Source organism: Cheilinus undulatus, linkage group 22 (genome assembly GCF_018320785.1).
Source record: "Cheilinus undulatus linkage group 22, ASM1832078v1, whole genome shotgun sequence".
Taxonomy (NCBI): domain Eukaryota; kingdom Metazoa; phylum Chordata; class Actinopteri; order Labriformes; family Labridae; genus Cheilinus; species Cheilinus undulatus.
The window spans coordinates 31,527,820-31,599,908 of NC_054886.1; the positions used below are offsets into that span (position 1 = coordinate 31,527,820).

A 72,089-nucleotide genomic window follows, 5' to 3' on the forward strand; every position below is an offset into this window, starting at 1 on the left:
GTGACAGCAGAGAGCGCTCCCTAAAAGAAACACAAGCTCCATGGCGACCACGTGGTAGGTGAAGCTGTCAGAGTGGTTCGCTGATGCCGCTTTCAAGGCTGAGCGCTGTCGCCAGCATTGTTGGAAACCATGGTGGAGAATAAGGATGCAGGCAGGGAGGAAAACGACCAGACTTGTGAAGGAGAATCCAATGTAGATTCCAGAGCTGGGTCTTGTGGTCAGGCATTTTTCATAAGACAGGACGGAGTCATTGGAGGGGAAAGAAGAGTGGGCTGACATGTCTGGGAAGGAGAAGACAGGGAGCCGGATCGCATCGTATTCCATGTCTAAAATTCCAAAACTGAAAGATCCCTGCTCTACAGTCCTTTCTACATTTTTCAGCTACAGCAACAGATTCTTCTACACCGTGTTCCAAATTATTATGCAAATGATATTTTTCTCTGATTTCCCTTCAAAATTCTTTGAGGTATTCTTTGCAGCATGAGATGGTGCATTGTCATGCATGAAGATAATGAGTAGAAAGCACGGTTTTTCTTTTTGTACCATGGAAGAAAGTGGTTAGTCAGAAACTACATACTTTGCCGAGGTCATTTTCACATCTTCAGGGACCCTAAAGGAGCCTACCATCTCTCTCCCCATGACTCCAGCCTAAAACATGACTCGCCCCCTCCTTGCTGACGTCACAACCTTGTTGGGACATGGTGGCCCTCCACCAACCATCCACTACCCCTCCATCTGGACCATCCAGGGTTGCACGGCACTCATCAGTCAACAAGACTGTTTGAAAATGAGTCTTCATGTCTTTCTGGGCCCACTCTAATTGGGCTCACCTGGCAAACTAATGATCACAGGTGTGTGAGACTGATTTCAGTGATCTAAAGAGCCCTGACACACAAAACCATCCATGAGTTTCATTGAAAAACAAAAAAATTGAATGTTTATGATACTAAAATCCAACTTGCATAATAATTTGGAACGTGGTGTAGATTTAGAAGGTGTACATATATAACCAATCTGTTCTAGCTGATACCTACATTCCTCTAAAACTGCGAGTCTGGTCCATAATGTACAAGTCATTCAAATCAAATCACAAAAGAATAAACTACTGCCTCTTTAGAAACTAGCATAAAAATGTGTGATACAAAGATGAATCAATGTCTCTGTCTCAAATTGGTGGAGTGACTCTATTCAGTAGAATCTACACTGTAGAACAGGATGAGCTGTAATGTGGTAAAGCTGGCATAAAATTGAAAGAGTGCGATTTCAAAAACAGAAGTACCAACCTTACAAGTGTATATATTCTCTCCTGTACTGTGTGTCTCCTCTGGTGACTGCTGTGCCCTTTCAGCTCTAAATAATCATTTTTTTGCGGATGTGACCGCTCCCTTGAGTTAGATTCAAATATGGTTTATTTGAATAAACACTTTATCATTCACAGCTTGGGTGACAAATGAAGCTGTTGACATAGATGTTTCCAGGAAATAATGATGGAAATGTGATGATTTATAATTATGTTGTTCTTGGGTCATTTCAACAGTCTTTATTGGATTAATTTGGTTTATTTGATTGCATTGCCTAAAAGTAACATGATTGGTTCCCTATGACACCAGTTGCCAACACCCTACATGATCCATCCTTCAAATTGTTATTTTTAATCACCTTTTACCACGTTCAGTCCCATTTTGGTCCCTCTTTCCTGTTTGACCTGTTTTTGCCTCTTTTTAAACACTTTTCACCATTTTTGCCCCTTTTTTGCCTCTCCTTAACCACTTTTCACCACGTTGCCTCACATATTTTTCCTTTTTTTGTCTTATTTTTATTCATTTCTGTATATTTTTAACCACTTTTCAACATTTTTGCCCTGTTCTTGCCTCTCCTTAACCACTTTTCACCATGTTTCCCCCCAATTCTTTTCCCTTTTCGCCCAGCTTGACCCATTTTGTCTTTTTAACCCACTTTTCCACTTTTTAACTGCTTTTCAGCATGTTCCCTCCCATTCTTTGTCTACTTTTTGTGTTTTTTGGACTATTCTTGCCTTCTTAACTGCTTTTCACTACGTTCCCTCTCATTTCTTGTCCCATTTTTCTCTACTTCCCCCATTATTTATATTTTTTTTAGAAACACTTTTCAGAATTTTTGCCCCTTTCTAACCCTTTCTAAACCCACCTTTGCCTCTCCTTAACCACTTTTCATCATGTTACCTCCCATCCTTTGAACGTTTTGCCTTATTTGACCCATTTATATCATTTTTTAACTACTTTATACAACTTTTGCCCCATTTTTGCCTCTCTTAACCACTTTTCATCATGTTCCCTCCCATTTTTTGTCCCTAATTTGCCTATTTTGACCCATTTATGCATATTTTTAAACAATTTTCATAAACTTTTGCCCTTTTCTTGCCTCTCTTGACCAATTTTGTCTCTTTTAACCCATTTTGCCACTTTTTAACTGCTTTTCACCATGTTCCGTTCCATTTCTTGTCCCTTTTTGCCTAACTTGACTTATTTTGTCTATTTTAACCCATTTTTAACTGCTTTTCACCATGTTCCCTTCCATTTCTTGTCCCTTTTTGCCTAACTTGACTTATTTTGTCTCTTTTAACCCATTTTGCCACTTTTTAACTGCTTTTCACCATGTTCCCTCTCATTCCTTGTTCCTTTTTGCCTAACTTGACTCATTTTGTCTCTTTTAACCCATTTTGCCACTTTTTACTGCTTTTCACCATGTTCCCTTCCATTTCTTGTCCCTTTTTGCCTAACTTGACTTATTTTGTCTCTTTTAACCCATTTTGTCACTTTTTAACTGCTTTTCACCATGTTCCGTTCCATTTCTTGTCCCTTTTTGCCTAACTTGCCTTCATTATTTTCACCTTAATGTTACTTAAGTTCCCTTGTATTTTATTCTCTGGTATCCTGACATTTGTGCACATCATGGCTTAGCTTTGAAGTCTGACATACTTTTCAGATATTCTAGTCAGTTTGCCCATGCACATTGTTAACATTAGCAAAAAAAAAAAAAAAAGGTCATTTCAGTTCAAGAAAAGGGTTAACTTTTTAATGAGGCTCTATTGTAATATTGCAACAACAAAGTTCATTTTTGCTGCTTTTATAAGAGTGATTATTATTCAGGTTAAAAATAAAAAATGCTTATAACAGATTTATTTTACAAGGGTCCATGAATTTCCTGACTTCCGTGGGCCCCCTGTTTGGCTGCATGGGCCCCAGAAAGCTCTCCCCTGATCTCCCCTTATCTGGCCAATAAAACTAATGCTTAGAGCCTATTGTTGAAACAGTGCATTGATACATTTGCTCCACACAGTCAGGTGTAATCAATCATACGGCCACATGGTGGTGCCAAAGCAAAACTAACCCAGTGTCAGAGGAGATTCCACATCTCTGACGGAGTTTTAGAAATCAGTCTGTCTGAAGTTATCATTGTAAATACCATAATATACCAAATACTGAAGAGGGTTTTTTCCACCCTTGATTCTGAAATCAAAAATGTTTGCATGAGATTTGACAGTTTAAAGGATAGTGTGTTTTCAAATACATAAAATGTTGATGATCAGGCACTTATTAAAGGCTACAAAACACAGACTATGATGATAGTTTCTATGCTGTTCAGACTGATACAGGTAGAGCCCCCTTTATAATGCTATGTACTAAATATAGTGTTATTTCTAATAACTGAACACTCCGGTCAGAAGCATGAACAGCATGCTAACAGCAGAAAGAGGGGATGGTACATTAGACTACATTTATCTTAGTTTCACTTGAAGATTGAGTCGGTCAGTCGGTCGATAGGTAGGATGTTGCTGTCATTCATTAAAACAATAATTTTATATTCTCAAACTGAAATAGTCCATTTAATGAGATAAAGACCAAATTAAAGCTGCAGTTCAAGCTGCTTTTATCAGTACAGTGAACATAACAGTTGTTGCTTGTTATTTTACTTGCATATTTTGTAGCAAATTAATCCAACAAGAGAAAAGGAAAAATATAAGAAAGAACTAAATGGAATCAAAAGTAAATTAAAAGAAATTAATTAAAGTAATAAAGTAAAATGATTTGACAAGGAGACATAAAATTAAAAAAGAATAAAAATAAAATGAAAAAATGACACATTTAAAATAATTAAAAATGAGAGAAATACAAAATGAAAATTAGAGAAATCAAGAAGGTAAGACGTACTTATCAATTTTCTTAATCACATAAAATAAATGTAAAAATTAATTAGGGAAATAAATACAAATAATATGAAAATAATAACAGTATAGAAATTTTTTTTAAAAATCAAAATAATTGAAAACAAGTTTCAAATTGTTTAAATCAAAAACTAAAAATGAAACTTCTCAAAAAATAAAATAAAAAAAAAGAAATCAAAATAAAATAAAAATATCTACATAAGAAAAAAATAAAGTTAATTAATTGAAAACAAGTTATAAATTGTTCTAATTTGAAATAAAAAACTTAAAATAAATCTCATTTGAAACATTTTTTAAAGAAAAAATAAATAACAATAAAAAATATGAACATAAGAGTAGAAATCAAAAAATTGAAAATTAGCTTAAAATTCTTGAATCAAATAAACTAAAAATTATTTTTAGTGTAACTAAATTAAGAATAAAATTAAATAAAATATTAATAACCAAATAGAACTTCAAAAACCAAATGAAATCAAAAACAAGTTTCAAATTCTTTTAACCAAATAAAAAGATAAAAATTAATGGTACTGAAATAAATTAAAAACAATTAAATAAAATTAAAATTAAAATATTAAAAATGGAATAGAAATTAAAAGATCAAAAAATTGAAAGCAAGTTTTAATTGTTTTATCAAATTAAAAAAAAATAAACTAAATAAAATAATTATGGGGGGAACATGGAAATTGACCTGGGGGCCTCATTGATTGAGCTGGAGGGCAGTATGTGGCCCCCGGGCCAGCAGTTGCCCATCTCTGATTTAGAGTAATTCACTGGCCGTCTGAAAGAGAAGTATTTTGCATCCACTGTCACTGTGAAAACACACAGTTAAGGAGAGCACAGGTCAGGAAGACTTGTTAACATTTTCTTGTTCTCTTTAAATTTATGTGCACACAGCAAATTTACCTGAGTATATTTGACTCAAACTGAATACAACTGTTCTCTGAAAAATACATTTTGTAAATGTGTTGCTTATATAAAGGTGTAAGACTTAATGCCCTTATATGAAAGAAACAAATGAACAAAAAAAAAACCTGAAAAGGACAGGAGCAGAGAAGAAGACATGGTAGTATGGTTAAAGGACTTTGACAACAACAGTGCAAATGATGGGGAGCTGGCTGCTGATTGGCTGAACCACTGGTAGAGAGATGGAGACACTGCAACAAAAGAGGACAAAAATGAAGTTAAACAAGGCAAAAAAAACTCGCTGAAAAACCACTAGATTCAAAGGTTAAAGAGGAGCCAGGTTACCTGACCAGAAGCTGCACACAGGTGTCTGAGAGTTCATCACCAGGTGTGTTTAGACCTTGTTGTCGAGGATTATCTGCAGCTGGGACAGCTAATGAGCTGCAGCTGTGACCGTCCATGAGCAGCAGCAGCTGGATCAAAACTTGACTGGGCGTGGTTAAAGTTTCCTCAGTTTAAATCCAACTCTGGCAGTGGCTGGTAATAAATACACTTACAGAAGAGTAGATACTGCTATTTTTGAGTAAAATATTTTCAACTCTGGAAAAATGACTCCCCAGATTTTCCTATGTACTCTTGATCTCTTGATTCTCTCATTTTGACGGCACAGAGATTTTAGAACGTCCAGCTGGGCTCTCAGAATCAGAATCTGACTCATCATCGTCTTAAAAAAATATGTAAATATAAAGAAAAAAATCGATTTAGAGAAAAAACAGTCATGGAAATGATGGTTTGCTTTCAAAAAAGGATTATGATGTTTTTTAAAGATCACCCACCTTGGCACTGATTGGCACATGATTTAGTTCAAACATGAGTGGATGTGAAACTTTGGTGGTTTATTTCTAAATGCAAATGTCCTTTTTATTTTCTTATTCTCAGGGTGACAGACTACACTACTGGAGAATAAAGAAAACCTGATTAACTCATTAAGACAGAAACTACATCAGAGATCAGTCATCATTTGAGTTTGTAAAAATGTGACGGTACCTTTCTGTTCATTTAGTCATTCCTAGCATGCTACTAATATCTCACCCATGACAGGCGTGTAGTTAAATCAAAGCAGGAGCTTCAGTGAGAAATGCTGTTGATAAATCTCACTCACATGTATCTGAGGTAAGGCCCATTTATTTAGAAACACTTTCCATATGCAAAGGCTAAGGTGGCAGAGAAGAGAGAACTAGCGACGGCTTTAACCACTTACATGAGGGAAAATATGCAAATTTAAAAAGTTCCTGCAAACATCCAAAACAAAAGCAATGACTGAATCAACCTGATCATTTAAAAGAGCACTGAAAGGCTGAAATACCTGCATTAACATGAAAGAAGCTGCAAACAAAGATAAGACACCCAGTTAAAAATCAGCCAAACTCTAAAGAAGCTGCATGAGGGAAAGAATTAAAGTCCTCCTCCTCTGTCATCTTTGTATGGGTGATATGGTTGTGTAGTTTCATGACCCAGAGTTTTCTCACACTTTCATTAACCAGGAGGTGCCAGCATGGATTTAAACTCCAGAGATGAGACAGCTGAGCTTGACTCTGTTGAAGCGACCCCAGCATGTTCAGAGCAAACCCGGCTACAGTCGTCACTATCACATCATGTCTTTACCATTCCTACCATCAGAATCCAGGTTCATCTCACTGTAAATCTATAGCTGTTGTTTTAAGATTACTCTCTGCTATCAAACCACTACCCCACTGTGAACCCCTGCCCTGGGCCTGTCAAAAAAGTGGAAAAAAACATCAGCAAATGGCTAAAATGGGCAAAAAGTGATATAAAGAAGTGGAAAAATGGGCGCTACAGGGCATTGTGCAACAAAGGGCAAAAAATGTCAGAAAATGATTGAAATGTGCGAAAAATGACAAAGAAGTTGCAGAAACAGGCATAAAGTGGAAAAATGTGTGTATGGACTGGCAAAAAAAATACAAAGATGGCCTAAAAGTTGGAAAAAAAATGGGATGAAAGTGGCAAAAAATGGGCCTAAAGGGGCAATAAAGGGTAACAAATGACAAAAAAAGAGGTGTCAAAAATGGGCGTTATAAGGTAATGGGCAAAAATGGGCACCAAAGGGTAATGGGCAAAATGCAGCAAAAAAAGGGGGAAATATCAGAAAATGGCTGAAAAGGGCCAAAAAGTGGCAAAAAGAAGCTGCAAAAGGAGATAATAGTGGCAAAAATATGCAAAAGGTGGTAAAAAATAAATTGACCTTAAAGTAGACAAATTGGGTTTAAAGTGGCAAAACTGGGGGAAAGTGGCATTAAGAAGAGGGGAAAATGGGTGCTATAGGGCATTGTGCAAAAAAGTGGCAAAAAATGTCAGAAAATGCCTGAAATGTGCGAAAAATGGCAAAGAAGTTGCAGACACAGGCATAAAGTGGAAAAAATGGTGTAAAGAGTGGAAAAAAAAATACAAATATGGCCTAAAGGTTGGAAAAAGGAGGGGGGGAAGTAACCAAAACTGGCAAAAAAGTAAATTAAGTGGCTGAAATGAGTAAGATGGGGCAAAATGGGCATAATGTTGCAAAAATGAGGGATATAGCAGGTAATGGTCAAAAGTGACAAAGACGTTACAGAAGCAGGTTCAAAGTGGAAAAATGTGCAAAATGGGGCAAAAAAATACAAAGATGGCCTAAAGGTAGGAAAAAATGGAATGAAAGTGGCAAAAATGGGAGCTGTAGGGTTATGGGCAAAAAATGGCAAAAAGATGTTGCAAAAGGGGCATACAGTGGCAAAAAGTGGCAAAAGGTGGCAAAAAAAAATACAAGGTGTGGCCTTAAAGTAGCAAAAATGGGCATTAAGTGGCAAAAATGTGCAAAGTGTGGCAACAATCACAATGATGGCCCAAAAGTTGGGGAAAGGGGGTATAAAAAAAAGTGACCAAGATTGGCAAAAAAAAAAAAAAAAAAAAAAACAGTAAAATAAAGTGGCTGAAATGAGTAAGATGGGGCAAAAATTGACATAAAGTGGCAAAAAATGGGGATTATTGAGGGCTATGGTCAAAAAGTGACAAAGAAGTTGCAGAAGCAGGCTCAAAGTGGCAAAAATGTGCAAGGAGTGCCAAAAATGTGCAAAGATGGCCTTCAAGTGGCAAAAATGGATTAAAAGTGGCAAAGACAGGCAAAAAAAAAAAAAATCAGAAAAGTATCTTAAAAGAGCAAAATGGGGCAAAAATGGAAACATAAAAGCGCAAAAAGGGTGACAAGTGACAAAATGGAGTTGCAAAAATGGGTGCTATAGGGTAATGTGGCAAAACAAAAAGGGCTGGAAACATCAGAAAATGGCTGAAATGGGTTAAAGGTGGCAAAAATTAGTAGTGTGTGGCAAAAAATAAAATAAAATAAAATAAAATACAAAGATGGCCAAAGAGTTTTAAAAAGGGGGTAAAAAGTGACCCTAGTGGCAAAAACTAAAACAAAGCTGCTGAAATAAGCAAAATAGGGCAAAAATTGGCATAAATGTCAAGAAAGGGTGAAATATTGCAAAAATGTGCAAGGGGTGGGACAAAGACACAATTGCAAAGATGGCCTAAAAGTGGAGAAAATGGGGTGAAAGTGGCAAAGATGCCAAAATGACCAAATTGGGCAAAAATTGGTATAAAGTGGCAATGAATTGGCAGAAGGTGGCAAAAATTACAAAACTGCGCAATAAGCAAAAATTTGAAAAATGGACATAGTGGGTCTACAGAGGGAAAATGGCATATGGGGAAAAAGGCAAAAAAGACAAAATTCTGAAAAAAGTGGCAAAAAAAAAAGGAGAGGTCAAATTAGTTCCAAATAGAAGGCACAAAAAAGGTCCAAAAGTCGGTTGAAATGGGTCAAAAAAACGTGGCAATGGTGGATGGAAAAGTAGTGAAACGGGTTAAAAAGTAGCATAAATGAGTAATTCCAACATCAGAATCCAATAACAGCAAAACACTCTTTACAGCTCCAAAGTGAGGGGACTGTCAGCCAGGATGCTAACACTGCTAACACTAAACTCATAAAAAGTTTCTTTCTAAGTTAAGCTGTGTTCTTAGCTCATCCTCATCTGCTGATTTTTCCAGCACTGTAGTTTTCCTGCTCTCTGTAGAAAGAGCAGAGGTAGCACCAGACTGCTAGGTAGCAACAACCACATTCCTGGTATCCACACCTCACAAATCATTCTCTTTCCAGAGCTAAACAAAAAAATGGTCAACATGTTCTCCACCACTCTGAACAGCAATGACCCCAGTATGGCCACGATGGTGTGAAAGGCCTTCATTTTTGATGGGTCAACTTGTCTGGCCCTGCCCCCTTCCCCTGGCCCAGGACGATTAAGAGCACAGAGAACAGAGATGCTGCAGAAAGAGACGATCATTAGGAAGAAGGCTGTGATGAGGAAAGATAAAATGGAAATGGCGATTTGATCTGCCACTAAGGAGACACAAGAAGATGCAGTGCTCAGCAGCCAGGCACAGGCAGCAGCCATATTCCTGACTCTGATCCCCCTGGCTGACCTCAGGCTAAGATAGGTGATCGGATGAACAACAGCCAGGTAGCGCTCCACACAGGTCAGGATGTGAAAAAACATCTGTGCTGGAGCATTGAGGCTCAGAAAGTAGAAACCCAGCTTGACCATGCAGGGAAGGTCAACATGGACACCACAACAGCAGAATGTGGTCCCAGGGACACTCATCAGCTCGATGACAACCATGTGGTAGGTAAAGAAGTCAGAGTGGCTCATGGTTGAAGCAGAGCCTTGTTGCTGAGATCGCTGGTGTCCAATGTAGAGGACGAAGATGCAGGGAGGGACCAGGAGGAGGATGCTGCTGATGGTGAAGGTGGTGAGCATGTACGTACCAACTCTGGTGTTGAAGCATCCTAGCACGAGAGAAAAGACTCCGTAGGTAGAAGATGGAGGGGAGGTGCTGTTCAACATGGTGAAGCTGACTGGCAAGTCAGTGGAAAGGGCAAGAACTGTCTGAAAAAGAACAAATGAGATAGAAAAAAATAGCCATGAATGTGTGATGTAAGGTCAAATGTGACCGAGCACCTAGGCATGCAGACTGTTTCTACAAACATTTGGGAAAGAACGGGTCGCGCTCAGGAGCTCAGTGAATTCCAGCGTGGTACTGGGATAGGATGCCACCTGTGCAACAAGTCCGGTCATGAAATTTCCTCGCTCCTAAATATTCCACAGTCAACTGCCAGTGGTATTATAACAAAGCGGAAGCGATTGGGAACGACAGCAACTCAGCCATGAAATGGTGGGCCACGTAAAATGACAGAGCAGGGTCAGCGTATACTGAGGCACATCAAACTTCATGTGGCCTTCAGATTAGCTCAAGAACAGTGTGTAGAGACCTTCATGGAATGGGTTTCCATGGCCAGGCAGCTGCATCCAAGCCCTAACTCACCAAGTGCAATGCAAAGCGATGGATGCAGTGGTGTAAAGCACGCTGCCACTGGACTTGAGCAGTGGAGACGCGTTCTCTGGAGTGATGAATCGTGCTTCTCCATCTGGCAATCTGATGGACGAGTCTGGGTTTGGCGGTTGCCAGGAGAACGGTACTTGTCTGACTGCATTGTGCCAAGTGTAAAGTTTGGTGGAGGGGGGATTATGGTGTGGGCTTGTTTTTCAGGAGCTGGGCTTGGCCCCTTAGTTCCAATCAAAGGAACTCTGAATGCTTCAGCATACCAAGAGATTTTGGACAATTCCATGCTCCCAACTTTGTGGGAACAGTTTGGGGATGGCCCCTTTCTGTTCTGACATGACTGTGCACCAGTGCACAAAGCAAGGTCCATGAAGACATGGATGAGAGAGGTTTGTGTGGATGAACTTCACTGGCCAGCACAGAGTCCTGACCTCAACCTGATAGAACACTTTTGGGATGAATTAGAGCAGAGACTGAGAGCCAGGCCTTCTAATCCAACATCAGTGTGTGACCTCACAAATGTGCTTCTGGAAGAATGGTCAAAGATTCCCATAAACACACTCCTAAACCTTGTGGAAAGCCTTCCCAGAAGAGTTGAAGCTGTTACAGCTGCAAAGGGTGGACTGACGTCATATTAAACCCTATGTATTAAGAATGGGATGTCACTTAAGTTCATATGAGAGTCAAGGGAGGTGAGCAAATACTTTTGGCAATATAGTGTATGTTCAGTGACTGAGTATGCCTAAATGACTAAATGATGTAATGTGGCCTGGGTGCCAAATGCGCCCTCAGCCCATTTAAATAAATAAAATGAAAAACATGACGCTTGTGCTTAACTGTATTGTAATTTTTAGTTTCAGCACAAGGCAGTGCTACCATGCTAGCTCTGTAAACAATCATTTTGACAAGAAGATATCTTGACAAATAATGTCCTGATAGATTATCGCAGCGAATATCAGCGGCAGTAACATTTCATTGTCAGAGCCAGTGGTAGCCACGGCCAAACGGGAACCCCTGAAATCTGAGTGGCTCCCAGAATTCCTGAAATTGACTGTCTTTTTGCCCTGTCAGCCATTAATTAGGCATTTTGGCGTACTGAGTCACTAAACATGTGTTAACTTTTGGATTAGTTTTACTAACTTTAAAATCCTCATGGCGAGGAAAATGAAAGTGGCTCTACCAACCTTATGTATTTCTGTATCTGGTCCTCTGTGGAAAAGTTTGCACACCACTGACCTGAAATTTCACATTTTTTACTGTTTTCTGAAATTATACGTGTGTAAAGATGCTGAATAATGGTGTGTGTGTAAAAAAAAAAAAAACTAAGAGTGTGTGTGTATATTTCAGGGCCTGATAATAATAATAATAAAATATTACTTGACAATGTATTTTTTGGAAATTTTTGTTTTGTTTTCGATTAAAAAAACTGTGGTGTTGTATAAACATACTGACCTTTAAAGGGTTAAAATCCCTAAAATATAATTTATATTTGACGTAATGATGCGTCAGTCACTGACTGACACATCTCAGGGCATAATAATAAAATTATTCGGATACTCTTAAAATGTATTTCATCGATGTTTTTTTTTTCTTTTCTCTCTCTTTTTTTTTTCTTTTTTTTCCTTTTTTTTTGTGGAGGGGGCAGTAATTTTTTTTTTTTAACCCAACACTGAAATAATGCATCAAAATCAATGTTGCTGCCAATCATTGACCCATCTCAGGGCCCAATAACAATAGTAAGTAAATATTCTTTGAAATATTTTTATGAAAGTTTTTGGGGTTTTTTAGTTTTCTTTTGTTGTTATGTGTTTGGATTTAAAAAAAAACACTGTTGAGTTACTACAAAAAATGTCATTCATATTTGTTGTGTATTTTTCAGGCTGAAAGAGTTTAAAAATACGGACTCCTGTAAAGTGGAAGAAGTATTAATACACCACGTTCCACATTATTGTGCAAATGATATTTCTCTCTGATTTTCCTAAATATTAATGCAAATGACAGTCAGAATATTTTTCAAGTCATCAGCCATTAGAGCATAATTCAAATGTTTTTGAACAAACCTCATAATGACAAAAATTATTTTTTAACAAATAAAAACCTCAAAATGCACTGTTCCACATTATTAAAAACAACAGAGTTTTAAAACATTTTATAGGTTGTAAAGAACTGAAAATGGTCATTTGTAGAAACTGCAGCATCAGGAGGTCATATTTACTGAAATCAAAGCTATTTCAATCAAAAACATCTTAACAGGACAAGTTCCATGTTAACATAGGAGCCCTTCTTTGATATCATCTTCACTATTCTTGCATCCATTGAACTTGTGAGTTTTTGGAGAGTTTCTGCTTGAATTTCTTTGCAGGATGTCAGAATATCCTCCCAGAGCTGCTGTTTTGATGTGAACTGCCTCCCACCCTCATAGATCTTTAGCTTGAGGATGCTCCAGAGGTTCTCAGTAGGGTTGAGGTCAGGGGAGGATGGGGGCCACAACATGAGTTTCTCTCCTTTTATGCCCATAGCAGCCAATGACACAGAGGGATTCTTTGCAGCATGAGATGGAGCATTGTCATGCATGAAGAAAATTTTGCTACAGAAGGCACGGCTCTCTTTTTGTATCATGGAAGAAAGTGGTCAGTCAGAAACTCTATACACTTTGCTGAGGTCATTTTCACACCTTCGGGGACCCTATAGGGGCCTATCAGCTCTCTCCTCATGATTCCGGCCCAAACATGACTTCGCCCCCACCTTGTTGACGTCCCGGCCTTGTTGGGACATGGTGGCCATCCACCAACCATCCACTACTCCTCCATCTGGACCATCCAGGGTTGCATGGCACTCATCAGTCAACAAGACTGTTTGAAAATGAGTCTTCATTTATTTCTGGGCCCACTGCAACCGTTTCAGCTTGTGAGCATTGGTTAGGGGTGGCTGAATAGTAGGTTTATACACGACTGCAAGCCTCTGGAGGATCCTACACCTTGAGGTTGGTGGGACTCCAGAGGCACCAGCAGCTTCAAATACCTGTTTGCTGCTTTGTAATGGCAGATTTTGATGCCATTTTTGTCTTTATAGCATTACCTATCTTAACAAGAAAATGCAAAATATAAATCATGAATTGCAGAGTGGAGTGTTTGGGGGGAAGTTATTACAGCTTTATGTCAATAAATTATAAAAATATGGATTTTGTTGCTTTATTAATTGAACAGTATGGGTTTATTTAAAAAAAAAATCCCACACTTAGGACCCTTGGGACCTAAACGGGGCCCTTCAGAAAGAGTGCTATGAAAATCTTATAAATCAATATTTTTTAAGCTTAAAGCTTTTAATCAGCCTAAGCCCTACTCAGAGCGATAAAGTCTGCAGTGATTTTTGAAATATTTTTTACATTTTTATGCCATTTTTATTCTTATAGCACCCCTTATTTAACAAGAAAAACACAAAATATAAATCATGAATTGCAGACAACATGGATTTTGCTGCATAATTTTTCTTTGAGCAGCACAAGTTAAATCAAAAACCTAAACTTTGGACTCTTGGGGCCCGAATGGGTCCCTGCAGAAAAAGTGAGGATAGCCTTGATCCAACCCATTCATTTTTGAAAATCTCATGCCATTAGCATTATCACAGTATCCCTGACTGTTAAAAATATAAAGTGGCAAAAAGGTCCCAAAAGAGCCTTCAGCTCGGCCATGATGGCTTAGATGTGCAACAGATAGAACTTAGGATAGGATGAGCAGTAGAGTGAAGCCAAGTCTGCTGGACTCCTCCTGACTGAACTATTTAAAAATTCACATCAATAATGATGTTTATGATATATCGTGGCTACATACACACATAAAAATGCATGGACTTAAAAGTATATTGGATAAGGGCAGGAAAGAATATTTGGGGGCGTTTCAGGCAACAAATTAACGTTAAATTTTGTGGCTTCATTATCAGTTTGTCTCGCTGGTCGCTGTAATTATCTTGTGCCCTGTCTTTTTAATTGAAAAGGAGAAGTAAAAATACCCCGTTGGACCTTTTATAATTCCCTGACATTTGAAATACTACATCTGAATTCTATTGATAAATAGATACTGCAATAATAATGACTTACAGAGCTATACATGAAAAACTACAACATGTTAGGAGGATTAAAGGACACTCCCCTGATAAGTACTTAGTTTTAACCTTTGTCCAGCTGTGGTTGAGAGTCAGAGATGAATAAAAAGCTGACATCAGATACAAATATAAAGGCATGATGAGTATTTGTAAAGACGCTATGCTCAATTTCAGGAGGCAAATTATTTTTTTATCACACTGCCCTCTTCAAGTGAGACCATGGAAGGAATGATATTTCAGGCATTAATCTCCATACACATCTAAGACCTCATAATCAAATGAGAGTATTAGTTAGTCTAAATATGCATTCATGTTTATACTAAATACATTTAACACCAATAATGGTTTATTTGGTGCCTTAGCTGGAGCAGCTTTAAGTATTTCATGCATATTACCTTTAATCGTCGCAATGACGGAAACATTCAAATCAAATCAGTGATTTAGCGAGGGCAGCAGCCTGCGTTTATCCAAATATTAGTGTGCCGATAAAAGACTAATATGAAAAAGTCTATCTGGTTTGGATTGTCATACATATAGCATTAACAGAGAAGCACATGAAGGGTTTCTATCAGAGTAATATGAAGTTTAAATCTAGTTTTGATCCTGATGACTCTGACTTATTTGGTTTGAATTCACAGAACATGTTTACAGATATGATGAAATACTGCCTCATTCAATACTTAATGGGATAAAGCCATTTACTCTCAAACTAACTACTTAAAAAGGCCACAAGATGTCAGCCTTCATCACAAATCCGTTGGTTTCTCCAGGAGGTGAAAGCAGCAACAAGGACAGCTCTCATCTTTATTGGACACTGCTGGATGAAGATCCATTCTCTATGAGGAAGAGTATTATAATCCTGCAGTATTTCATTAAATCTGAGTGAAAGAATTTCATCTACCCATCCATTATCAAAAATATTTGGAGAATCTTATTAAAAATGTAGATGTGCATACAGTCTGTAGGTACCAGCATAGCTTAGATCAGCTGCTCTTTAAATCACAAAGCCATGGTTGTTAAGTCTGAGGAGAAGAATAATGACCAACCTGTTCTCAAAATATTTTTTAAAAAAATTTTAGGATTGATATTTAAGCAGCTTCCTAGAAGCACTAATACAATGTTAGCTCAGTGGTTCTCAGCGTGGGGCTGGTCCCAAGACACTGGGTGTCCCAAGAGACTGGGGATCACCAGATGCCTTAAAAAGAATTAGAACATTTTTATATGATTTCAAATGGTATATTTTGCAAAATTTTATGAAAATATCTGCATAAAAATAAAAACATGGACATTTGGTCAGATTTATGCTAGAAACAAAATGATGTTTGAAAAATATGTGAAAGGTGGGTCTGCACATACATTGGGCCCCTGAAAGACCAAGAGAATGGGCCCCTGACAAACCCAGAGAATGGGCCCCTGACAAACCCAGAGAATGGGCCCCTGACAAACCCAGAGAATGGGCCCCTGACAGACCCAGAGAATGGGCCCCTGACAGACCCAGAGAATGGGCCCCTGATAGACCCAGAAAATGGGCCCCTGACAAACCCAGAGAATGGGCCCCTGACAGACCCAGAAAATGGCCCCCTGACAGACCCAGAGAATGGGCCCCTGACAGACCCAGAAAATGGGCCTCTGACAGACCCAGAGAATGGGCCCCTGACAAACCCAGAGAATGGGCCCCTGACAGACCCAGAGAATGGGCCCCTGACAAACCCAGAAAATGGGCCCCTGACAGACCCAGAAAATGGCCCCCTGACAGACCCAGAGAATGGGCCCCTGATAGACCCAGAAAATGGGTCCCTGACAGACCCAGAGAATGGGCCCCTGACAGACCCAGAGAATGGGCCCCTAATAAACCCAGAGAATGGGCCCCTGACAGACCCAGAGAATGGGCCCCTAATAAACCCAGAGAATGGGCCCCTGACAGACCCAGAGAATGGGCCCCTAATAAACCCAGAGAATGGGCCCCTGACAGACCCAGAAAATGGCCCCCTGACAGACCCAGAGAATGGGCCCCTGATAGACCCAGAAAATGGGCCCCTGACAGACCCAGAGAATGGGCCCCTAATAAACCCAGAGAATGGGCCCCTGACAGACCCAGAGAATGGGCCCCTAATAAACCCAGAGAATGGGCCCCTAATAAACCCAGAGAATGGGTAATATGTACCACTTTTTAACATCTCTTCCCGTCCTTATTTGCCACTATTATTTTCCACTTTTCATAAATTTTGTGAAACTTCATGCATTTTCTATTTTTATCCCTTTCTTTACACTGATCACAATTCTGCCACATTTTAACCTGTTTTACCATTTCCCACCTTTTTCTGCCCATTCTCACACATTCTTGCCACTCTTAGCCCATTTTTTGTCACTTTTTAATGCCCCTTCGCCATCTTTTCTGCACATTTCAAGCCACTGGTAATCCCCTTCACCACTTTTTCTGCCATTTTCTTTCACTTTGAATCCTTTTTTGTCACTTTTAAACAATTTCCACCACTTTATCTGCCTGGTTTTGCCACTTCTTAACCAATTCTTGGACCTTTTCACCTACCGTTGCTTCTGTTTACCCATTACTGCCACTATTAACACTTTTTATGCCCTTTTTTTTTTGCCATTTTCAACGAAATTTCCCAAGTTGGTATGCCCATTTTTGACTGTTTAATCTATTTCTGCCACTGTCTGCCTGTTTTTCTGCCTCAGTTAACCAATTTTTTGTAAATTTATACCAATTTTCCCTTTTTATTTATCCCATATCACAACCTTGTGCAGCCATTTCTGCCACTTTTTAATCCCAATTCACCACCATTCCTACCATTTTTCCATTTCTAACACATTATAATTCTGATTTTTATGAAAGTTATTTACACACAAGTAGCTATTATACGGGAAAAAATATTTAATATGGATATCACAGCTTAACTTTACAGTGGACTATGATTTTGCTGACTTCATTGGACCCTAGAAAGCACTCCCCTTTATCCCCACTTATGGACGGCCCTGTCTGCACATGACTATTCTTGAAGGTTCATGGCTGTGTTCAACCACCTCCAGGTACAGTGGAGGTCTTTATTTCACTCTTTAATCTACACTAGTATTCAAGAATAATGCCAGCATGTTAAAATCCAGTGATTATTTAAGGAGATGTCAGATATTTTCAGGTCTTTGAGCATGTGAAAACTGTCTCTCACATGGACACACATATCAACAGGGGGGTTTCCTGTTATACTAAGCAGAGCAGAAGGGGAGGAGTGAGAAGAAGAAGGAGGATGGAAAAGTGGGAGGAGAGGAGTGAAGGAATGTCCGAGCCGAGGCATTGTATTTGGTTACGGCACGGTCAGAGAGAGAGAGAGAGAGAGAGGAGGGAGGAAATGTGGGAAGAGGGAGTCTGCTGGGAAATAGAAACGCTCTCTGAAGGAGGTGTGACTCAGTCGTGGTTAGAGTAGCCGCTGGAAACTACTGGAGACGTGGATGAACATCCAGCAGAGCTCATTCATTACAGAACAGGATCACCTGGAGGTTTCCTCAGAGATTTAACAGTGGACCTGACCCTCTGGTTTGAAGAGAACTGGGCTGTTTGCACTGATGGCGGATGTCTTAACTTCAGTTAAGTCTTAACTTCCCATTAGTGTGTCAGCACTAACACTGGATGCCTGATCAGCTGATTGGAGAGCCAGATAATAAAGTGTTTTGTCCTCAAGATGAGTGAAGCAGATGAAGTTGTGTGTGAAGGCTGGCTGCGAAAATCTCCACCAGAGAAGAAACTCCGGCGTTATGTGAGTACTGTACTTTTCTGCTACCTGCTCTCTACCTACAGTCTTACAGATGTGCTGGGAGCTTGGATTGCAGTCCAAGTACACACCAACAGCTGCTCCTTTGGCACCTGGAGGGCACAAACAAACATTCACACACATTTATCATAAACTAAAACATATTCAGCACAAGGAAAACTGACCTACCTCATTTGTTTAGGTGACATAACCTGGCCTTATAACCAGAGGATTAAATAAAGGTTCATACATGGAAAGAAAAAGCAGCCATGCACCCAAAACGATAATATTAATCTGTAAAGAAACAGAAGTGAGGTCAAGGCTGTTTCTCAAACGGCAGCTCGGCATGCTTTCCAGTAAAGAAGCCGCTTAGGCAGTTGTTCACACACACACACACACACACATACGCTGCATATCTGGCATGCCTTGGCAGTGAGTTGGGCTAATCTCATCTCTCCTCTACATACTTTCTCTTCATCTTTTTCCTTCCCAAAGAAAACTCGCCTCTGTGTAGTAAACCTCTACATCTCCATCTCATCAGCTCGTTATCTTTCTTTCTTCTTCACTTTCTCTCCTGTGTTGGTGGTCGGCCATGTTTGTAGTGTGTTTGTCAGCATTAAAATCAGTGTTTAGTTTTCATGCCTGAATGGCAAACTTATAACTAACTCCAAACTCTAAAATTCAGATAAATCTAAAAATATTTACTTTTCTCCCATAATCCCTAGCTGATTCTGGGAATTGGTTTTCCATCCAATCAGGTTCTTAATTCGCAACACATTCCCCGTGTCTTATAATGAGGCGATTATTTCAGCATCTACTCCAGTCTGCTGTAAATTATTATTTGACATTAAAAAGATAAAGTGTGTTCAAGATTATGCATGTGTGCCTATTTCTAGTATTTTTATCAGCTGATTATAATGTGCTTGAATAGAAAAATGATTTCAAATGGAAAAATATTTTTAAAAAATCCTTCGTTCCCTCTGCACTAACCACCTTGAACAATTAAAAAGACACTACACAATGCTTGTTTTTATCAGCTGTTGATTTAAATAATCCTCCCTCCTTTATTATGACTCTTTTGGTTTTAAAGGTCACATATTTGACCCTTCTAAAACGAGTTTATATTGGTCTTAGAGGTCCCAAAAACATGTCTGTAAAGTTTGTTGTTGAAAAAACACTCAAGTATAGGATGTTTGCATGTTTAAAAACCCCTCTGTTTCTTAGAATGAGCTGTTTCTGTGTCTGTGCCTTTAAATGCTAATGAGCTGTATGACTCCGCCCCTTTTAGGAAGTGAATGTGGCTTAATGGATGTGGCTCTCCTGATCCTCCTCTCAGCTGCCAGCTGAGTGGAGGGTCAGGAGAGGAGGGTGGAACTTTCTTCCAAGCGGGGAGGGCCAACCGAACCTGGGGGCGGGGCTAACTCCCCACATGACATCATGAGGGGAACATCTGAGAACGGCTTGTTTTAGCACACATTTTCAGAAAGGCAGAGAAAGAGAGGGAGGGGGGAATGGATTTTTCTAGTTCTTGGAGGGATTGTGGGCAGGCCAGGGGCAAATATTTTAGCTAGAAAAGTCTGAAAAAGGGTATTTTGCATAATGATCTTGAAATCTTATTTTAAAGTTGTGTTTTTATGTTAGTCCTTATGTTTTGTTTGAGCCTTGTCAAAGACGAATTTCTGTCACTTCTCAGACAGACAATAAAGTTTATCTATCTAAATATGTGTGTATAAGTCAGAGAAGTATTTATCAGAAACTTGTCAGTGAAGAAAGTGAGTATGAAGTAGAGTCGTTCTGATTCCAGTATCGGAAATACATCCGTTACTGCTTAAAATGCAGCTATTGGTATCAGCGTGTATGAGTCTATGCACTGATCCAATACCGCTTGGTTTAATTTTATGTTTTGCTTCGTTCAACTATGCTAAATGTTAGCACTATAAACCAGAAATCAATTTTTCTTCACTGCCGGAAACACTGCATGCATGGGCTACCGTTTTTAGAGCAGCGAAGAAGAACCAAAGGAGCCATTGCAGCAGCAAAGAATGGTGGTCGCGTGACAGTTTTTCTCTGAGTGTGATCGTTAAAATGCCTTCCAGACTGGCGCTGTCGTACACAAAAAGAAAAAGACAATCAGAAAACAATGCTATGGGGAGCAGGTGGCCTGGTGGTTAACGGCGCTCCCCATGTATGTGGGCGGCCTGGGTTCAAATCCAGCCTGAGGCCCTTTACCGCACGTCTCTCCCCAACTCTTGACCCTGTTTCCGACTCTATCCACTGTCCTCCTCTGTCTAATAAAGGCACAAAAATGCCCAAAAATAAATCTATAAAAAAACAAACAAAAAATGCTATGCTAGCACTAGTAAATAAAATATTGCAGGAATATTACAAACATGAGTGCAAGGCTAATGCTAAATCAGCTAATCAGTTTAAAAATTGGGGTAGATTGCAATATACGGTCTTACAATACTCACTGTATTGCAAAATGTTTAAAATTGCAATAATATCAAATCATGACCTGAGTATCATGATAATATATCAGGGGGCCATTAGTGATTCCCATCCCTAATGTCTACTTCTTAATTTTGTCTTGTCGCTCTGATTGGCCCATCATGAATGTGGGGGTGCAATCACCCTCAGGGTTTTTTTTTTTTAAGTCTCGCCCTCTCCAAACGCTTTGTACAGGAGGTTCCATAGATGAATATGACCTGTATACATGAAATAGTCTAACTAGCATGTCGAGCAACAGTTAGCACGGTCACTCATTAAACCATAACACCGGTCTTTGACATGATATAGATAATAGATCCTGTTATTTTAATTGGCTGATGTTCTACTCATGATTTCATTTTTACTGTTCCTCTAATCAACACACCGCAATGACAACAGCAATTTTTTATTTCCAAGTTATTTCCCAGTCACATACAGAAAAAGAAATAGTGCTGAGTGTGCAGGTCAAAGTGGAAAAGAAAGTTCAGAAGAATAGAAAGAGACGTGAGGACAAGGATCCAAAACAGAGCCTCAAAAGAGAGTCCATTGTTAGGACTGTGTATACATTGAGCCATGATGGTATATACAATCTCCTGTGTACACACACACACAGTCTTCCCAGCTGTGTGTCCACTGTCAACACAGTCACACGGAGCACTATAGCAGGCCGACTCTGCTCATCTCTCATGTGGAGTATCGGGCCAGAGTTTGAGGAGCGCACCTCATTATACACTCCCTGTTTTGTTGAAAGTTGAGTGTGTTATGTAATAATTAATCACTCTCAGCTGGGCCCTGTTGTAGGAGGGGGCGTCCCTGAAGATTTAAAAGATTTAGAAATACACTAACACACCCATGACTGGAGCTGAACCAAAGGGAGTAATACCCTGGGTCCTCAGCACGAAAACAAACAGCTAACAAAACTAGAGTTCAACAGTGGAATTAAAGCTGTATAGGTAAAGCAGAAATAGTCGTGACCGGCCTCAGTTCCATCTTGAGGAGTTCCAAGTTGGCAAAAAAATATACTTTAACTCTAAACTAACAGTTTGAAACTGCAGACATGGCAGTTCCCTCACAGCAATCAGACTGAAAGTGTTAGGAGGATACAGGTCCGCATTTCTGAGAATCAGATGTGCTGGTTAGAGGAGGAATAGTGTCGTGAAAGAGGAACCGACTAGTGGGAGTTTTTGTTGTTGAATTCTGCTGTAAATTTTGGTTTGACAACAGGATGGAGGAAGTGTTATTTTAGACCCATTGTGCCCTCTTCCTGTCAAGGTCAGAGATCAAAGAAGGAGACAAAGTGAAAGTAGGAGAAATGAGAGACAATAGGAGGCCGAGTTTAAGAAAGTAATCAAAGAAAATAAATATTAGCTTGGAATTGTTTAATCAATGACAGTGATAATGAAGAGAAATGTTTACTTTTAAATAAAATAAAAATTTGCCTTAAAACAACAATTCAACTAGTCTGGGTTGAAGATAAAATGGATTTAAGATAGTGAGGCGACTGGTTAAAGTGGAAAGCTTGTGGTCAGAATGTCATAGAGATGAGTCTTTCAAAAAAAGACTTCACTGCAGCGCCATGACAAAGCACTGTGATGTGACAGAAGCACAAGAAACAGGCTAGATCAACAAACAGTGCAAATGTTATGCACAAGTACTCCTAACATGTCTGTACAAGCCCTAATTTACCCAATGTGAATGACTTAACCTACTAAATACAAGCTAACTAGCTAAGTTAGCTAACGCCAAAGTAATTCCAACTGCAGAGTGCCATAACTGACTTAATTATGTCGTTATATTTAACTCTTGATAGTCAAGAGTAACTGTTGGTTACCCACTGTGCTAGCTATCTGCTATCATGTCCCTTTATTGTGACTAACTAGCTAAATTTTAGCCACCAACTGTGAACCAACTTTTTCCTGTTATGTCACAAACAAAACAAGCTTATTGTTAGCTAACTAGCTAAGTCAGCTAACACCAAAATAATTCTTAGCCTAACCTGTGCTAGCTATCTGCTATCATGCCCCTTTCGTGTGACTTACTAGCTAAATTTTAGCCACCAACTGTGAACCAACTTTTTCCTGTAATGTCACAAACAAAACAAGCTTATTGTAAGCTAACTAGCTAAGTCAGCTAACACCAAAGTAATTCTTAGCCTAACCTGTGCTAGTTATCTGCTATCATGTTACTGCAATGTGACTAACTAAAGTGGCAAAATGAATTGCTAAAATGCTAAATTAGCTGACACCAAAGAAATTAGTTATTTTTAACTCTTGATATCCAAGAGTAATTGTTGGGTAACCCACTGTGCTAGCTATCAGCTATCATGTTTCAAAAAAGTGACTAACTAAACTAGTTAAATGTTAGCTATATGTTAATTAGCTATGTTAGCTAACACCAAAGTAATTCAAACTGTATAACATAACTTTTACTCTTATTTACTAGCATGTCTGTAGAAACCTCCATTCCCCCATGCTACTTCTGATTTTATAGTGACTCCAGATGCTACCATCATTAAATATCTATATATTGATATTTACAGCTATGTGCTATCATGTTCCTGTTAGCTGACTCACTGAAGTAATTCCAACTGAACAGTGACATTACTAACTGAATTATCTTACTGTTATATTTAACTCTTGATAGCAAAGAGTAACTGTTCAGTAACCAACTGTGCTAGCTTTCTGCTATCATGTCCCTGTAATGTGACAAACTTAATTAGCTATGTTAGCTAACTGCGCAGTAACATAACTGACTTAATTATCTCATTGTTAATTCAGATTCTGGATTTGGGTCTAACCTGAGAGCCTAACAGGGTCCACATATATAACCATAAACTGTCAACTTCATGTTCACCAGAAATGAATTATGAGAAAAAATCTTAGCACTGATGTTAATGATTCTGAGATTTAAAAACATTTAAAGGCTCAAAATCTGACATAAAAAGTAATTTATTGGTTCAAAAGGACAAAAAAAATGAAATTAAAAATTAAAATAATGTTTTCAGAAGGCAAATATATGAGAAAAATCGAATGTCAAAGATATAAGAAAAGTTAAATCCATGAGTTTGAAAGGTCAAAGTATGTGATAGAATTTTAAATTGTGAGTCTAACAGGTTAGTATATTGGATTAAGAGTCAAAGTAAGGAGTTTAACAGGTCAAAACATGAAAAAAATGTGACATTTTGAGTTGTGAGGGTCAAAATATGGGATTAAAAGCCAAATGTACTGCTTCAAAAGGGCAAAACAGCTAATTAAAAGTCAAAATAATTTTTTTAGAAGGCAAAAATATGAGATAAAAATCAAAATTAAGAGTTAAAGTCAACATATGACTCACTATCTAAAATTGTGAAAAGGTCAAAATATGTAGAAAAAAAAAAAGTCAAAATCCTAATTATAGGTTGTTATTGTGAGAGACAAAATTGAAAATAGGAAATGAAAACACATTTTCCCACATTTCTAATGTTTTTTAAATTATTTTTACCCTTTACTTTTTTACATTTTTATGATTTAAGGATATTTAAAATCATAAAGGTTAAGTTTACATTCTCCTATTGGAGGAAGTCTACAGACCTCATACCCATGAGCCAGTTATAATAAAACATGATCTGATCTTGCGGGCCAGGTATAACTGTATAACAGGCCCAATTTGGCCCCCAGGCCCTGAGTTTGACACCCCTGCTGTATGGACTGAAACTTCAAACTATCAGAAACTGTCATCTAAAATTTTGACAGCCTTATCCTCTAAATATCCTGTTAACTCAGAGCTGTTATCACATCCTTGGCTTCCTGAATTCAACAGAAAGATTTTGAGTCCAAACCCATAAAAGAGTATAAACAGTCTGGGATGCTTTCTTTCCCTTTGATAGAATCTGAGTTTGCCACAAATCTGGAACTAAAATCAACAGATCCTTAACAGATTTTAAAACATCCTCTGAAAATAAGTGACTTAGGCCTTTTATTAGATGTAACAGAAAGATATCTTCATTCTTCATCCTGCCAGAGGACGACAGAGCATCAAACACAGAGAGAAAACACAGACAGCTATTGTGATGTCTTGGCTGCATTTCCCGTCCAGCTATTTCCTCTTCCGGTGAATGTTTGGACAGAGATTGGTGGGGGGGGCATTCTTGACAGTATTTAATTGCTGTGTACTTTGATCAAACACAAACACATGGGCACAACTTTTGAGTCACGTTGGTTTTGTTAGGAAAACACAATGAAGCAGGGATCACAAGGAATGGATTTGTTTTCTTTGGAAACTCATTTGCACACTTGCAGACACGTGCAGGCGGAATAATTCTCTTGTTGGACAAAATTCTCTTTTGCAGCTGCTTTTTAAAAATTAAATCATTTCTTCATGCTCTGCTTCACACCTTTAAATAACCACGACCTTTACCCACCTGGACACTAATCCTGCATGCACACAGTGACAGTGAGTCATGTATGAAAAATGAGGTGTCATCCATCCTGTGGATGGCTCATGGGAGATGGACCGTACCCATAATGCTAAGTGCATGATGGCAACAACCTGAGAGAAGTGTCAAACATTGAGCAACTCTCTTTGAGTGGAGTTTGGTTAACATTCATGTGCACTGGACTGTAACACTGAGGACATGGGAGAAATACCAGAGTACAGCTGGGTAGTAGGAGGACGATAGAAGGATTATAAGAGCTTCTGCTTGTGCTAAAGTTGTCTACATGCTTTATATTTTAATAAAGCACCTTATGTTTGAAAATGAAGCAATTTCCTCAATTCTCCAGGGTCCCCCGCAGACAAACGCACACTGACGACCCCTGAGACCCAAAAGTGCTATCAAAATCATTTACATTCATTTTCTTTTAGTTAGCGTAAGCCCTAATCAGAAAGACAGTTTTTATTTATTTTTAAGCATTTTTTTTGTTTTTTGTTTTTTTATATTTTCTGGCTTTTTTCAGCAGCAGCCCCCACTATAACATGAAAACCAGGCAATCTAAAATATTTTCCAAATGTGAATTCCAGAGTGGAGTGTTTGGGGTGAAGTTATTAGAGCCTTGTATATTTAAAAAAAAAAAAAATGACAGCATGGATTTTGTTGCATTATTATTTGAGCAGTGCAAGTTTATATCAAAAACTCACACTTAGCACCCTTGGGACCCAAATGGGTCCCCGCAGAAAAAGTGATGTTGCAATTTTTAACCTTGATCAAAATCATTTACTTTTGGAAAATCTCATGCTATTAGCATTAAAAACAGTGAATACAGAAAAAAACATTGACTATTAAAAATTAAAAAGTGGCTAAAAGTACCCAACTGGGTCCCGGAGTCTCCAGAGGATTCATTGTAATGATCAGTAGTATGATAAACAGGGAAGATCTACAAATAACATGGGTCATATTTTCAACCCAAAGATGTCATGAGTGAAAGAGAGAGCTCTGTCTAAATTGCACAAATATGTTGGCGATATTTTGCTATTTAGATCATTTGCTTTCATTTTTTTGATATTAAAAAAAAAAAAAAAAAAAAAAAAACAAGAAATTACCTTGTATTTTGCCTCGGACTTATATTTTTGTCAGGATGGTTTCAAAACAGGCACTGATATCATCATGTTTTTGCATCCTGTCATGCAGTGGTCAGTCAGGAATGTTATTGTTATTATCAGATAATTTGATATTCCTTTTGAGGGTCTTCATGCATCGCTAATATCTAAATGGATGCTAGGTCACATGGGGAAAAAAAAAACTTGGACATTCTGATATTTTTTGCCGTTTCTGTTCCCTTCAGGCATGGAAGAGGCGTTGGTTTGTGTTACGGAGCGGTCGGCTGAGCGGCGAGCCCGACGTCCTGCAGTACTACAAGAACCCGCAGTCCCGCCGACCAATCAGGACCATCAACCTGAACCTGTGCGAGCAGGTAAGCACAAAGGGGACTGTGAGCCAAGACTTGATAATATTTATCATCCTATATTCTTAAACATACCGTCATTCTTTCACCTTGTTAAACCCAGATAAAGCAGACTTTCTAAATGTCACATTTCAATCAGGACAGAGTTAATGAGTTTAACAATAATTTAGTTTACAAATTTAGTGAAAGAGAAATGTGCAAAGTCTTTGGTGATTAGACTCCATCAGCTCTGGACTAGTTGCTGATGAACTGAATGGAGGTGGCTGGGGTGGAGGAGGACTGCAGCGTCCGCTCAGCACCACTGCCTGACTGTGAAAGATTTAAAATCTGATGATTGGTCAAAAGAGGCTGTGGCAGAATCTGATTAGCTGAGCACTTAGGAGATTGAACGCCCATAATCAGCTGATCACGTGAGCCGGAAGATTGAAAAGGCGAGAAATGAACGAGTGGTGACTAATGAGCAGAAACAGTCCTGCTGCTTGAACTTCTGCTGAGCTCTGTTTTAATGTATGCAGTACTGTGCATCCAGAGGGCCAAAAGGCCAACAATAACCTTGAATAGTAAACTTGTCTTCCTGCTTTTTCTCTCCCTTAATCCCCCCCCTCCCTCAGGTGGACGCTGGCCTCTCGTTCACAAAGAAGGAGCTGGAGAGCAGCTTTGTCTTTGACCTGAGGACCGAGGAGAGGATCTGGTACCTGGTGGCAGAGTCTGAGGAGGACATGAACCGCTGGGTGTCTTCCATCTGTCTGCTCTGTGGCTTCAACCCAACAGACGAAGGTGAGACCGGGTGAGAGAGCACCAAAATATTTCTCTCACCTTGCTTGTTTTGCATTCGAGTGTGTGGGTTGTTGCTGAATCAGTGTGAAAACTGGTGGGAGGAGAGGGAACATGCAGAAACCTTGGACAGAAGTTATGCAGTGAAATGTCCTCAGGACTGTTTGTCACAGACTCAGATTAAGGATGCAAAGGTTTTAACATTGGTATCAGGTCATATCGGCCCTGGTGACCAATGTGGTGTGGACAGGTTTTATTTATCTGTTTGTTCAGTCCATTTAATCAAATAAGAGATTTTTCTCTGGATGGAGGTAGTCAACTCTTTACGGAGGCCTTAAAGGGACATTGGCTGAAAAAAACAGAAACTTCCTTGTGTACACGCAAGTCTATCGGAGAGAGAAAATTTATCACAACATGAGTTTTTCCAAATATTGTACTTTGTCTTGTTCTGAGGCGTTTAAGTCATGTGTTATTCTGACTGACTGTTTTTTTCCTACAGTTCCAGACAGACAATCTGTGACTGGCTCATCCTCCACAGGTGGCACCACAAGCATCACCATGGTAACAGGGTCAATTCCTCCCCCGTATGATCCAGTGAGGGTTCGAAACTCGCATCCTGAAGCCAACTCAGAAGACGACTACTTGTGGTTATCACACTGCCAGAGTCATATCAGGTAAACATACACTTACACAGCACAATACATTTTTATTTATTGCCCTTGATAATTAATCCAGGGCCCTCCATATTCTATATTGCTTATCCCGTTGGGGGACGTAGGGGGCTAGAGCCTTTCCCGGCTGCCCTCAGATGAAAGGCAGGGTACCTCCTGGACTGGTCACCAGTCAATCACAGGGCTGATATATGGAGACAGACCAGCAGGCACGCTCACATTCACACCCACGGGCAATTTAGAGTCACCAGTTAACCTAACGAGCATGTCTTTGGTGGTGGGAGGAAGCCGGAGAACCCGGAGAGAACCCACGTATGCATGGGGAGAACATGCAAACTCCACACAGAAAGAGCGAGGCGTGAACTAGGAATCCTCACCACCGTGCAGCCCTGATCTAAAACCAGAAAATAACAAAATATTCTTGCTAACTTGAGGTGTATTTATAAATATTCATACTGGCCTGGAGGTGGCGCACCCCTTACACATCTTCTGGCAACATTGTAAGATTATCCAAACATTCCCAATTCATATATTTTTCCATGATACTGGAACTTGCTTGCAAATTTTTATTCCTCATTAACCCATTCCTTACCAAACACCTGTCTGAGTATATGTTTGAAGCATTTCCCTAATAACTGAATTCTTTTGAGTTGGCAAAAATACCCTTTGATTTACTCTTCCATTTACTCAGTAAGTTAAAATATGTTTCTTTAAGTCTGTGACAACCAGGAAAAAGAAAACAAATCTTTATAAAACATATGACACAGTTTTAGTACCCAAAATCTGACATTTTACTGAATTATTTGGAACATTGGACTTTAAATACTGTTTGTGGAGTATGGATGGTTTTTGCTTTTAAACCATAGAAGAGGAGAGTTACCAAAGTCCTTCATACTGAAGTATAAAGGACAGGAAGTCAATTTTATTTAAGCTTTAAAGTGTAGTATGGACCCACATTTATGATAAGAAAATCAACAATATGTCAATAGTTGAAGTAAGCAGAATATTAAAAGAGAAAAACTGTTTTTGCCATGGGAAATTTGGCTCCCTTTTAAGTACAGAAGCACAAATTTAACTGTGGTCAGGTCTACAGAAAACCATCTGAAGCTAAATCAACTCTGCTCAGATTTACAGGTCCAGACCTGCTGAATCCCAAAATGAGGGATTAGAGCTTTATCCTTGTCTGGATCACACCCACAGGTTTCAAGGCTCAACTTCACAAACCCTCATAGAAATGTAGATTGAAAGACTTTTTTAAATGTTTTTTGATGATGTGTCCTCTCATTTTGAAAAAGATAAAGTTTTGTAAGAAGATGCAGCAGGCAGAGATCTGCAAATAACTCCTATGGGTTTACAAAAAGAGAGCTATTTTAAACTGATGACCAAAAATCTCCCATCATACTTTTGTTAACCTCTCTTTGAGCGTTCACCCATTCCACCTGAAATTCCGCATACAGGTAGAAGAGACCTGACTGATAAAAAGTGATTAAATTCTGGTCCATCACTCAAAGAGTGTGGTTTTTGGTGTGCCTATTGTGAACTTTGCAGGATTCGCCATGAAACAGGAAGTTGTCTATAACTCAACCATACATGCTTAAGTTTACCTGTAACCAAGCCTTGCTTTCTCAGCTCACTCAGACAAACAACAAGTGAAGCCAAGGACACACTGGAAGACTTTTTGCCGGATTTTACCCATGATTCCCAGATAGGCAAAGACTGCACCAGTCTGCACTAGTTGGGGATAGTCGGCATGGCTAGTTGGCACAAAAATGTGTTAGTGTGTGAGGGGAACAAACCCAACCCAACCTCAGTCGCAGTCAAACACGTTTGAATTTTTTTAATCTGGATGCAGTTGGGTAGTGTGATCTGATTACTGCCCCAACAGCAAACACATGTTGCCAACAGCCAATGAAAAAGAGAGGAAATAGCGTCAGAAGGCCACAGGAAGTGGCGGGAATATAAAAGCAACAATGGCAAGTTGCCTATCCCATTAAGGGTTGCTGGGGGCTGGAGTCTAACCCAGCTGTCATTGGGCGAGAGGCGGGGTACACCCTGGACTGGTCACTAGTCAATTGCAGTCAATTTGTACTAATTACTTTGTAAAGTTTTGAGATCTTGTTCTATGTTTCTTCTCAAATTTTTAACTTCAAGTTTGTTTCTTTGTTCATCCTTATGCATTAAAATGTGTTCAAAGGACTGAAGTTTTAAGTCTGAGATACGTGTTTGAATATCAGTATCAATAACAGTATCGGCTAAAATTAATCTGTAAATATCGTCACATCAGATATTGGCAAAAAATCCAATATCTTGTTAATATTATGGTTTTCAGGTATGTGTGCTTTAGTGATAGGTCAGTTAGACTTGTATGACTTGTATGATAAAAGCCTTTCCCTGAACACATTCCTGTGGAAACAAAATCAGAGCCCCCACTTATGGCAAAAAAAGGAAATAAGGACTGTTTTCACTTTGAGGTTCAGTTGTTTGGTAGTCGATAAAACCCACATCAAATTAAGGCTTGGCTCTTGCACTTAAGGAAAAATCTGTAACTCTTTATTAAATCTTGTGTCCATGGTGGTACAGTGATGTTTGCTCCACTTACATATGCTGATTTATCTCACTAATTTTGGCTTGTGTGTCTCCAGACCTCCTCTAGGTTCCTCCATCTCTCTTGAAACCGACTACAATGATAGCCTCCACCCTCCTGCCTCAGCCACCTCCTCCTCCTCTTCCTCTTCGTCCTCCCCTTCCCTCCCTTCCAATGGTATCATGCTCCCTTCTTCCTCCTGTTCCTCATCCGGGTCCAGGACAGCCCCTTGGAAAGCCTCAGGCCCTTTCAGCCAGTCTCTGGATAACAGCCTGACTCCTGACCAGAAAAGAGCGGAAAGACTTCGTTGTCATCCATCACCCCATCCCAGAAAACACTCCCTGGATATCCACCTGAGGCCTGTGGCGATACCTTTCTGTGATGATTTAACCATGCATCCAAATACACACAGTGGTTACCAGATCCCTCGGTCAGCATCCACACCGCTGCCACGCCTCCCTCGCCGACCATCTTCTACCCCCAGTGTGGACTCCTTAACGCAGGCGGAGCTCCATACCTCTACCCCGACTCCTCCTCCACGGCCGCCAAAGCCTCCAAGCATTGCAGCCCAGGTAGATAGCTCAGCTGCTGGAACGCTCCCTAGATCCATCACAGAGTCAGAGAGGAGGGACGGAAATGTTGACGGTGTCAGTATACCAGGACGTACTCAGACAGGTAAGAAGCTTCTGTTCTGTTTAGCTCTATTTTATAAACTTACAGTGCTACCTAAACATATGAAAGTTTGGACTACAGTAGACAGATTCCACCTTAAAGTCCCTCCAATGACCCAAGAAATGGTCTCCAATAAAATCCCCAATATAGCATTGTTAGGATTTTGTACGCTGTCATCGGTAAATCACAGTGTTTTTCCCCAAAAAGTGACTCAAAAGGGGTTTCCAAAATAGGCCCCATTGTTCCGTCCTTTGCAACAATGGCAAACATTGTTTCAGGCTACTATGGATTTTTTTTTTTTTTTGATGATGAACAGTTGTCCCCTTCCTACTTCCACATCTACGGTGCAGCTCAGAGGATGAAACGGGCTTGTGCTGTGTAGATAGAATGGTTTTTGAAGAGATTTGAGATGTTCAGAAATGCCTCTTTTACACCACTACTCATGAGCGAATACCCTGTGTTCGGGGCACGATTGAGTTCACATTTTCCCATGCCCAAGTATACATAAATCTTGCCCACAACTACCTCTTCAGTCGGACAGGAGCATGGCCCCCCCCAGCAGGGCTGGGAAATTGGCATCTGCCTCGAGCCAAATGCAGGTACTTTTGAGCAGTGTCAGGTGAATTTGCTTATTTTCCCGTATGTTTCCTCGTTCGGCTAAATGCTCGTTTAAATTTCATTCAGTCGACTAGACCAAAGAGGAAGACATACTTGGAAAACAGTCTAATTCCTCACAGGGTCACAGTGTCAGTGGGTTGAAGGTGAGCCTGATATGCTCTCTATAGCATGGCTAACATTAGCAGCTAGCTCCATCAGCCTTCGTTTTTCTCTTTGCAGATAAATATCATGGTTTGATAGGTGGCCTCTTTCACTTCAGTTGAGTAGTTATACGTGAGTGCAACCCTCATCAGCCCACTTTATTTCAGTCTACAACTTAAAAAACTGTCATACCGTGCTGTTCCCACAACATGTAAACCGCTAAGCTAGCTTTTCATATTTACATGCAGTGAAGTGCCAAAGCTCAGACAGGAAGGCAGCAGCCATTAACTAAAGCTACAGTGGCCTCTGGTGGCAAGAGGTTCATCACAGCCCATGTTTATAAAAAAATACCAGTAATTAGTTTACCCGACTCATTAAAGAGGGGGTATTATGCCTTTTTTCAAGGCTTTTACCATCTTTCTGACACCCACGTAGTAGCTTCACATGGTTTACAGTTCCAAAAACTCCTCACGCTGGCGTCCTGAAAAACCCCTTATTTTAACCTCTGTCTGAAACGCTTCGTTTTCGCTGCTGTCTCTTTAACACCCTCCTCTCCACAGACCTGCTTTCCCCTGATTGGCCGATTTTCCGCTCCCTTCAATGTGGCTAATGTCGTTATGCTAGTAGTTGAAAACTTTGAATGAATCGGTCCGACTGAGTAAAATATGGTGAATTTTGATATACGTCCGTACGTGTTAGACCCAGAGACTGATCCTGATAGTTTGGAGAGAGAGGGGGGAGAAAACCAGCAGCAGCAAAGGATAGAGCAGGACGTATCTGTTTGGTAAGTGTTTAATTACTGTGTTGCTATGGCTAAAAGGCCTTGTGGGGGCGATCTGTTCCACTTTGCCGGCAGCACGGACGAACCACGAAACTGTCAGGAGATCCTATTGTGATGACCTCATCAGTTTGCTCCATCAAAATCTCGTCTCAGGAGAATCTCAGAGAGATTTTCAACAAACCGTTTTCATCAGTTCACACGCTAATTCCAAGATTTCTGCCGCATACGTTTTTGTTTGAAAATGTAAAAGTATAATACCCCCTCTTTAATATTGTGCATGCTAATTTGATGATCAAATTTAACTGTTTAACCACGTGCATCCCTAGTTTAAACCAATGTCTTGCTTGTCACAAGTCCAGGATAGTTCAACAAAGTCTGAATTTTGGTGTGAGAGTGCGGAAATCATTCGCAAAATATGAAATTCTAGCGAGTGTTCATAGAAATTTACAGTGCCCCCTGTAGGAAGCACCGCAAATGTTTGAATGGTCAAGTACAAGAAAAGCTGGTCAAAAAAATGGGGGTTGAAATGAGCATTAGTTTGGATCATTTATGCACCAACTCTCCTAGCCTTTAAGCCTTGATTTTCATATTAAACCTCAGTAAATACTGTTGCTGTTTAAATAGAGTGGCTGGTGGAAAATGTTTTTGGCTAGTGGATTTTTGGATCCACCACCACAGTGGGAGGTACGAAAAAGTTAAATACCAATCCTGTCAACTATGGTATGCTTCATTCCCACTTGCCAGCTTAAATGTACCCAGATCCAAGCCTGGGCCCTTGACAGGAAACCACCCCTAATTCAACCTTTTTTCTTGTAAATTACAGATAACAAGATAATAGTAAATTTAATAAATAACTAGATGTTTTGCTAAGAAAAAAAAGTCAAACTTTCAGTGGGAGAATCCCACATATAACGGGTTTAAACACATGTTATAAAGCAGTTAATGTCAAAAACTTGTTTTTCCAGCTCTCTTAAGGTAGCCATGAGATGTTAGCATTGACTGCTAGCTGCTGCTAACTTGTTTGCCAGTGCTCAACCAGGTCTGGGAGCTAAGTTGCCATCAGTTTTGCTCAATGGCTGTTCATAAATACCACTGGCCAAAATAATGTCCTCTAGTATCAGGAAAGTAAGAAAGCAGGAAACACAGAAAAGTCCAAAAAGTGCAACTTGCAGATAAAAATGACGCTTATGTAGGTTGGAGGGGAGTCTATCTATTAATGTGCAGCAAAATCTTATTAGGCTGACCAAATCCTGGGTCAGGTATCAGTCCAAATTACTTGTTTAGCCTTAAAGGAGGGGTTTGTTATGTCTGGAGAAAGACAAACTAGCTATTTAACTCTGCTTTGAGTCCCTGTGTTAATCAAACATAGGGATGGCCCACTAGGAAACTTTGGCTATGTAGTTTTTCTTCTGCTGGCCGGAATTTTCATGGTGAAATGTCGAACTATAGATTACAAATATACAGGAAAAAACAGAGTTAATTTGAATATCCAGTTGGGTAGGATTTCCAAGACTTTTCTAAAGAGAAAGGTCCCTGCACTTTGAAAGAAATCCCTGCAGGAAACCGCGTCATTGCTATTAGCCTGCAGACGTCATCGATCAGAGATTCCTGCAGCCATAAAATGCTGTTATTGTGAAGGACTGGCAGGATTGCTGGTGGATTATTCTTACAGCTCAGACATTTTGTGCCGGGTTGCATCATCATTTGCTTGGCTTTAGTTTCAGTGAGGACAAGAACTTTGCTCCAGCAAATCTGCTTGGCTGCTCGCAGAAAGTTCTATGGTGATCTTGCATGGTGGAGGCACAGCTGGTAAAGATGAAGTATTAGACATACTGTTAGGACAGAAGTTTGATTCTTTTGTGCATTTAATGGCCAAGTTTTGCTTCCCTGTGGAATTATGTGTAAACCAAAGGCTTAAAGTTGCAAAAATGCACGGTCGTTGAGCTGCATGTGATTTGTACCCAGTTATAGGGGTTTATGTTCTGCACATGCTCGTAGAATTACACAACAGTCAGGGAATAACTTCACCTTTAGTAAGAGAAGGTAGTTTGATGCTGTCCTCCTGTAATCTAAATGTGCAGCTAGAGCCAGTGTTTAGTTTTGGTATCAGGTTTTACGATGCCTAGTGTTAGTTCATGCAGGACAGAAATGTCAAACCTGCAATCAGCTGACTGCCAGCTGGTTGAATTATTGTCTCCCTTCTCTCACAGCCGATCACAGCTCATCCTCTCAACAAGGTGGCCCGTGTAAATGTTTAACCTATTCACCAACCCCTGCTGTAACCAGTACTGATCACCCTGCTTCACCGCCACCATCCTGGCCTCTTCCTCTCCAGCCTAAAGCGTTGTAACCTCACAGTGTGGCAGTTTATGATTACCTTGCTTCCTGTTGTAGTGTCCTGCCTCCTTGTGAGCGTCTGTATGCAGGGCTTCTAGAACTGTCTTACTGGAAACTCCAAGCATGCTGCTAGATTAACTCAGAAAGTATCTTGTGATCAGAACCTCCACCGCCAAGTGTAGGATGGACGTAAGCTTTTCTAGTCATACGACTACTCAAAGTGCCTTTATACTGCAGGTCACACCTGCTCATTCACACCGATTCACTTACACATTCATTCACTGATGGTAGAGGTTGCCATGGAGAATTGGCCATCAGTATTAGCTAATCCCACTGGTGCATCCATACCCATTAAGTGGGAGCAAAGTGGGGTTAATTGTTTTGCCCAAGGACACACCGACAAGTGACTGCAGGATCTGGGATCAAACCCACAACCTTCCAATTGTGAGACGACCAACTCTACCTACTGAGCCACAGGTTAAATACTGATGGTTGTTCTGACTGAACTTTTGAATTTTTGCACACCACATCATCTAAAGCAGTGTTACTCAACCCTGCTCAACCAAAGAGCCAAATTGTTGAAAAATACCTTTGCAAGATCCACAATCTAAGTAGGGAAAAGTGGTGACAATGGTTTAAAGTGGCCAAAATGGTCAGAAAAAACAAGAAAACAGAAAAAAAAAAAAAGGCAAATTGCAAAAATAATTTGCAAGTTTTTTTCCCACTCTTATGCAGCTAACAAGGCAGCTGGGAAACAAACTGATTAACGTAGCTTGCAATTGATGATTTTCTTTGTTTTTTTTTAAGGTTATTTTGGGCATTTTTGTGCCTTTATTTGATAGAGGAGGATAGTGAAAAGAGTCAGAAACACAGATGAGAGTGGGGCAGAGACGTGAGGTAAAGGGCCTCAGGCCGGATTCGAACCCAAGCCGTCCAAGTACATGGGGCACGCTTTAACCACTCGGCCACCTGCGCCCCCGCAATTGATGATTTTTGAGGTCAGAGTTGACCTTCCTTCAGGTTTCCTGGGCGAAAAATGTTTCAAATGCAGACACAGAAGAGCCTCATATGGCTAAAGAGCCAGGCGCTAAGTATCACTGATCTCAAGACTTTGGAAGGTAGACTTTTCAACAGGCGAATTAAACCAAGTATGGTTAGCTAATCCATGCAACAGTCTTTAGTGAATAAGATGTCTGAATGGACAAACCTCCTCTTTGATAGACAGACTACCATCGTGAATTTAAGTTTACAACTTTTGGGACTTCTGGGTAATAAACAGTCAAAGCTCCATGGCACTGCTGTTTTCAGGTTTATGCTAAGCTAAGCTAACCTCCTGGCTCCCACTATGCTTTATTTTCTCTTACGCTTACTGAGCTGAGGTTATTCTACTCACTGGTTTCTGCTCTGTGTTTCAGACTCCTTCTACATCCCTCGCTCCCTGTCTGACAGAGCCAGCATGTTTGAGTTCAGCGAGAGCTTCAACAACTACTTTGTAAGTTCAAACTTAAAACTAGATAAAACGCATTTGTTTTCTTATATTTAGTCTCGTTTTATCTCAGTAAACCTGTCTGTGTCTCAGTTTAATAAAGGTATGGTACCTCTGAGTAGTGTCTGCTCTGAAGACGATGATGTGGATGAAAACTACGTTCCCATGAGTGCTGCTACTACTGAGCCTCCTGTTGCACCAAGGTTAGTCCTATAAACGGGGCACGACTGCATGATTTACGCTGAGAATGAATCTTGTGCACCTTGTTGTACGAGTGTGCAAATCTTTACAAGGAAAAGGCTCCACAGACTCCATGGTCAGAGCTCAGCTCTGCAGACATGCTGACCTGGCAGGTGCAGAGACATTTTAATAAAATATAAGGGCATTTATTTTTCATTTAAACTATCAGCATGAGTTCTGAAAAAATCAATACATTGTTCTGAAAACAAACATTACAGTTACTTTATTATTGAATGTCCCGATCATGTATGATTTTAAATAATCTACTTCTGTTCCTTCAGAGTGCTTCCTCCTCCCCCTTCTGACTCCTCCCACCAGCCCCAGGACAGCAACTATGTCCCCATGACCCCCCTCACGCCTTCGCTACTCGTTCATCCCACCCCTGCCACAGGTGACCAGGCATCCTTAGGGAGGCAGGTTCCCCCTCCCGCCCACATGGGCTTCCGTAACTCCCCCCTGACTCCCCTCGCTCCCCTCACCCCGCCGCTCCAGAGGAACGCCTTAAACAATATCAACGGAGGGGAGGCAGAGGCTGTGCCTCCTCCCATTCATCGCAACCTGAAGCCACAACGCAGAGGTGAGGATGGCTTTGTGAACTGTCTTCAATGCATGTATGATGTGCAGAATTGTCTGTTGCATTAACACATGTACAAATGCAGCTGTGTCCTCAGTAGAGGTAGTCTGACGTTGATGTATCTCTGCAGGAGTCTCTGTCAGTCAGCCTGCAGAGAGGACGGATGCTCAGACTGCTGGAGAGTCAAAAAACAAAACTAAAGGTATGAACTACACGTGTAAGTAAGAGCTGAAAGCTCTGGACACATCTCTCCTCCAGCAGTGTTAGTTTTACAGCTGTTTCATAGTTTTACTCACATTTCAGTCATTTCTAACCCTTAAAGTTATAGTCCATAAAGAGGGATTTCATTTTTGTCCTTGCTTTTAGTCAAATCCTTTTTTTTTCTTTTTGCCTCATTCTGGTGCCAAACACACTCCGCAAAACCTAATGGCAGAGCAGCTACAGATTAGCTGTGTTTTGATGGAGGAAGACATGAGTTTCTAAGACCACTGCTTTAAACAATACCATTCTTGGAGCATGGATGGACTAACAGCTAGGTCAGTCCCTGTGTTTGCAGACGGCCCAGGTTCAAGTCCAGCCTGCTGCTCCTTTTCCTGTCTCTCCCAGGCTCTGTGTCTGGCCTTATCCACTGTCCTCCTCTATGATCAAAGCTGTAAAAAGCCAAAAAAAAAAAAAAATTGTTTAAAAACTTAAAAAATTCAAATTCTTAATATTTAACCACATTTTAAATCCTTAATGAGCAGATGAAACCCCAGAGCTGACTCTTTTCCCTGATCTAATCATGAAACTATGTGAAGTCAGCAGAAAAAGGCAAAAAGAAGGTGCTGTGTCAGCATTTTGTCATGCAATGACGTCTTCATTGTTGCTACAGGGCAGATAACCTTTTACATAAATTTCTAACCTTTTTATTAGTTCTATAATCTATTTCATACCTGATCTCTGACATCACACAGCCCCATCCTCAACAGCTGGGCTAAATAAAAGCTGGGTTAAAGTTGGCCCTCCTCACATGAAGGTTAGCCTCTTCTTGAATCATGTAAATCCTGAACAGATGGTCCGTTCCTACGTTTCCCTCTCCCGTTTTTTCTCCACATCACTGGAGGTGATTGATCCCAGCTGGCATGTGCCAAAACTGCCTGATTTCCAATCCCAGCATGCTTTTAGCCTAAATTCCACAGCATAATGACCCGTGCTTCTGGACGAGTCTGCTTTGTTTGATTCTGTCCGACAGTTAAAACCACAACTCTTTCATTATGTCATGAAATATCTGCGATGTTGAGTAATTTTGTTCCTGAGATGGTTTGTTTTTCCCCTCTTTGGCGCTTGTTTCTCTCTCTTTGTCCTCCTTCCTGTCTCTCTCACTGTTAGTCGATTCTCGTCCCTTTAACCTGTTTTAGTTTTAATTATTTACCTGCTTCCACTTTGCTCAACAAGGCTGCAGCAGAGAGTCATGACAGCCCTGCACACATGCACATAGCTCCATATACAGAGCTGTATAGAAACATGCACATGAAACATTCATGGAGTTTATGGTGAGGTGGCTGACTCTGCATCACTCAGATGATTCCTGCTTCATTTAGGGGTTTGATTTTTCTGATATTCTGATTTTCAGATTTAAGAAACTTCATTGCTGTCCTTTTTGTTTCTTTAAGTTATAAAAAATCTCCCCCCTCTCTCTCTCTCTAACTCGCAGTGAAACCAGCTCCTCTGGATATCCCCGCAGTGCAGCAGGACTGGCAGGAAGTCCCGCCCCCTGTCCGCTCACCCGTCACTCGCACCTTCACCCGGGAGTAAGTGTGTGTTTGTGTGTGTTTAAGGAGCAGTGGCTTGATGTTTTGTTTGCTGCGTCAACAGAAAACCGCCTGATTGGTCAATATTTAATGTTACTACACACTCAGAAGGAGGGGTGTGAGCAGATGTGAGGTCACAGTGAGCTCTGCTGCACTCTGCTGCCTCCTTGTGGTGTTCAGGGAACACTGCAGGTAAAATAAGAATTAATAGAAACGATGTCCAGATCAAACATGAGCAATCACTGAGCCTCTTCTACACATAGAAACACATCGTATGTGTGAACAGATACTGTTGGTATTAGTTTGACATCACAGTTTAAAATTAATAATAATCAGGAGTTAGAAGAAGGTAAAACCTCTCACATTTGGGCTGGATAAGGCCTGCCAGCCTTGGGTATGACACCTGTGAAGTAGAGGGTGTAAAAGCCTCTAGGTCAATTTTGGTTTGGTATTTTGACTGTTAATGGTAAAAACATTACCTTTAGTGGGCATTTTATTTATTTATTTACTCCAATAGGATTTAAAAATGTTAATATCAGAACCTGTAATGGTTCCATTAAAGCTCTGTAGAGTTTTTTACACACTCAGGCTGTTGGTGACCAAAAATGTCCCATTAAAACCCATTAAAATTTTTGACTCCCCAGCCATTGCAGTAAAATAAACACAAAAAAAAACAAAATAAACAAAAAAAAGCTTTCATTCTGGAGTTGTTGCTTCAAATTTGCAGTTTTTCCTGTTTGTGAGCAAATGTCAGCCATTTTCCCATATTTGGCATGAAGGTAAATTGCCTGATTTTTTCTAGTTTCCTATAGAGGCACTATTGTAACATTTTATTTTAAAAAAAAAACTTCAAATTGAAAAAATAAATAATGCATAGAGGTCAAATTTGTTTCTCATTACCTACATATTCAAGGTGGCAAAAATCCCCCACTAGTAAATCCAAATTAAATGTTTTATAGAAAAATTATTACAATTGTGTGTGTGTGTGTGTGTGTGTGTGGGTGGGGGGGTAGACAATACAGGGGGTGGGGGGGTGCACTTAAACTCTTAAACTGACCTTTAAATGATTAATTTCCTAAAATCTATATTTGTTATTCATGATCAGGTCTGATCTTGATTTAAAGATTATTGAAAAACTTTTAAGTCTATATTTTGTTATTGCCTATTTTTGGCAAGAAAGACTCTGAGTGTAACAATTTATTAAATTCTTGAAATTTAAAAAAAAGAAAAAAAAGAAAAAACTTTGTTGCTGATCATTAACAGAGGCAAGACATTTATCATTACCTTTGAGAACATCCAATTTAATTGTAGTATAATTTATTTTTTATTTATCATTATTAATCAAGTATTTATTTTTCAAATTTTTGTGTGTTTTTCACACTACAAACATTGGGGTGTTGCACTTAAACTGGCATCTAAAGGGTTGAATTCCCCCCCCAAAAAATTGACATTTAATATTTATGGTCAGGTCTGATTTAATTTTAAAAAATAATGCAAAATGAGCTAGAAAAAAAAGATTTGTAATGAATGACTGATGTTGTAAAAGCTAACTGTGTATGTTTGTGTTTCTCAGTCCATCCACTCGTCATTCAGTCCGACCAAACTCCACCCAGAGCTCCTCCCCCTCCTCTGACTCTGACGACCCTGATGACAGCTACGTTGCCATGACAACATCCTCCGGCCTCAGTTTCAGCACAGGAGAGCCGGTAAAACAAAAATAAAAGATCTGCCTTCTTCTCCTTTTCCTCTTCTCTTTTTGCAGTTTTTACTTTCTCCTTTCCTTTTCCTCATTGACATGAATTCTTACTTCATCTCCTCCCTTTCCTCTGAGCCATTTAATTTTGGATTTTGTTTCTCTGATTTCCCTTGTTTTTTTTTATCCTTTCCTCTGTCCCCCTTGCTTTTCTTCTACATTTCCTTTCCCTACTGTTAGTTTTAACAAACTTGTTTGTGTCATGTGAAGTCTCTTAGACTAATGCTGCATCGAGCATCAGAGGGCGGAGTCAGCAGCCCGCTGCTTTGGCGAGCAAGAGGCAACAAACAGGTGGAGTACCTCGATCTGGACCTTCATACCGGCCGATCAGCAGCATCAAAACAGGTAACACTTGCTTTTACATCAAAGAATAAAAATATTTATCCTTGTCTGGTTGGATTTAGCCACTAGAGGGAGCCAAATCACATAAATTGTTTTAAAAAATCTAACAAACTGTCTGGCTTCTAAATCTCCTCCTGTTCATGTCAGACTACACTACGCGATACATTTCTAACTTTACAACCCCAATCCCAAAAAAGTTAGGATGCTGTGTAAAATGTAAATAAACACAGAATGCAATGACTTGAAAATTTCATAAACCCATATTTTATTTTTAATAAATTGTTACATATCAGATGTTGAAACTGAGACATTTCACCTTTTTAAAGTATTAGCTTTTTTTTTTATTTGATGGCAGCAACACATCTAAAAAAACACAGAGACAGAGCAACAACTGCTTGAGATTAGTAAATCACTGCATTCTGTTTCTATTGACTCCTTGCACAGCGCCCCAACTTTTTAGGAATTTGGTTGTAGATTAAGTTGATATTTGGTGTATCATTTGCTACTTTGGTTCTTTTAAAAATGTTAAAGTGCATCTTGAATACTTGATTTAAAATGATGAACCTTAAAAAAACATTTTGTGTGTCTGAAACCAGAAACGTTCCACAGCTGAAGGCGAAAGCGGCGCCAGCGAGCAGCCCGGGGCAGGGGAGGAGCGTGCACGTGGTCAGCGTACACGTGTGGACTATGTGGTGGTGGACCCCAAAAGGACGAAGGCCCTGAGGAGCACCAGAGAAGCATGGCATGGAGGGAGGATGTCCATAGAGAAGGAGAAAAGCTAGAAACAAGTCTAAACTCGCACAACAGTGAAGTTTAAAAAACTTTAAATCAGCACTGAGGAGGTTAGAGGACGACACTGCTGCCCTTTACTGGTTTGTGAAGTGATTCATTCATGAGAGCCAAAATTGCTGGTGTTCAGATGAATTATTAGCCATATTTGTGTTACTAGTAGAAGATAATTCCTCATTGTCCTTGCAAAGAACAGCTCTGCTGTATGAGTGCTCAGCTAAACAAAAATAGTGTTAGAAGTGAAGAATGTAGCATCAGCTCAGCTTTTCTTCACAGGATAAGTCTCAAACTTTTAGTGTAAACTACTGAATTGTTCACCAAATCACAGTGAAGCTTTACCAACAATAAAATCCCTTAAAGTTAAACTTGACCTTGAATAAACTTTGAATAAACCACTGTTAATTCAAGAAGAGCCGAGTTAGATTTTAGGACAAGTGGAACAGTTATGTTAAAAGCTGGGCTACTCTATGCTACATCTCAGGCATCTTAAGTAGAACCTTTACAGGTGAAGTTGTTGCGTAGAAAGGAGTATGTGCGGCCAAGAAGGAAAGCATGAAGGCTTAACAGAGGAGAATAACCTTGCACCAGCATGGTCCAGAAGGAAAGGAGGAAAGTAAAGTAAAAACAGAGCTAATTCTTGCCTAATTTTCCAGTCGCACAGGTGACTTTGGAATCAGTCTGAAGCGTGTCACTAGTCGGATTTCAGGCTGGAGAATTCTGGTTGTATCCTGTAAAGCCTCATTTATGCTCTATGCACGAAAAAACTCAATCTGTACCATTTACACTTAGCCCTTATGCTGACTTACTTTTATGGTGTTGGAGTGGACATTGAAAAACAAATCCACTAGAGGTCGCTGTCTCTTACTGAGCTACTTTGATTCTGCTCCGTCCGTCCCATAAGGGTTTTAATTTCCACCATAGCTTCTGGCTGTGCCGACCCAAACCAAGCTGTGCTGATTTACTTTTCCGTCACTGGTTTGGCTGCCACTCTCCTGCACGTTCTCTACTCCACTGATTCTCAACTGGTGGGTCAATACCCAAAAGTGGGTCGCAGAGCAGTTTTCAGTGGGTCGTGACTAGGTGTCTGAAAAAAAATGGTGGCAAAAGTCCCAAAGTCCTTGTTGGACATGCAGGGATACCTTTTATTTCACTGTTTTACTGTGAAACTGGGTCAATTTAAATGTTTGATCAATATTTCAACTAATTTGCCTCTTCTTCTTGCGATAAATGGCTACTTTCCCCATGATAATGAAGTAATTTCACAAGTTCTCTGGAAAATAGGAAAAATGTATACATAATGATGGGGAAAGGGTGTGTAAAATTAGTCAGTTTTGTCCCTTTTCTTCCAATCATGCTTCAAATTGCAACATATTCAATTAAATAAATGTGTGTTGTTGAACATTTTTGGAAACTTGGGTTGCGATCTGTTTTAAGACGGACTGGTAGGTCCTGAGGCCGGACCAGTTAAGAACCACTGCTCTAGTTCATCACCTCTACCCCAATTGACCCTTAACCTGAGTTTTAACTACATTTCAGTAAAGCCACAGAAAAAAACAGAACTTCAGATGCTTTTCTTTGGCGGTCTGCAAGCTGGATGTCCAAGTGCATGGTGCGGGAAATGTGATTGGTTCGTGGCATCCTTGCAAAGCAGATGGATACGCCCATTTCCTTGTTTTTCACTGGCGAATCCATCTTGCAAAGCTCCCATCTGAACCGTTTGGGTCCGGTTAGAAAGTGACAGGACCAATCAGTGATGAGGGGCAGTACTTTCAGGCACGGCAGAGTCGTGACGTAAGCAAGCAGCAACAAGAGGCCAGTGCAATTATGGTGCAAGAGCTTAGTGTGGATGCTGCTAAAGCGCCAGTTTTATCAGAACTTGGTGACATTTCTTCATTAAAAGTAGAACAAAGAACAGCAGTGAGTTCTTTTCTTTTCAAAAATGACAAATGTCATGTACTGACATGTCTAGAGTCGCCATGGTTCGCGTTATTCCTCGGTAGCTGCGCACGCGCACCTGGTTTGCAGCTACGTCACGGTTTTTGTTGCTCTGATTGGCCCGTAAAGATGTGACAAACAGAACAGTCATCCAATCACACGCCGAGGTTTTTTTTTTTTCAGATCGTCTGCCCTTTCCCAAACGCTTCGTATTGAAGGTTTTCCAGGTGGATGTGCGAAACAAATCCATCTAGCGTGTCAGGTTATGGCGTTGGAGAACTGGAGTCCTGCCTGACCATAGACTGTGAGCGCATGAATCATGAGCCTTAAAGGAGTCACTTGTATAGTTTTATATGTATCGTGTGAATTGACTGTCTAGCTCAACACTTTCACAGCTGTGCAGTGGATGTCTAGCCTCAGACTTCTCTTTTAATTTCTTCTTCAGGAATAAAACACTAAAAATGCATTTTTTTATTCATCTACATGCACAGCGTTTCTCTTCAAATGTGGCACTCCTTAAAAAAAACATTTAGCACAAGCCATAAATATCCTAAAATTTCACACAACTGCACAGAAACTCAGTTAGAGCTTTTTAATTCTGTAAATTATTTTTAAAAAGATGCTGTAAGGATTTCAGAATCAGAATAATGTGATCATTTCTTTTATAATCATCCCAGCAGCTCAGTGAATGATGTGTCACGTCAAGTGTTACTGCTGAATAATTTCTTTGATTCTGTGTGATTGGTGTGAAACAGTGAATAAATAAACACTCCACTTCATTCTGAAAGCCTCGGCTCTATTTGTTGAAGTTCTTCAGTGTTTTTCCTCTTTCCTCATGGCTTGGTCTTCTCTGTACTTGAAATTTTCCTTTTTTATATTTTTTTCTTCATCACTGCACCAGAAATTACTTTACTATTAAAGTGCAGTTTACAAGACATGCACTCTCACAGAGTCAGCACAATGGAAAAATATTTTTCTTGATTGCATTCCGGTTTACCAGACAGAAATCCACCAATGAAATTCTTTGTTTCAGTATGTCTCGTAGGGATCCGCCTAATTACAACTGAGGGCTTTTAAGGGGCCAGGGTCTTATCCAGAGACTTTCTGGACAATCAAACTCTATTTTGATGCATTTTATCCACTCTTGGCTCCTTGTATTCAAAGAACCTCAACCAGTAAATGTAAATGTATACCTTCAGGCAACCTTTGCCTTTTAGTGAACAGAGGTGGAAAAAGTATCAGACTATTGTTGTCAAGTAAAAGAACAGTTACTCTGGTGAATATTTACTCTAGTCGAAGTAAAAGCACTCCGCTACAAATCTGCTCAAGTTAAAGTAAAATGTAAGTTATTTTAAATGTAGACGGTGTTCTGAGTGGCTACTTTTGATACCCAAGAGGCTTTCACAGTGAAATATGACCTGTCCTTAAGAAAACTAGGGCCGCTAGCAGCACTGAAAGGTCCTTGCACCATATGCAGATGAAAAATAATAAGCCTAGGTTGAAAGGTGTGTGAGGGGCAGAATGTTTAAATGTGTTTTAAAGGACAAAATCAAAATTCAGAGGAGGTAATGATCAATTACCAGAAGGGGGCGCTGTGACATAGTGATAAAACTGATGCATAAATGTATTCAGAGTCTAAGTGTGATCATCCTTGTAAAGTTTGATGATTGACATAAGCACTGTAGAGTTATACAGAGTCAAAAAAGTTGGCACACTTTAAAAATATGGGTAAAGGTTTTCCTACTTTCGGCCCCGATCACAGCCCCACCCAAAGTTGAAAACTCACCGTTTTTACGACTTTATATCTCCATCTTGTCTAGAATGAACAAAAAAAAATTAGAGACAATCCAACGAAATCTGTAGGTGGAGAACCTTCAGACGTGACATCAGTGATGTTGCCAAAAACAGCCAAAATATGACCTTTAACTGTTTGTAGTGCATCTCCTGTACTTATTAGAGGATGGTCCCAGGAGACTTTTTCGTTTATCTGGGTCTGATACATATGTGTACCAGTTTTCACAAATGTGGCTTCTACCCACTCCCCTGTCGCACTTGGATTCCACCAAAACATAAATATCTCCCTTGAACAATTTTCTGGAAGGTTTTAGGGACTTTTAGGCACGTCAAAGCCGTGCAAAACAAGCCACAAAGTGTTGGAAAATTAAAATCTAAGAACGCCCACAGATACCACAGGGTCCTCGCTGTGAGGTCAGTGTTCGGGCCTTAAATATGGACCTCCAACCAGGTTGGTGTGACCGAACGTTCAATGCAACAGCTGTTTTGGGAGGAAATACGGGATCATTCTCTCGCTACGTGCACGTGCTGACCGTCATGGATTGTTTAAGCCAAACGACTGGTCATCCTGTTGGCAGAAAGCTTAGACCTTCTCATTGTTGATTTTTTAATCAGTACTCAGTGCTTTCAAAATGTGATTGAGTACAATACTTCACTTAAAATATACTTAAGTATAAGTAAAAGTAGTGATTTTAAAAAGTACACAAAAAAGCTACTCAGAGTAATTTGAATAAATGTAATCAGTTACTTTCCACTCCTGTTGGTGAAATTGTCTGAGTCTTTGCATCATCCATAAATAATGTGTAATACTGGATTCACTGTAGCTTTGGTTCATGTTTTTCTTGCATTCACACACTTCCATGCAATCATGATTTATACAGAGTTTTTAAAGGCATAAGTTTACTGGAGGTCACTGCCTGCCTGTGCACCTCAGAGTCCTCTGACTCCCATGCCTTGGGTCTTTTACGCTGATGCATGTTCACTGACATGTTACACTGAATCTTTCCTGAGGTGTTGTTGTCATCTGTATTACATATTTGAATATATAGTTAATATTTCACTACAGATGAGAACTGTTTGTTTATACTACCGTTGTCAAGCCTATAAATAGCATAGAGGATGTTATTGCAGTGCAGTGGATTTGAAACACTCCACCTAAGGAAATCAACCACCAGGCGCCACTTCTTAAAGATTGTCTGGTCGATAACTGCTCACAACTTTAGGTGAAAGTTGGACAGGAGTTGTTGGAAAGGCCAGGAGGATTGGGACACAAACTTCTCAATTAACTGCATCTGTATAGGTTCTTACTTCTGCCACCTAGACCCACAAACAAGGTAAAGAATGTTTTCATGTTATTTATCAATTTAATGATAGACTCTCTGTGATTACAGGTTTATACTACTTCTTAAATAAGGTGAATGGAGGACACTGTTTTAATGACAGACTCCGTGGAAAGTACTAAACAAAAAGTCATCTTTAAAAAAGAAAGATGTGTAAGACAGCGGGTCTGCAAACTCCTGCACTCTGTCTCAGTGGAACGAATATAAAGCTGTTTGACACCGAGGTGAGATGGCAAACAAGAGATCGTCTAATGAATAGTTAAAGATAAATAAATAATAAAGGCAGGACATCCACCATGATGGGTAATGGCTGCCAGTTTGATGATTAAAGTTACATTTCTTTTTTCCCATTTTGCCAAATATTCTCAGAAAAGTCCAGTACTTATTTTTAATATAACTGTTGTGGATTGTAATTTCATTTTTATTTTCTAAACTGAAATCTGTGCAAAAAAAAAAAATCATGAGACAAAAAATTTAGTGAGATCAAGATGAAGTGTTAAAAAGAAGTGACAAAAATGGGGAAAAAGTAGCAAACATGAATTAAAAATGGTTAAAAGGTGGAAAAAATGGGTAAAAAGCAGCAGAAATGGGCATAAAAAGAAAGACGGATTAAATCGGCAAAAGTTGAAAAAGATTTTGGCAAAAAATTGAAAAGAAAAAGGAATTTCACCTTGTGGGACTAATAAAAGAATATCTTATCTTGGAAAGAGTGTTGGAAATGGGTAACGGGGGGTTGGGCAATTACAGGATAAATCTGAGGGGGAAAAAAACTTGTAATAAAAGGGAAAAGGGGCAAAAGTTCCAAAATTTGACAAAAAGTTGTGAAAATTGTGAAGATGGCAAAAACAACAATGCAAAAATAAGTGACAAAAATCAGCACTGCAGAAAAGTGGTGTTAATGGATAAAAAGCTCAGCTAAGCTCATTGCTGATTTTTGCAACTAGTGGCACAGATAGGTTAAAGGGACAAAAGGGAAAAAGCAGCAGAAAGTGGCACCATTGAGCAAAAATGGGTTTAAAGTGATCAAAATGGGTGAAAAGTGGTTAAATAATGGGGGGAAAGGGGCAAACATGGGCAGAAAATGGGCAAAAGCAGCAAAAAAAAAAAGCAAAAAAAGTGTAAAAAATTGCAAAGATGTCCAAAGTAGGCACAAATTTGCAAAAGTGGTAGAAAATGGCAGACAGGTGCGAAAACAGAAGAAGAAGAAGAAGTTCCAAAAAAAATCTTAAAAGAGTGGTAGAAATTAGTAAAAAGAAAAAAAAAAGTTGCAAAAATTGGGTAAAACGGCAGAAAACAATGCAAAAATGAGCCATAGGAGGCAAAAATCAGTTAAGTGGCCAACGGGGGGGAGGAGCAGAAAAAAAGTGGCATCAATGGGCAAAAATGGGTACAAAGTGGCAAGAATGGGTGAAAAGTGGTTAAAAATTTTTGCAGAATGGACAAAAAATTGGTGAAAATTTGCAAAGATTGGCCAAAAAATGGCAAAATTGTGCAAATAATCTAAAACTGGCAAAGTAGGCAAAAGTAGTAAAAAGACGTCGCAGCAATTGGCAAAAGTGGTACAAAATGGCAAAAAGGGGCAAAAAGCAGCAAAATGGGATAAAAATAGTAGCACAAAGATGTGGCAATAATGGATATGATAATGGAGAAGTGGTGTAACAGTGCCTGACTGCTGTGATGTTTGCTGCCATGCCTAATAATGAGAGGACATATGTGAACGCTGACTCTGTAGTTCTGTATTAATCAGTCTTATATGTTGTAATGACTGCAGACAGACTGTAGGTGTCTCTGCTGTCATCAGAGGACTAACCTTTGACCTTCTGTTTTTGTCCCACAGTGACAAGATGATCTACAGGATGCTGGTGCTCATCAGCCTGACCTGCTGTGTCTGTGGTTAGTTCATCATCCAATAAGGTGGAAGAAAATGGACAGAGCCTGCTAATATCACCATGACTGGCATAGAACAAGCACCCACACTGTTTGGCACCCTATCCACATGAGAATGTGGACCAGTCATATGATGGCGCCAACGTGCTGACAGAGTTCAGCAGCTAAGCTCAAGCAGATTTCTAGATGTTTCTTGCTGTGTTTAATATAATTGTTGGATCTGTGCTTGTCTTGGCAGAGAGGGTTCGGCAGGAATCGTCGTCTGAGGCGGTGAGGCCAAGCACTGAGAGTTTGGGATGGAAAGATGTCGCCAGTAAACTGGCTCTGATATCAGGAGCTGCTGCTGTGCTGATTGCTCTCGTACTCAACATTCAGAATCTTGCCCTTCATGTGATAAGAAGACGTGACTGAACTCTATTCCTCATCAGAGGGATCTGAAACTCAGTCTTCTGTCCTTTTTTAATCTCATTTAAAACATTTTATCTACAGCTGCGCTCTTTTAAATCTCTTCTTGTCTTTTACTTGTTTCCTTACATTCAATATTCATTTATGTTTTAAATTTACATCACATTTGAATCTATTTCACATCTTTGCTTATTTGTTATTCCCAGTTGTAATGCTAGAGCTCACTAAAAACTCGAACCCTAACAAATGTTAAAAAAGTGCGACCCATACATGACAATAAATACTCACAGATGTACTTGTTTTGTCTCTGTGGTGTGTGGTGTGGATGACATGAACAAAACTAGCCATTCTAGTGACTTTATATGCTTACGTAAATTTATGTATGCAATTGTTTGTGATATAGTGTGTACATAATTCAACCTATGTATGCTAACCAGTGCAATAACACCTGCACACACACGTCTGTGTGTGCAAAATAAGTGCAACAGGGCAACGTGCAATATACAACAGCACTTTAAAACTCTAGCACTCATGCACTTTAGAACATAAAGCACTTCAGCACATAAAGCACTTTAGCACATAAAGCACTTTAGCACACAGGCACTTTCACTTAACGAGCCAAATCCCCAAGGTTTTCTTCTTTATTTTTTTTTCCTGATCTGTCATGGGTTTATTGTCTGTCTAGGTTGTTTATAATACTTTTCATTCTTATTTGTCATCTTTTATTCTCTATCTTTTATTGCTGTTGTACCTCTGTTTTATTGATTGTACATTGTTAACATCAACCTGCTCAGGGTCAAAGGATGGAAATTAGCCACTGGTTACAATCCTACATATTTGCATGCAAGTGTTTAATAATATGTGCTGACCCTGATATTTCAAATAAAATGAATACAAATATAAACGTTAAAAAGGACATTTTGAACGCTGACTTTCCTGATTCCAGTTTAGCTCAATGGGTTACCCTGCTGACTTTTGACTGGGAGATAGATGGTACAAACCCCAGTCAGGTACCAAACATTAGATAGAAGTGCCTGAAACATCAGGAGAGCGACATCCATTTCCTGCAAGGATCCTCTACTACTATTTTTCAGCAATAAACTTCACCGGCATGTTTTGGGGACCTCTGAGACCAATATAAACTCGTCTTAAAGGGCGAAATATGTCCCCTTTAATACACTTCTGCTCTCCCACCGGCCAAAGTAGCCGGAGTTTTCAGGAAAAAAGTGTTGAGTTGACTTGGGAGGCATGGTGGCGCAGGGGTTCGCGCTGTTGCATCACAGCAAGACGGTTGCTGGTTCTCTTCCTGGTCTGGGCCTTTCTGTGCGGAGTTAGCATGTTCCCCCTGTGCTCACGTGGGTTCTCTCCAGATACTCTGGCCTCCTCCGACCTCCAAAAAAATGCTCATTAGGTTAAATGGTGACTCTAAATTGGCTGGGTTGGGCTCCAGCCCCCACTAACCTTTATGAAATGGTTGTACGAACTTAAACATTTGAAGTTCAAGTGAGTGGAATATTTATATTGGCTGATTAAGGGAATTTTTTTTTAGTTTAGGACAATCTAAAATAATAAGGTTTCTATGAACTTAAAACATTTACTTTTACCTAATTTAAAAAAAATAAATTGATTCAATTCAAAATGTTTCGTGTGATTGATTGCTTCATTTTTTTAAGTTCAACCAATGTTTTACTTTTTTCAGCTAGACTTCTCGGGTCCTCGGGTCTCAGGGGCAGGTATATCTGTGTGTCGTCTGCATAGCAGTGGAAGGAGACTTTATAATTCTGAATGATTTGGCCAAGGGGAAGCATATAGATAGAAAATAAAATAGGGCCTAAAACCGAACCTTGTGGTACACCACAGGTAAGGGTAGAGGTAGAGGAGGAGTGGTTACCTATGGTGACCGCAAAGGTTCGCTCTAAAAGACAAGAATAAAACCAGCTAAGTGCAGTGTCCCTGATACCCACCCAGTCTCTAAGACGTTCAATTAAAATACTGTGATCAATGGTATCAAATGCTGCACTGAGATCTGAAAGAATAAAAATGGCTCCCTCCCCTGTATCTGCTGCTAAAAACAAATCATTGATCACCTTGAGGAGGGCCGTCTCAGTGCTGTGACCAGACTGGAATTTCTCAAAGAGGTTGCTGTGAGACATAAAAGATAAAAGCTGAGTAGAAACCACCTTTTCTAAAACTTTAGATATAAATGGAAGCTTTGAAATTGGTCTAAAATGATTAAAATCAGAGGGGTCAAGGTTGGGTTTCTTTAAAAGAGGTTGAACCACAGCATGTTTAAAAACAGAGGGAATAATAATAATAATAATAATAATAATAACTTTATTTGTATAGCACTTTTAAAAACATGGGTTTACAAAGTGCTTTGACAAGTGCAGAAGCAAGCAGAAAAACAAAGCAACAAACCCAAAGAAAAGATAAGAAGACAGAACGTGACATGCATTTAACTAAGCAATTAGGTATGAGCCTCCTATTGGACGATTACTGCATTGGTGATTATCTTTCAGCTGGCAACAAGTTATTAAACCCCAGCTGATGCAATGAGTAACTTCTCTTTCTTAAACAACCACATCCTGTGATCGTGGAAAAGATGTTAGTCTGTTTAAGAAGGGTCAAATCATTGGCATGTATCAAGCAGAGGAAACATCTAAGGAGATTGCAGGAACTACTAAAATTGGGCTAAGAACTGTCCAAAGCATTATTAAAAACTGGAAGGATAGTGGGGAACCATCGTCTTCCAGGAAGAAATGTGGTCGGAAAACAATTCTGAATGATCGTGATGGGCGATCACTTAAATGTTTGGCCAAATCAAATCAAGGTGGATTCTTATCATGCCAGCTGTTGATTTAGCACTAAATCTGTACAATTTACAACATGATGTAAATGGTTTTTACCTGCATAAATTTTTATGTGTCTATTTAAATTACCTTTAGTGGTAAAAAATGTCCCACAGATACCACAGGTGTATGGTTTTTCACCTGTATGACTTTGATTATGGAGATTCAACCCTGATCTTAGAAAGAATCTTTTTCCACAGGTGCTGCAGGAGTGTGGCCTCTCACCTGTGTGCGTGCCTCTCACATGTTTTTGCAGTGTAATGTTATGTCTGAAAGCTCTGCCACATGTTCTGCAAGTGAACGGCTTTTCATCTGTGTGAATTCTAACGTGATTGTTCAAATGTGATTTAAGAGAGAATCTTTTTCCACAGGTGCTGCAGGAGTGTGGCCTCTCACCTGTGTGTACTCTCATGTGGCTTTTCAATCCACTGCTAAGTCGGAAAGATTTTCCACAGGTTCTGCAAGTGAACGGCTTTTCATCCGTGTGAATTCTAACATGATCTTTTAAACGTGATAAATTAGTGAATCTTTTTCCACAGGTGCTGCAGCAGTGTGGCCTCTCACCTGTGTGTATTCTCATGTGGACTTTCAATGCCTGGCTGAAACTGAAACCTTTTCCACACGTTCTACAAGAGTAAGGCTTCTCTCCTGTGTGTGTTCTCATGTGCTGTTTCAGTCCCGACAGGTAACTGAATATTTTCCCACAGCTCTGACAGGTATGTGTCTTCTTACCTGTGTGGACACGCTCATGTGTCTCTAATTCTGACTTGCTCTTAAACATTTCCTCACATGTGTTACATTTGAAAGATTTCTGACCTTTGAGAGGATGACTTTCTGAATACATCTCTGATTGTTTGGTTTTTAGAGTGCTTTCTTGAAGTTTGTTCTTTGGTGTGAGATCTGATTTTCTCATTGATCCTGAGTCTCTGTGCTCACTTCCATTGAGATCTTGAATCTCAGCAACATGAGTGATGTGAGAAAGGAGCTGCTGTTCATTTTGTCGTTGTGATTTACTTTGGCCACTTTCTTCAAGAGTTGGAGGAAAGATGAGCGTGTTGGTCTCCTGCTTCTGTTCCAGCTGCTCCCCCTCCTCCTGACTGCAGGGACTGTCCTGTTCCTCTTTCACTGGTGGAGGCTCAGGTTCTTCTTGATCCAAGTTGAAGTTCCCCTCCTGGTAGCACAGCTGCTGTTCAGCAACCTCCTCCTCCTTGCAGACATTTGGCTTTAGCCCATCTGGGGAAAATCAAAAGCATGAAGATACTGCTGTCATTGGAGAGATGATATCCATTAAAAACCAGTGTAATACACACACGGGCGTACAGAGGCCACACTAAAGACAGAAATTTAAAATCTATATGATGAAGTCTTATTCAGGTCACAGGTTGTCATAGACTGTCCTGTCATATAAGGATTTGTTTGTGTCTTTTTTTTACATTTCCTGTTTCTCCTTTAGAGATTGTTTTAACATGAGTCATACTCAAGTTGCTAAGCACAAAAAATGTGCTTTTCATACAGTAGCTATGAAAACATTAAACATTTATATTGTATTCTATTTTCAGTGTGCTTGTTTTTCACCTACAACTGATCTAATCATAGATATCAAATATTCATTAATATTGAAAGATTTTAAACCTTGGAATGCCATTTTTTTGCCATGATGCCAGTAAAGAAAACCTTAAAAATGTAGTCTTGTAGTCACTTATGTAAATGTAGCACTGAGCTGCAGAGAGTCGTTGGCCTTTTCTTGGTAGAGGTTTGCCTCTGTTGCGGTTCAGATGTGACTTTTGTACACCTAGGCTGGATTAGGGTGTCGTTCACTTCTGAAGGTGGGCCACATCTTTACATCTCATTTGGCCAATGTCTGAGCTGAAAGAAATTTGCTTTTAGGCCTGTGAGGTCATGTACTGATGATGAACTGCACAGCAGATTCATCTGAACCCCTGCAGTACAGACGTTCATGAAACTTTAGTCATCAAGTGCATCAAACATCTTTTTTAGCTTTGGCAGATACATTCAAAAATGAATATATAAATATACAGTTTTTAAATGTCGAGGTTTAGTGGTTTTGCTTTGGTGAAAAAAAGTAGGGCAGGGGTTCTTACAGGAGTGTGCCGCAGCACACTGGTGTGCCTTGAGGTGAGTCTAGGTGAGATTTTTTTGCTTCTATAAGTCATATTTACAACTATTCAGCAACACATGATTGATTTTTTCTTTTTTAATTTACATTTTCAGTATTTTGTGAACATTTATTTCCATGTACGACTGCAAATTCTATTCGCCTAATTTAAAAATCCCTATAACACCTTAAAAGGAACGCCGTCTTTGCAGTTTGTTAAATCAGGTGGGGGGATTGTTAGAACGACACACATCAAAGGGCTTGATTGACAGTTTTGTGAGAGAAATTGAAGGGAAATGGATCGTTTCCTTAAGCGTATTAACTCCCAAAGAGCTGTTAATGAGAAAGACCCACCAAAAAAAAAGAAAAAAAAAACAGCCAGTAGACAATATCATGATAATTATTTTTCATTTGGCTTATATTAGATATTAGATGACGTCGTACTGAACAGATTAAGTCAATATTAGGAAATGATTTTTTTACGCATGTTAGGTTGTTTTGCATGGAAATAAATATGGTGTGCCTTGAAAACTTTGCTGGATGTTAGGTGTGCCTTGGGAAAAAAAAGTTTGAGAACCACTGATCTAACGTACCAGTCCTCGAAACAGATCTCACAGCAAGAATTTTTGAAATCACGAGATAGCAGTGAACACAGTGTCAGCCTATGAACAGTACTCTCATCAGAGAACTGAAGACATGATAACCTGTCTGCTAATTATCCAAGAACATTTCTACTGATTCTGTAAAAAACTGAAGACACAAATTACTCAAAACTGTGAAATTTAGATCTTTTCTCCACAAAAATCCATCCTCACAAAGAAAACTGACATCATGTTTATCGTTTACTTGGCAATGAGTGCTCTGATGGGATGGATGCAGTTCTCAGCATGTCTGCAGCCTACGGCTCTCACAACAAGGACACAACAGCTCCCAGCCTATTTTTTTGGTTTCTTTTATCCTTGAAAATCAGTAACAATGCTGTAAATTTTGTTTTTACCATTCTACCTGATAAATAAACTAAAAATATAAATTAAAAGCCAAAAACAGCACTTCATCACTATGACAAAATCACTGAGCTCAAACTCAGACCCAGCAGCTCTTGTCATGTATCAGATCATCTTTGTTGCTCACCTATTCTGTGTAAGTAGATATGAGGTTTCCAGATGATATCCAGGAGTCTGCGCTGACGAGCAATCTCTTCCTCGTTCTCGATGACGATTCTTTTAAAAACTACAAATATGTCTTCAGCGGCAGCAGTCAGTCGTTCACTGATGAACTCACACAGACTCTCAGCTGAACACATCGTTATCAAAAAATGTGAAAAAGAGCCACAAACAAAGGATTGTCGTCCTCTTTGGATTCCTCTCTGTCCTCTTCTTTGCCTGTGTCTCTTTCTTTGTCTTCTTCATCCAGTTGTCTTTCACTGGTTTATCTAAAGTATGTAAATAACTTGCACAGGGATTATTTGCACAGGGATGCTGGAAGTCAAAGTGGGCATTCCAGTTCGTTGTAATAATTAGATCATCTGGATCAGCTTGGTTAAAAGAGCTGGCTTTTACTGCTACCACAGCTCTTTATTTTGTACCGTTTCTCTATTACAAATCAGCCCAACTGTTACAAGTGTGATGGATATGTGTGCATATCTTTAATCTAATTCTGCTCAGTTCTTTAAAACTTACTGTTAGGCTCACACAGTGATTTTTCAACCATAACATGTAAGTCTGCACTATAAGACGTTGTTCTGAAGTTGTGAGGAAAGTTGGCCTAAATCAAACATGTGCTGCTTTGACTGACACAGTGATCAAATGTCTTTGATATTTTTGATTATATGATAATTATGTGATTTGTGGTTGATTTTAGTTCCTTTTGTGTATGTGTTTGTTTAGTGTGAGTTTTCCGTGGTATTTGTGGAATCATGTAAGGCAGTTAAATTATGTTTGCCTAGGATGGCCCTGTGACTTTCCAGGGAACTTCACGAGTCCCAACTTTTCACTGGAGTTCATGGCAAGCCCCGAACACTGCCAGAAAAAGCCAGAAACAGACGTAGAGTTGCAGTTTCTGTCCCTGTGCCTGGTAGTATTTAATGTGCAAATGGCATAGCTCTTATCTACACAAATGCAAATCACACAGCTCTTTAGGGGAGTGCCTGTGTGTGTGTGTCTGTGCCTGTGTGTGTGAAGTGTGGTTTTCAGTTATTTTACTAGGTATGATCATGCAGCAATCCTCAAATGGTGGCCCGCGACCTGCGGGCCAGGTCCGGTCCAGGTCTCATCTGGCCTGCGAGACATTTGGGAAAAAAGAAGGAAATTTTAAAAATGTATTCATTTTCAATATTTACTTACATTTAAAATACAAATATTCACTAATTTATCATGATCTTTCCATAATTATAGCAAATAAATGATGTAATATGATGCAATAAATGAGTTAAATGGTACATTGCACCCTCTTTAGAGGGTTGTAAAAAGACTCACGTCAGAGCGCACAGCAGCGCACCTCAGCTCTGCAAACATGCTGTCCAAAGAGTCTGATACAGACTGCATTATTTTTAAGACTGAAGGAGAGGGATTTATTTCATCTAATTTTGTTTAAGATGAAGAATTTAACCACCATGCACAGCTGCATGGACTCTCATAGACCTCTGACATGTTTTCTGCACATTAGACCTTAATGAATGTCAGAGATTTTTGCCTTGTTAAACAAAACTCTCCCTGTGGGGGATTAAAACAGATGCTCTAAGGATAGCAACCGTGCCTTTTCCTGTGTAAATGTCTGTCAGCCACAAACGCAGACACCGTGTCTCGCTTTGGCCAGTGACTAATTGATCAACTGATCAGTTCAATCTCCAGCCTGATATAATCACTAATTATAAAAATGTGTAATGCAAAAATAATATCAACTTCATTTGTGTACATACTATTTAATTTTACATCAAGAGGACGTACAATTATGGTCTTGATCACTTACATCAGTGGGAATTAAAAACGTTAAAAATGCAAAAAAAAATTGCCACCTGATACAAGGACAGCATATTTATGACTGACCTGTTTAGACTGCTTGCAAATTAATCCTGTCTAAAGTAGCTAATTAAGCCATATTCTGTTTGTGTGTATATATATATATATGTGTGTGTGTGTGCGTGTGTGTATCAATGTCTGGCCCTCATCTCTGTCTGTATATTTTACAAGCTGGTCAAAAAAAAAAAAGTTTTTTTCTATTTAGTCTTGTCAAACAATTTTACATGATTCAAAGACAGTACATCAGTGATAATAATAATAACAATAATAATAATAAACTTTTTTATAGCACCTTTAAAAACAGAGGTTTACAAAGTGCTTTGACAACAAGCAGAATCACAGTTAGGAAGTAAAACACAAACGGCAAAACATCACAAGAAAGACGAAACCCATGAAAAACTCAGCCAGCAATGTAACTCCAATATCATAAAAACCAGCAGAACATTTTAAACATGAAAAGGGTGTCAGTTTAGAAAGACATCATAAAAACCCAGAAAAATAATGAATAAAAATGTAATAGAAACAAACAAACTAAGAATGAAAATTGAAATTAAAAAAAATAAAATATGAAAATATTATAAAAAGGAATATTTTACATGAAGAAAATAACCTCATATTTTAGAGGCATAGAAGAAACATGGCTTATGTGAATAGTCTAAATTTCAGCCAGAGAGCAAAGTGGCATGACAACTGTTACCCTCTCTCTTGTGCTGTGTAACTGGACAGTGGATGTGTTCACCACACATCTCCCAGCAATGCGCTCAACTGGGAGAAAGGATGCCGGTTGCGAGGTGTCTGTTCCCTGCAAACTCCACACTTCCACTGGCCTGCCAAAAAAATGCCTTTCAGGGTGTTGATGAAGCCATGAAACTTTTGCAAGGCAGTGTCTGAATCTAGTGCCCTTAGCTAACACATGCATAACCAAGAACTCCTTTATTATCGCTGGTCTTGGCTCTGATAAAGGGTCAATGATGGGTTCCTCAAAACTGTTGGTGTCTGCACACCACTTAGCATATCCATATGCTGATCTCTCTGCCCTACATCCTTCAATTGAATAAGTAAAATTTGAAATGATACTCGTTTGCATGTCATGCCAAAACAGTCCACATTAGTGATACAGTCATCTGGGTACATTTGATGATACATTTTTAAGAATGGCACATCTGTCATGCTCATCCAGGATGATGTTGCAGAAAGGGGAGAGTGGCACTACTGTACAGTTCTCCAACAGAAGCCTGTCTGCAGACAACACGATACTGTGCTTCGCATAAAGAACATCAGTGATACTGTCACGTGACAAAGCCCCTAAAATATTAGCAAAGTCACTTTCATATTCAGAAGTCTATCGCACCCTGAGCTGCTGACTCTGCTGAAACTGCCCCATAATCTGGACTTCTATTGACCTGCTGTTGTTTTGGGATTTTCCAAGCATTCCACTGAAACGCTCAAATGAAAAACACCAGAAAGAGTAAACTGGTCCATAGTCCAGTCCAGTCATAACACAGTCTTTCAAATGAAGATGAAGGTGCATGTTGGGGGTGCAGTATTGTGGGCTGAAAATGTTAACAAATTTCGATGGGAAAGTCTGCAGGTATCCATCTGCTACTTCGAGTCTTGGTTTAGAGATAATCCTAGAGCAGAGTATAATGCATTCCTGCACAAAGTCAACACACATATCATAATGTTTGTCACTGATAAGTCCTTTAAGACAAAACAAAGAGTAAAGAGTTGTCCAGTTTTTCCATTGGTCCGCTGTGAAACTTGTAAAGCCAGATGATATTCTTAGGGGAATCCTCCCAACCTCATATGGCACCTTGATAGATTCAACCCTTGCTTGTAGTTCCTCAAGACTTTGCCTGTCAAAACCCCCAGCTCTGTCCAGAGTCAGAACACTTGTCTTGCTGTCCCAAGAAGAAGATTGTGCATGGGGTTTGGGGAAACATGTTTGTTGTACCAGGACTGCAATACAATAATCATTGCAGAATCAATTTGGGAATGCTGAAGGTTAGATGCAGAGTAAAAAAACACTTCTGAGAATGCTCTTAATGTCATATGCCCTGGAACCATGACACAGGTACGCTGGTTAAATGAAGTTATTTGGCACAGGCACAAAATAATTGCCAGGCATAGATGAGAGCAAACAGAAAGAGAACATTAAATTAAAAGAAGCACATTAGTTTACTACAGGGTCAATATCAAAGGTCATATGAGTTTGTTTCCTCTTCTTTTTCAGGATGTTCAAACAAACATCCTGGAATGCTTCAGTCATGTGGGAGGAGATGCCTGACGTTATTCGGTACAAGCAAACACCAAGCATATCTTGTTCTTGTGAGGTTTGCTTAGTTTCTTTAACTGATCCCTGTTCCTGCCAACTAAAATCAATGAAATGATACAAAAATCAGAAATGCATTTTGCAGTATTCTTGATGATAGAGCTGCATTGATCACCCTGCTGAATATTATGGGTTACGATGTAACACTGGTTCTCTGAGTGAAGAGACCATCTCTCCACCAGTGTACATAACATGTATGGGACATGCTTGTCAGGGCCCCTGTAGGGAGACTGAAGCCGGATTTATGCTTCTGCGTCACGTCGACGACGTAGCTACGCATAGCCCTCTGCGTCGTCGCGGACCGCTACACCGTAGCATGATGCACACCTCCAAAAAAATCCTTACTACGCGTCGCAGCGATGCGGACCACAAGGGCTGTGATTGGTCTGCTCAAAACGTCATTTCCGGCAGTTGCTTTTTCCGGTCTTTCTTCCTGCAACACCGTTATTTTTGAAGTTTTCGTGGAGCGGTGCGAGTGTTTTTTCAGCGATGGATCAAGTCGAAGAGAGAATAATCGAGGAGGTCAGGAAATACGAACACCTTTACAACTCCACCTCGAAGCACTATAAGGACTGCCGAATGGCAAATAACTCCTGGAGAGAAATTTCCAGGAACACGGGGCTGGTGGTCGCTGACTGCATGAAGAGGTGGAAGAACCTCCGCGACAAATACGTCCGGCTCCGTAAAAAACTTGCCACAAGAAGCGGCGACCCAGGCGGCCAAAAAGTGCCAGTGTTTCATTATTTCCTTTCATGTCTGGCACCTCACATGAAGCATCACGAAACGGAGTCTAATTATAAACAAAAGCTACGTGTTTTCTGTTATTAGCTCATATATCACAATGCTGCGTCATCGGTTACGTTTGTGTGTATGTGCAAACATGTAATACTGACCACTGGTTCTCATGATGTGCGATGCCACTGATTTCCTTTCCAATCCGATACCAAGTAAAATTCAAGCTGGTATCGCAGATACTGATCCGATACCGATACTTGCCGTGAATTCTTAATCTTATTTAGTTCAGCTATGTGTGTAGACTCTCAAAACAGCCTACACTAAAACTAAAGAATTAACAGTTTTCATACACTTGCCATTTCATATAAAAAGCTGTTACTCATTGAAATTGCTGTTAAAATATATAATTTAATGACAATAAAATACATGTCACAATAATTGCATAAGTTCGTCACTACTACATTTCAAAATATTCAATTAACCATCAGTCAAAACAAATGAGACTGAAAATAATACAAGAAAAATATTTTATAGAAACAATGTTATTATCTATCTTATTTATAAAATGTTTTTCAGTTTTATCTTAGCTTTTTTTTAGCCCTCAATGGCTGTTTTATTGCAAGTATAATGAATATTTTAGTAACACCTAGCCTGTGTAATCCACTTCAAATGTTTTACTTTACAGGTAGCCTTACCTGACTAAATCTAGGCCTACTGAATAGATGTGAGGTGATCTCAGGGACATAGATTTTTACTCAAAGCTGAGCTCATGCAGTTGTTTATTGTGGCATTTATTTATTTCATTACTAATTTAATAACCATATTTATATTAATGAACATTTGTATAGAATAGGATTCCGTAGCTTTAAGAATGCAGGGAACTCCCGTTGTTTGATCATTAAAATAAAACCTAAGTCTAGTAGACAGATGTATATCACTACACATCTCCAACAGCTCCTTATTCTTTCTGCTCTTTCTGTTCCTGGATAGTTTCTGCCTGCAGCACCGGGACTCCGAGAGTGACGTCTGTCTCGCCCTAGCAGCACCTGTCTCTCTCCTCTCCTGCTCTCTGGATCACCTCATCATATTCTGTTTATGGTTGATTCTCAGATGTTTAACTAACTTAATACCTAACTGTCTTCTCACAGACATCACGTGCCGCGTCGTTGCTGTTTATGGAGCTGAAATATGTCCCCACATGACTGCGTTTTAGCGAGCAGCAGCACGTTGTGACCAGCGACGCTCTTATAGAGCCCTATTACGCATGTGACTGACAGGCGGAAGAAGAAGTAGTTCCTGCTAACTGGGAATCATTACAACAAGATCGCGACAGTGTTTTTACTCTCCACTGTATTCCTGTTAATGGCAAACTACACATTTGTCCACATTTATTAAAATATCGATATTTTTGTATGAGAATCGATTCTGAAACGTAAGACTCTCGTATCGGAGGGATCGATACTTCAGTATCAATCCGCACATCACTAGTAATCACACACATAGACTAACCAAGCATCCACTCTTTCATTAAAAACAGACGTCGTCCAGTTCGGCGGAGAGGGATACAGCCGCTTCACCATCTGCACCACCCGCTGAGCCCCCCCCCCCCCCCCCGGTCTGCCACACTGGAATTGCCTGCTCTCCTTCAACCACTTGTTTGCAGTCCACCGGCTTCTGCCCCAGTTGAGTTCCCGGTGTCTCGTCCCAAAAGGAACTGGTTTGTGAAGCAGATGGCAGACCTGGAAGAACACAGGATGAAGCTACAGCAGAAGTTACTGCAGGGAACTGACGAGTGCTACAGGTTTGGGCAAACGGTGGCCGACATGCTCCAGAGGGTGCCAGAGGACCGCAGACCGGACGTCATGTTTAAAGTCTACGGCTTGATACATGAAAGTAGACAGTAGCTAGCAAACAACGAACTAAAAAGCTTTGAACTTTGACCCAGTTGTGTCTGGCAGATGCCCTTTTGTACATAGTTAAGACAATTTAGCATTTTTATATATTTCCGTTCAAGTATGTATTGTTATGTGTTGTATTGTTTGAGTGCACCCTGCTGTGATATTTTTCTACATGATACTTTCCTAATTTAAATAACATCCCTTGCTTGTTTTTTGCACCTTGTTAATATTGAAGACTAAAGCACACAAGTTTGTTTTGAAACTGTTTTTTTTTTATGTTTATTTTCAACACCATACACACATGGTTAGTGTTATGGTTATTATTGCAGCTAATTTTTTTATTCATAAATGTTATTAATCTGCCAGTTGCAGTCAGATATCAACCAGAAATGCAGATTTTTCATTTCCAAATCAAGTGAAGTCTTTAAATTGTTTGTTTGCAATTTGGATGCACAGTATTGGATTTTTGCAGATATACAATTTGCTGAATTTACAAATTAATTGTATTCCTACCAATATTGATACTGAAACTGATGTTTAAATGTAGCTCAGGCTGACATCTTTAGTCCTTAAAAGGGTGATTCTCTGGTTACTGAAAAATATTCCACAAAAAAATTGTGTTTCTGAACTTTGCATCTGATGAAGAACTATTTGAACCTCTGAGAAAATACGTTTTCCCACCTTAGGCATGAAATCCCAAACATTATTAGGAATCTCTTTGTCACTTAGGTTGTTTTAAGTTCAACCCCATAACGGGACAATTTGATTTCTGTATAATTCTAAATTATATTCAAACTAATTCTTCCAGTGCCTTGGCAATCACCTGTCCCTCATGTAAAATAACATATTGTAAGTCTATTTTATTTGATTCTAAATAATAATAATTTGACTGTCAAGTAGGGTATGTTAACTTAGTGTACAAGTGGTCTTCATAAATCATGAAAATAAACTTTAACATAAACGTTAGATTAGGCTTTCGTATATTTTCTACTTGTCCTCTAAAATTTGCACACAGTTCAACAAACATTTATCTATTATTTGTTATTACTATCAAAAAATGTATGACAATGAATCAAGTAACAGGGTTGAACACACTGTAACGGGGTTGAATGAATGACTCAACATTTAATCAAACTGAAATTGACTTTAATTCATTCATTAATACAAACAAGAGGAAAGAAACACATCATTAGGCATGTAATATTAAACCATTTTTAACCCTCCAGTACCTTTCAAATATTTATTACACCTGGGACCTTTAGCGCATGGTATGCACTCATCATACTGTCGCTATAAAAAATACTATCTAACCTAAATATTGATATCAAAGATCTTGAATTTCTAAAGATTTTAACCCTTTAAATGCCAGGTTTTTGTCATGAAGGCACCACAATTTCATGTTGAAAATACAGAAAATATTAATTATTTTTAATATACTACATGCAAACTAGATTTTTTTGTTTTGGATAATTACAGCCTGGGATATGTCTGTGATTAGCAGCAACCTTGATTTTCATGCATTATTATTTTTTGTGCAGCGACAAATACTCACACTTTGGACCTTTAGCACATAAAACACACCACTGAAACCCATTCTAACTGTAATTGTTGATCTCCCTGCCATGAAAGCATAATACATACATACATTTTATTATATCTGGGTGTCAGTCTGGCCGTTGACCCTGACCTACCTCTCTAACCCCCCACTGTTTTCAATCTCAGCTTTCCTTTTCTGTCTTTCTTTAGCCTTCTGCCATTCCTTAGGCTTACATCTTTGAGCTCTCTTACTCAGGTCATTGATTGATTTCCTTTTCTCTGCTTCTGTATCCCTTTTCCATCGCTCACGCTCTTTCCTGAGGTATTCTTCCCTTCTCTGTGAATCTGCATTTCTTCTCGCCCTGCCTCTCTGCAGAAGCTAGCTATGTTGCCCCTTTGGGCACGAGCAGGCCTTCATACAGGACAGTTCTTTCTTTGGGGGCATTAGGCCTGAGATTACTGTAGGGGGTTGTCATACAACACGGTACTGTTCACCCCTAAGGCTAACCAACCCAAATGTTGGTACTTTGGGTTTTTGAGATCACTGCAGGAGGTAGCCATAAATCACACCGGGGGGGTGCTAGCCATGTGGTTGTTGCCAACTAGATAAGCCACTGTTCCAGGAGGAATTAAGCTCCTCGTCTCTCTCTTCATCCTTTTCTCCAATACCGAAGCGGGATAAAAATTGGGCTTTAGGCTGGCTGAGGCACTGCAGGCCTCACAGCAGAAGAAACCGCCAAGTTCCTGACACTTGAGGGGGCAAAGCTTTTCTGCTACCCGCAGGCTTTGTAAAACAAACTTCTCTTGGGTTGTTATATTTATTTATGTAATTTTGGGAAAAAGCACCCGCTGCTGATGTCCCAACACAGCGCATATTTTTCATGCCCTCTCCACCAATGCATAGAAATGCTGTGATCCACACCAGAATTATTGCCCTACTGGTCTTAAAACATGTTGCTTTTTTAAGTGTTTTAAATTGGAAAATGAGATAAAAAGAAAGGATCATTTTGGAAATAGAGTTCCAACTGAAACAGAGGAAACTCTAATAAAGGACAAAAAAAGAAGACAAGTAGGCAGCGTATACAATACTCCTATTAAGGCAGAAAGCTAAGAATTATTACAAATCATAGGAAACACTTCAGTACTGGTGATGCAAAAACAAAATGGAAAGACTGTTTAAAGCGTACACTGTTTCTACCAACCAAAATATGTGCCTTCCTTTGTATAACATATTACTTAATGATCCATACATGTCAATGTGGTGTTATTATATTATACATCTGAAAGATACATACCACTCAGGGTTAGGGATGGGTGCCGAATGTAGTACTTTTATAGGTACCAACCAAGAACGGAGAAATAAATATCTGAAACTCAGAAGTATTGAGCTATATTTATAAACTAAATAACACTTATCATCACATATACACACACAAAAGTACAGAATTGGGTACCGTTGCATACCGGTTCAAAATTGAAAGATACCCATCCCTATCCAGGTTGGTTAATAAGACACCCTACTGTCTCTCCTCCTCCTGCCTGTCTGAGTGCTTCTCCAAAGCAAACAGACACACACAGACAGGCACAATCCCTTGCATGCACAGATGTGCTGCAGTGCGACTTCTACTGAACTGCAGACATCCCTGTTTAGAAGTTTACCCCTGTCACTGATTCAAAACATCGTAAAAAGATCTGATCCCAATCAAACGCACATTCTTTCTTTACAAACTTTCATGACATCGCGAACAGGAAGCCTCCTGTGAACACTCGCTTGTAAAGAAAACTCATTCATGAGGAATGACAACTTTTAATAATAATAATAACAGCTTTACTTATATAGCACCTTTAAAAACAGATGTTTGCAAAGTGCTTTAACAGGGAAAAAACTCAGGGATTCACAAAATAAACAATTAGCGGTTAACAAAATGGAGAAAGTCTTGAGAATCAAAAAGAAAAGCAAAATGAACTGAAACACAAAAGTCTACAAAATTAACACAACTGAAAGGAATGAAAAGATCATCCTGAAGACACTTAAAATAGTAAAAGATGAAAATATCCAGGAAAAGATAATATATGACATGATAAGATATTAAAGTAAAATCGTGTACGCACAAAAAGACGACATGGCATCATTAGCAATAAAACATAAATAAGAAGATTAATAGATAAAAAGAGAAGGAACAGCTAGTAAATTGAAAACGGAGGATATTAAGATTGCAACGGAAGGAAAACTCAAGGATAAAAGAGTAAGAGCAGCAAAACAAATAAAAGAGTGATCATGAAAATAAGTTAAAGGAAGTGTCACATAAAAGCAATTCTGTAAAAGTAAGTTTAAAGGAGTGATTTAAAAGATGTAAGAGAATCTGCCAGCCTTAATTCCTTAAACAGCAAAAGCCCCGTCTCCTTTAGACTTAAGTCTTGACTTTGGAATGACCAGGAACCCCTGGATCTATGGCTGTGTGATGATTCATAAGAGGTCAGCATCTTAGAAATGCAATCTGCTGCTGCAATTTGATGTTATAATCTTATAGTGTTGTATGACTGTTTATGCTATTCCTACTTGTCTTATATTGAATTAAGAGGTAATGTAATTTTTAGTTATTGAGAGATAAACACGACTAAGATGATTGAATTAATCCATAAACTGAAGTATGTTTGTTTCTCTTAAGTCTTCTTTCTTTGTTCGATATGAGTTGGTTGTTTTTGGACTGAGATTTAACCTATGGAGGGTGAGACTGTGATATTTGTTACTTCAGTGTCTGTGGGAGGAGCAGCAAGGCCTGCCCCTCCCTGAGTTGAGAAGTGGGGCTTTTAAGCACAGACTCTCTTCTTGGTTGGCTTCTTACTCTCTCCTTGTTTACCCTCTTTTCACACCGTCTCTTCTTCTTGCAACACATCTCTCTCTTTCTCTCTTTTGCTATTAGTTGGCGTTTCATTCTTTGGGCTTTAGCCTTTTTTTTCTTCTTTTTCAAGTTTTGTGCCGTGTCCAAACTTTTGGTCTCCATAAATCTTCATCAACTTTATTCAGTTCCAGTGTTTTTTTAGTTGTTTTTGTACTTTTTTGGCTTCATCACAGCAGCCTAAAACTTTAAATACCTTTTTGTAACCTTATCTGAATCCTGCATGCCCAGACTTCACAGCTGTAGTTATCTGCCTTTTTAATTCCTCCAGTAGCCCACTGAAGTGGTGTCGGCTGGCCAGAGACATTATTTTTGATGGTTATTTGAGCAAATTAAAAACTTTTGTATATTTTGTTTTGTTTTGTTTTTGGAACTGGACGGGTCGACCCAAATCAGTGGAGAGGACGTCGCTTGTCGTGTCTGACCATCAGCTGGGAGAGATCCACTTTGGCACCACTCGACTCTGCAGAATTTTCCGTTCTTCATTACACCAACAAAGGTTTGAGTCAGCTGATCAGGCAGCAGCCCCAGGACTCCCCCTCTTTCATCTTTGGGACTCCATCCCTCTACGACAAAGTAGGCCATTCTGGTGTTATTCCTCCTGAATGGGTTGATGTGTTTCACTCTGTTCCATTAAAAGCCATTAGTTAAATTAGACTTATTTTCTAAAATCCATTTCCAAATTCTACCATTTAATTATGTTTTACTCACCCTTCATCAAATCAGATTATTATCATCTCTTATTATTACAGTTGGCCATTTCCTGTCTCACTTTCCTACATTATAATTTATATTATTAAGTGATTTAAACATCGTAATCCTGTTATTCATAATAAATCTTAAAAACGCAAGTTATTTGTCCTGGAAGCATTATTTTGGGAAGGTTATCACTAAAACGGGAATTTACAATGGAGATACAGGACTGATATACATTTTAAGATTAAATGCAGTTATGCCTTATTTAATTCTGCATATGCAGTGGTGCCACCTAACGATCAATTAAATTTGATGTTGCTACATTTTTTTTTTTTATTATTTTTTTTTTTGGTGCCCCGTGTGAGGCCGCATCCAACGTAATTCCCAAATTTGATAATATACAAACACAGGATCACAATCACACTTATGTTTTCTGAAGTTGCTAGATTATGTGTGCTTTTTAATCTGCTGTGTTTATTACCTCCACCAAGGAGGTTATGTGATTGGGTGGGTTTGTTTGTTTGTTTGTTAGTTTGTCTGTTTGTTGGTTTGTTAGCAACATAACTCAAAAAGTTGCAGACGGATTTTGATAAAAATTTTCAGGAAATGTCAAAAATGGCACAAGGAAGAACTGATTAGACTTTGGGAGTGATCCGGATCACCATCTGGATCCAGGAAGTTTTTAAAGGATTCTGTACTATTGGGAGATAGGGCTAATGGCGGAGGTCTGCACTCTCCGAGTGCTTTTCTAGAGATCATATGTGCTTGAACTGTGTTTAAATCTGTGTGCTACGCAGAGGTGTTTATGTGCATTTTGTGTTACTGACAGAGCGTGCTAATGTCTCGTTTAAAGTAGATGAGAAGAGATCCTAATGAAGTGCATGTTTAGGTGTGTATGTGAGCAGGGCTTGACATTAACGTTTTTGCAATCTCCTTTTCCTCCCAGCACACACACAGGCAGTGGGTCTACCTCTGCTCTCAGTCTGATAGGCTCTATGCACGCATCACTTACCTGTTTGACATTAAGCCGCTCCCAGACTTCCAGTCGGGAGATTGACTGCAGAAGAGAACGGTGGTGATGGCAGATTTGTTGCTGTTTACCATCTGTTTGCAGGAGTTACTGAGAGTGACTGTCAATAACGTTTAAATTAAGCTGATGATGTACATTGTGGCACACAGCAGTGATGTCCGGAAGTGCTAATAACCCGTCTTATTTTAGCACATTTGGATGCCATTATGATAAAGAGCAAACACAAACAATTGAAAAAAAAAACTGACAAAAAAACCTGACAAATAATCACAGTAAAGGATGGTTTACTTTTGGAGAATGATGACACTAGGTTCCATCTTGGCTTAGCACGTATAGTCTGGCAGAAGTTGGCAGGCTGCCTAATTTTCCTCTGGAAATACGTCACACCCTGCAGTGCATAGAGCCTATTGGCTCTCTGCCCCCTGTTTTTGTCCGTCTGCCTCTTCAGTGGTGCTTCGTTTTATGTCTGTTGGTGTGTGCGCACTCTGGAGAAGCACTCAAACAGGCAGGTGGAGGAGGGGCAGAGAAACTAGGGATGGGTACCTGACACAGGTGTGGGCCCAGTTTTCAATGAAGTTAAGATTAAGTAAAATTTGACATAAAAACTCATTGGATTTTTAAATGACTGGGTAAGACCTACAGGCATGAAAATCGGTACACATATGCATCATGATGAGACGGGAAAAAAATTACATTATGACCATCCTCTAAAACATACAGGAACCAAACTATAAACAAAAAAGTGTCAAATTTTGGCCATTTTGGTGATTTTCGGCCAAATTACAGTCCACGCATTTGAGCGAACTTGTCCAAGGGGACTTATCCGATTGACTCCCGATTGACTGGTTTTTCCTCAAACTAGACAAGATGGACACCTAAAGTTATCAAATGCAGGACGGGGCCAACAGATGCACACATGGCAGAGGGTGAATATTCCTCTATTCCTCCCAGCATTGTGAGTATTCTTGCTACAATTCACTGTCCTCCTCTCTGTTGCGCTCCAACCCGTCTCCTCGACCGGGTGTGCATCTTTCAAAGTCTATAAACTCCAAAACTGAATAGAAACACACCAACAAATGCTGCTGGGATTGAAGTTACTCATGTCCGCCATCTCCTGGTGTAAAGTGGTAACAGCGCAGACCTCCGCCATTAGCCCTATCTCCAAATAGTGTAGAATCCTTTAAAAAAAATCCTGAATCCAGATGGTGATCTGGATCACTCCCAAAATCTTATCAGTTTTTCCTTATGCCATTTCTGACATTTCCTGAAAATTTCATCAAAATTCATCTGCAACTTTTTGAGTTATGTTGTTAACAAACTAAAAAACAAACGAACAAACCCGCCCGATCACATAACCTCCTCGGCGGAGGTAATAAGGCCTCTTCTTGGAGAATTATTCACTATAAACTGTTGTAACTTTGGGGGAGATCATTCTATGGTCTTCACCCTTTTTTATGCCAACACAACAGTATCAAACTGTACATGCCCACATGAGAACATCTCTTGTCTTAGTGTGTTGAATCTATCATGCTCTGATTTTGACCTGAAGTCCTCAATATCTGTCCCAACACTGACATTTTCAGGTTCAGGTTCAGGTTACTTTATTTGTACCCATAGGTAGATTTGTTTTGCAGTCAGTGAGATTACAACATCCATTTCAAAACGCAGCTCACAGGACAGAAGCAACAAGAAACAGACAGGAACTAGAAGCACTTGGAGAGCGCAGACCTCCACCATTAGCCCTATCTCCCAATAGTACAGAATCCTTTAAAAAAATTCTGGATCCAGATGGTGATCCGGATCACTCCCAAAGTCTAATCAGTTCTTCCTTATGCCATTTCTGACATTTCCTGAAAATTTTATCAAAATCTGTCCATAACTTTTTGAGTTATGTTGCTAACAAACAGACAAACAAACCAACAAACCCTGCCGATCACATAACCTCCTTTGTTTTTTTAGTATACAGGTATAAGGATCAGTTGAAGAAACTGAGCAAACCTATCAAGAACAAGATATGGTTGGTGTTTGCTTGTACTGATATAGATCAGGCATCTCCTCCCACATGATTGAAGCATTCCAGGATATTAATGTTCTCTTATTATATCCCGTTTGTGCTCTCTTTGCCACATCCCTGTGCCTGTGCCAATTTCAAGTCAAATAACTTTATTTACCCAGCATACCTGTGTCATGGCTCTAAGACCTGCTAGACTGAGGAGGATTCCCAGAAGTACTTTTACACTGTGTCTGAGCTGTCATTATGACTGCTTTTTTTTTTCTTTTTCTTTTTTTTTGCAGGGAAAAGATTTTTTCTAGTTTCTATTGCAGCCCTGGGACAACAAAAATGTTGCCCCAACCATACAGTTGCCAGGCGTGAGTTTTATCAATGTTGATGACATTTCTTTGTTAAAAGAAGAACTAAGAACAGCATTGAGTTGGTTTCTTTTCAAAAACAGCAAAAGTCGTGTACTCACATGTCTACAGTCACCATGGTTCGTGTTCGGTCGTGGCGACTACGTCATGTGTTTTGTTGCTCTGATTGGCCCGTAAAGATGTGACAGAATGTTCATTCAATCACCCATCCATCCATCCATCTTCTCCCGCTTATCCGAGGTCGGGTCACGGGGGCAGCAGCCTGAGCAGGGAAGCCCAGACTTCCCTCTCTCCGGCCACTTCGTCCAGCTCTTCCCAGTGGATCCCAAGGCATTCCCAGGCCAGCCGAGCGACATAGTCTCTCTAGCTTGTCCTGGGTCTTCCCAGGGGCCCCTTCCCAGTGGGACATGCCCAGAACATCTCACCAGGGAGGCGTCCAGGAGGCATCCAGGCCAGATGCTCGAGCCACCTCATCTGGCTCCTCTCAACGCGGAGGAGCAGCGGCTCTATTCCGAGTCTCTCCCGGATGGCCGAGCTTCTCACCCTATCTCTAAGGGAGAGCCCAGACACCCTGTGGAGGAAGCTCATTTCAGCTGCCCGTGTCCGCGATCTCGTTCTTTCAGTCACTACCCACCGCTCATGACCGTAGGTGAGGGTGGGAACGTAGATCAACCGGTAAATCGAGAGCTTTGCCTTTCGACTCAGCGCTTTCTTCACCACAACAGACCGACAGCATCACTGCTGACACCGCACTGATCCACCTGTCAATCTCCTGTTCCATTCTTCCCTCACTCGTGAACAAGACCCCGAGATACTTGAACTCCTCCACTTGGGGCAGGATCTCATTCCAAACCTGGAGAGGGCATTCCACCCTTTTCAAACTGAGGACCATGGTCTCAGACTTGGAGGTG

General features: G+C 39.7%; 2 protein-coding genes and 1 long non-coding RNA gene across 3 annotated transcripts; 2 read left to right on the forward strand and 1 right to left on the reverse strand.

The window, feature by feature from the left end:
* Nucleotides 1-18,019: 18,019 nt before the first annotated feature.
* On the forward strand, nt 18,020-44,096 carry LOC121504812 (GRB2-associated-binding protein 1-like). Its single transcript, XM_041779877.1, has 13 exons — nt 18,020-18,426; nt 26,667-26,795; nt 27,398-27,563; nt 28,060-28,234; nt 30,874-31,490; nt 36,780-36,856; nt 36,944-37,053; nt 37,372-37,667; nt 37,795-37,866; nt 39,358-39,454; nt 41,028-41,160; nt 41,418-41,552; nt 42,146-44,096. Exons 1-13 carry the CDS (start codon nt 18,352-18,354, stop codon nt 42,329-42,331), a joined length of 2,268 nt encoding a protein of 755 aa, XP_041635811.1. The 5' UTR covers nt 18,020-18,351; the 3' UTR covers nt 42,332-44,096.
* Nucleotides 44,097-47,307: 3,211 nt separating this feature from the next.
* On the forward strand, nt 47,308-49,768 carry LOC121504136. Its single transcript, XR_005991435.1, has 3 exons — nt 47,308-47,401; nt 49,245-49,300; nt 49,533-49,768. It is a non-coding gene; the product is annotated as an uncharacterized LOC121504136 (long non-coding RNA).
* A 1,762-nt stretch (nt 49,769-51,530) lies between these two features.
* On the reverse strand, nt 51,531-55,967 carry LOC121504335 (zinc finger protein 664-like). The gene is made up of 5 exons (XM_041779047.1): nt 55,796-55,967; nt 53,365-53,781; nt 52,719-53,310; nt 51,787-51,841; nt 51,531-51,590 (listed from the first exon to the last, which is right to left on the reverse strand). Exons 1-5 carry the CDS (start codon nt 55,965-55,967, stop codon nt 51,531-51,533), a joined length of 1,296 nt encoding a protein of 431 aa, XP_041634981.1.
* Between the last annotated feature and the right edge of the window lie 16,122 nt (nt 55,968-72,089).

Excerpts from the sequence above, each read along its gene's own strand:
- LOC121504812 (XM_041779877.1), top strand. The coding sequence starts at position 18,352 with ATGAGTGAAGCAGATGAAGTTGTGTGTGAAGGCTGGCTGCGAAAATCT. Across the intron at positions 26,796-27,397 it reads ACCTGAACCTGTGCGAGCAG|GTGGACGCTGGCCTCTCGTT; the intron begins GTAAGCACAAAG and ends CCCCTCCCTCAG. Across the intron at positions 37,054-37,371 it reads GAGCCTCCTGTTGCACCAAG|AGTGCTTCCTCCTCCCCCTT; the intron begins GTTAGTCCTATA and ends CTGTTCCTTCAG.
- LOC121504335 (XM_041779047.1), bottom strand. The coding sequence starts at position 55,967 with ATGTGTTCAGCTGAGAGTCTGTGTGAGTTCATCAGTGAACGACTGACT. Across the intron at positions 53,311-53,364 it reads AGAAAGTCATCCTCTCAAAG|AATTAGAGACACATGAGCGT; the intron begins GTCAGAAATCTT and ends AGAGCAAGTCAG. Across the intron at positions 51,591-51,786 it reads CTGAGACGGCCCTCCTCAAG|GTAACCACTCCTCCTCTACC; the intron begins GTGATCAATGAT and ends CGGTCACCATAG.